Here is a 72,089-nt window from a genome sequence, read left to right as displayed (position 1 = left end):
GCATATCCCGGAAGATGTCGTTGACAAAGTCTTGGAAAACGGCAGGTGCGTTACAGAGCCCGGAGGGCATCACCAGATACTCATAGTGCCCATCTCTGGTGTTAAATGCCGTTTTCCATTCGTCCCCCTCACGGATGCGAATCAGGTTATAAGCACCCCGCAGATCTAGTTTAGTAAACACTCTAGCTCCCCGAAGCCTATCGAAAAGCTCAGATATCAAAGGGAAAGGGTACTTGTTCTTAACTGTGATAGCATTAAGACCCCTGTAGTCTATGCATGGACGTAGTTCTCCATTCTTCTTCTGCACGAAAAAGAACCCTGCCCCAGCAGGTGACACTGACTTCCTGATGAACCCTCTTGCCAGATTCTCTTGAATGTACTGAGACATTGCCTCCGTTTCTGGGAGAGATAATGGATAGACTCGACCCCGGGGAGGCTCAGCACCAGGCAAGAGATCAATAGGACAGTCATAGGGGCGATGGGGCGGAAGGGTCTCCGCTGCCTTTTTGGAGAACACGTCTGCATAAGACCAATATTGCTTGGGGAGAGAGGAAAGATCTGCGGGTACCTCTGTAGTAGCAACCTGAACGCACTCTCGATGACACCTGTTCCCACAAGATTCACTCCATCCCAGAATTCTGCCTGAGGACCACTCAATGTGAGGAGAGTGGTACCGTAACCAAGTTATCCCCAAGAGAACCTCATCAATTCCCTCAGGAATGATGAGTAGAGATATAATCTCCTGTTGAGATGGTGACATGGACAGAGTAAAAGGGATAGTTTGATGTGTAATCTGTGTGGGCAGTGTCGACCCATTCACCACTTGTACCGTTACTGGTTGAGATAGCATGACCAGAGGAATTGCGTGACGTTGGGCGAAGGCTGAAGACATAAAATTGCCCTCCGCCCCAGAATCCACGCAGAGTTTTACCGAGTGAGAGGATGAGCCCAATGTTATTGTCCCCTTAAAGGCCAATTTGGAGGCAAACGTCGCCGTGTCTAGTGCACCTCCACCTACTACCACTAGACGCTGACGTTTCCTCGACCGCTGGTGACATCTGGTGGCTAGATGTCCTGACTGTTGGCAAATATGGCAAACCTGGAGTGCACGAGCGGTCCGGGACTTAGATCCCGCTCGTGACACTACCTTAGGTTCATGAGACTCAGGAGCCTGGGCTGGAGATTCCAAAGGTTTGGCGAAGGTGGGAGCCAGCCGAAACCTCTGCCTACACTGGGCTCGCTCTAAGGGTGGTTATACACTTGCGTTTTTGTCTGCAGCTTTTTTTTCAAAAAAACGCATGCGTTTTTTTTCCTATATTTAACATTGAAAACGCATGCGTTTTTTTGTGTACGCGTTTGGTCGCGTTTTGTGACGCATGCGTTTTTTTACTGCATGCGTTCATTTTCTGAAATGCTAATTGTAGTATTTTTAGAAGCGTTTTTTGGACCAAAAAAAAACGCATGCGTTTTCATGCGGTTTTTTTGGGTCAAAATATACATTGGAGTCAATGGGGACGCATGCGTTTTTTGGTGCATGCGTTTTTGAGGTAAAAAACGCATGCGTTTTTTTATTAAAAAACCAGAAAACACACTGATATGCCACCCCCCAACATAAAGGTGATAAAGGGAACCTAACCCTACCCCTAACCCTACCCCTAACCCTAACCCTACCCCTAACCCTAACCCTAACCCTAAGGGATCCTAACCCTAACCCTACCCCTAACCCTACCCCTAACCCTACCCCTACCTCTAACCCTACCCCTAATCCTAACCCTACCCCTAACCTTAAGGGATCCTAACCCTACCCCTACCCCTAACCCTACCCCTAACCCTACCCCTAACCCTAACCCTACCCCTAACCCTAAGGGATCCTAACCCTAACCCTAACCCCTTTATGGTTAGGGTTAGGGTTAGGGGTAGGGTTAGGGTTAGGATCCCTTAGGGTTAGGGTTAGGGGTAGGGTTAGGGGTAGGGTTAGGGGTAGGGGTAGGGTTAGGGTTAGGGTTAGGATCCCTTAGGGTTAGGGTTAGGGTTAGGGGTAGGGTTAGGGGTAGGATCCCTTTAGGGTTAGGGTTAGGGTTATGATTAGTGTTGAGCGATACCGTCCGATACTTGAAAGTATCGGTATCGGATAGTATCGGCCGATACCCGAAAAATATCGGATATCGCCGATACCGATATCCGATACCAATACAAGTCAATGGGACATCAAGTATCAGAAGGTATTCTCATGGTTCCCAGGGTCTGAAGGAGAGGAAACTCTCCTTCAGGCCCTGGGATCCATAGGGATGTGTAAAATAAAGAATTAAAAAAAATTAATAAAAAATATTGATATATTTACCTCTCCGGCGGCCCCTGAACTCAGCGCGGGTAACCGGCAGGCTTCGTTGTTCAAAATCAGCGCTTTTAGGACCTGAGAATCACGTCCCGGTGACGTCACCGCAAGCTATTAACGCGCTCATTTTTAAAAATGAGCGCGGTAATGACTTTCAAAGACGTAGCGGCTTGTGATTGGTCGCGGCCACGCGACCAATCACAAGCCGCGACGTCACCGCAAGCTATTAACGCGCTCATTTTTAAAAATGAGCGCGTTAATGGCTTTCAAAGACGTAGCGGCTTGTGATTGGTCGCGGCCACGCGACCAATCACAAGCCGCGACGTCACCGCAAGCTATTAACGCGCTCATTTTTAAAAATGAGCGCGTTAATGGCTTTCAAAGACGTAGCGGCTTGTGATTGGTCGCGGCCACGCGACCAATCACAAGCCGCGACGTCACCGCAAGCTATTAACGCGCTCATTTTTAAAAATGAGCGCGGTAATGACTTTCAAAGACGTAGCGGCTTGTGATTGGTCGTGGCCGCGACCAATCACAAGCCGCTACGTCTTTGAAAGTCATTACCGCGCTCATTTTTAAAAATGAGCGCGTTAATAGCTTGAGGTGACGTCGCGGCTTGTGATTGGTCGCGTGGCCGCGACCAATCACAAGCCGCTACGTCTTTGAAAGCCATTAACGCGCTCATTTTTAAAAATGAGCGCGTTAATAGCTTGCGGTGACGTCGCGGCTTGTGATTGGTCGCGTGGCCGCGACCAATCACAAGCCGCTACGTCTTTGAAAGCCATTAACGCGCTCATTTTTAAAAATGAGCGCGTTAATAGCTTGCGGTGACGTCGCGGCTTGTGATTGGTCGCGTGGCGGTCACATGGGCGGCCCGCGACCAATCAGAAGCCGGGACGTGATTCTCAGGTCCTAAAAGCGCTGATTTTGAACAACGAAGCCTGCCGGTTACCCGCGCTGAGTCCAGGGGCCGCCGGAGAGGTAAATATATCAATATTTTTTATTTTAATTCTTTATTTTACACATCTCTATGTATCCGATACCGATACCCGATACCACAAAAGTATCGGATCTCGGTATCGGAATTCCGATACCGCAAGTATCGGCCGATACCCGATACTTGCGGTATCGGAATGCTCAACACTAGTTATGATCCCTACCCCTAACCCTACCCCTACCCCTAACCCTAACTATTTCTGTTTATAGTGGGTTTTTTACTTTATTTTGATGATTGGCAGCTGTCACACATTTCTCAGCATGCGTTTAAAAAACGCAAACGCATGTAAAAACACATGTAAACGCGTCAAAACGCCGCGTTTTTTTCACCACATGCAAAAACGCATGCGTAAAAAAAACGCAGCGTTTACACGCGTTTACATGCGTTTTTTCACCATGCGTTTTTTACCGCAAAAACGCACCCCAAAAAACGCCAATGTGAAACCAGCCTTACCTCCGCTCGTGAAAACGGAGGTCAATACGAGTAGATACTGTTATTAATTCTTCCAGTGTGGCGGGAATCTCCCTAGTGGCCAGGGCGTCCTTAACGTGGTCAGCCAGCCCCTCCAAAATATGGGAATAAGGGCTTTATCCGACCACTCCAGCTCAGATGCTAGAGCGCGGAAGTGGACGGCAAAATGGCTGACCAAGGACGAGCCCTGAGTCAATGCCAACAGTTGGAGCGCCGTATCATGGGTGACACGAGGTCCCAAAAAGACCTGTTTCAGAGTGCTCAGGAATAACAGAGCACTCTGCACCACATGATCGCCACGCTCCCACAGCGGCATAGCCTACTGCAACGCCCTGTCCGACAATAAAGATATGATAAAGCCCACCTTAGCCCGATCTGTAGGGAAACGAGAGGCCAGAAGCTTGAGATGTATTGAGCACTGACTCACGAAACCCCTACAGGACTTACTGTCACCAGAAAATTTCTCTGGTAGCGGGAGGCGAGATAGCGTCGGTACAGGGGCGGCAGTGGACAAGGTAGCTGCAGCCACACTTGCAGCCTGAACAGCGACAGCAGTAACATCCACAGCTGAGGTTGAACGCTCAAGAGCCGCCAACCTTCCCTCCAGCTGCTGGATGTACTGCTGTAAACGCTGATCGTCCGTCATTACTAGCCAGACCTTGGCGCTAGTATTATGTTAAGGACTGGCGGAACGCACCAAGTACAAGATGAAATGGAACTAGGTGCGTTCGCAGTCCGAGGTCCACCGTGCAGGTAAAAACCCTGCTGCTAGTAAGACGGACTATATGGCGGTACTACAAGTATACACGCACGGATAAACTACACCCTGCATGAAGGAAGCGATCCTGTTGCGTCACAGGACCGCGGTACCGCACATAGAGCGCGAGCAAGAAGTCAGCGAATTCAACCCCAACTAGGATTGAAATCCGATTAGACACTTGCTGGCACAACACCGCAACTGGGTGTGTAAGGAAACTAAATAATAATATAAAGGCACAAGAGTGCATGCGGTGCCGCACTGACGGACGCCACTAACCACCCAGGCTTGGGTCAGGAAAGCGCAGAGCAAGCGCACGGCGCCGAACAGGCGGACACAGCAATAGGTAGCTGTAATGTGTGTTACGTGCTGTTGGATAAGTCGGGCGCTAGATAGCAAACATACACCTTCCGCAAACAATCATTCAATAGGGAGGGTTATTTAAAGAGCGACTTTCACTCACAACACACACACATATTTACAAGACAATACTAGCGCATGGCCGTGCGGTCATGCGCAGTTTATATAGCTGCAGCACAGGAAACAGCTACAGAAGTTTTGCCCTTCCAGGACCTGCCAAAAGGACCAATGGGATGTGCTGCAGTACCTGAGCATGTGACCCTCGATCTCCAACGGGAGATCCTGCCCTGGGCATGCTCAGACAGAGAAAAGCAGGACTTAGATCCAGAAACGTCCACTCGCCGCTGCCCAGCACTGGCTTCAATGGCAGAAGCAGGAAAAGCAGCAGTAACTCTTCGCACAGAGTCAGACTGAGCGAGACGCTGGGATCGACGTCCCTGCTGAGCAGACTCCTCTGCGGCTGGAGAAGAATGGGAGACCGCAGCGGAGACGGATCGAGATTCCCCCTGTGCAGCAGAGGAAACTCGACTCCTAACACATACAAACATATTTTGGCCGATTGTTCAGCCAAAAGTTATCTTATTAGTACATACACAGAAGCTCATGAATCAGACATGCTGGATCCTAATTTACTCTAAAATTATCTGTCGGAGAAAGGATGGGAGGCTCCCATACACATTAGACTGTTAACTAAGCCTGCCAGAATTGGCAGGTGTTAGGGCTAGCGGAACGCACCAAATTATAAGAGAGTTGGTATGAGGTGCGTTCACAGCCCGGGTTCCACAGTGCAGAGATGGAACCTGCTGCTGAGTAATGACGGACGATATGGCGGTACAATGTGGATCCACATGGGTTAACTTCACCCTGTGTGAAGGAAGCAAACCCTTTTGCGTCACAGGGCCGTGGTACCGCACCAATTGCGCAAGCAAGGAGTCTCAGGACTCTATCCCAAGACACAGCATTAGAGTACGTTCAGACCACATGCGCTCAACACCGCAACTGGGGTGTCAAAGTAACAGAAAATATAACTTAAAGCACAAGAGTGCGTGCTGTGCCGCTTTGGCAGACGCCACTAACCACCCAGACTTGGGATAGGAAAGCGCTCTACAAGCGCACGATGCTGCACTGGCGGTTACAGCAATAGACGATGTATCGTGTGTCTTTATGTTGACAGCTTAGTTGGGCAATAGACAGCAAGCATCCACCTTTTGTGAACAGTCATACACAAGGGAGGGGATTAAAGAATGACTTGCACTCATCAACACACACACGATTCCAAATGTACACTAGCGCATGGCCGTGCGGCCATGTGAACTTTTTATAGCTGCATCAAGAACAGGACCTTCCCAGAAGGGAAGAATGGGAGTCAGCCACAGAAGAAGAACACCTTCAGGACCTTCATAAAGGACCAATGGGATTTGCTGCAGTATCGAAGCATGTGACGCTTGATCTCCAATGAGAGATCTTGCCCTGGGCATGCTCAGAAAGGGAAGAGCAGGACTTAGTCCCAAACACGGCTTGCCGCTGCCCAGTACTGGCTACAATGGCAGAAGCTGGAAAGGCAGCAGTAACCAGTTGTCCAGTATCAGCCGGAGCCAGACACTGGGACCGACGTCTCTGCTGAGCAGACTCCACTGTTGCTGGAGAAGAATGGGAGACCGCAGCGGAGATGGTTTAAGATTCCCCCTGTGCAGAGGCGGGATCTCGACACCTAACAGCAGGTTTGACAAAATTCCGTCTGCTGTATATGAAGCCTTAATGTTTTTTTCACTTTTTGTACGTCAAAAATACATTACTTATAACCTTGAAGCAAAATTTAGATTCTTATCAGAATATGAAATCCTTTTCATCTTGATTTCCGGTGTTCTATGCTTGTTGGCCAATTGTAAGTGACATATGTAATATTTCATGTGATCACAAATGTGAACAGAACATTGGCCTTGTTTCATGAATTAAATAAAAAGTCTTAAATTTCAAAGTGTTATCTCAAATTTAATCTTCATGAGCACATTGCTCCCCTGCCCTTCAGCTTTCTACTTACTAGGAGGCAATGTACTCTGTCCACCCAGATTGGTGGACAGCTGGCTTTCCATTAGTATGCTAGATTTTTGCTTATGTAGTAAGTTGCGATCTTCGTTATTAATGGAATAATGGTGACCGCAAAAAAAGTCTAATTTCCCATTTAATTTCCCTCTCCTCTGATGTGATCGCACATCAGAGGAGAGAGAAATGTTATCCCCCAATCCTCCGGTACCTCCTGTGTCCCTGAATCCCCCCATGAAGTCCCCCTGCCAGTAGCATCCTCTTCCAGGAAGAAAATGGCTGACGCATGCACAGTGCGCCAGCCGAGATCTGCCGGCTGGCACCCAGTAACAATAGGAAATTTTTCCTATTGGTTCATTTTGATCACTGTCATAGACCCTAAGAAAGTAGTAAATCAAATCCCCTTTATTATCTTGGGTAGCTAAGAATGCTAAAATAAAAAATGTACTTATTTCCATTTTTCCATTAGGGTTAGAATTGGGCTAAAGTTAGGATTAGGGTAAGGGCTAGGGATGGGGCTAGGTATAGAGATGGTGCTAAAGTTAGGGTTTTGCTAAAGTTAGGGTTAGGTGTTGTGGATTCTGTTTTTGGGCTCCCTCTGGTGGTTACAGATGGTACTGGGTGACTTGTGTTCTCTGCGGTCTCTGGTGTCCACCTGTTCTATCAGGATATGGGAGTTTCCTATTTAACCTGGCTTTCTTGTCATTTCCTCGCCGGCTATCAATGTAATCAGTGTGTCTTGTTACCTCTGCTTCCCGCTTCTGTAATCTTCAGGACAAGCTAAGTTTTTGATTTTCCTGTTCCACGTTTTGCTTAATTTTTGTCTTAGTCCAGCTTGCAGATATGTGATTCCTTTTTGCTGGTTGCTCTAGTGGGCTGATATTACTCCTCATGTTCCATGAGTTGGCACATGAGTTCAAGTAATTTCAGGATGGTTTTTTGTAGGGTTTTTCGCTGACCGCGCAGTTCACTTTTGTATCCTCTGCTATCTAGCTTTAGCGGGCCTCATTTTGCTGAATCTGTTTTCATAACTATGTATGTGCTTTCCTCTCATTTCACCGTCATTACATGTGGGGGGCTGCTATTTCTGTGGGGTGTTTCTCTGGAGGCAAGAGAGGTCTGTGTTTCTTCTAATAGGGAAATTTAGTCCTTCAGCTGGCGCGAGACGTCTAGGAATCATCGTAGGCACGTTCCCCGGCTACAGCTAGTTGTGTGTTTAGGTTCAGGATCGCGGTCAGCTCAGTTTCCATCACCCTAGAGCTTGTTTTGTTTTTTGTGCTTGTCCTTTTGTGATCCCCTGCCATTGGGATCATGACAGTTAGGCTAGGGTTCAGGTTGGGCTAAAGTTAGGGTTTGGCTAGGGTTAGGGTTGTGGTTATGGTTGGGATTACTGTTAAGGTTGGGATTAGGATTAGGGGTGTATTAGGGTTAGGTTTGTGGTTAGGATTATGGCTAGGGTTGGGATTACAGATAGGGATGCACCCAAACAGTGGCTTTCCCTTACATTCAGGCTACTGGTGTACTCAGGAGAAATTGCACAACAAATTTTTTGGTCTATTTTCTCCTGATACCCTTGTGAAAATAAAAAAAATTGGTTCCAAAGTAATTTTTTTGTGAAAAAAGAAAAATGTTCATTTTTTCCTTTCACATTGCTTTAGTACTCATGAAACATCTGAAGCGTTAATAAACTTCTTTAATGTGGTTTTTTGCACCTTGATGGGTGCAGTTTTAAGGTATTTTGGGGTATGTTCTGTTATATTCACCCCCCAAACTCATTTCAAATGTGAGGTGGTCCCTAAAACAAATAGTTTTGTAAATTTTGTTGTAAAAATGAGAGATTGCTGGTCAACTTTTAACCCTTATAATGTCCTAACAAAAAAAATTGTTTCCAAAATTGTGCTGATGTAAAGTTGACATGCGGTAAATGTTATTTATTAACTATTTTTTGCGAGACCACTCCCCATCAGGGGCTTATCTACAGCATTCTATAATGTTGAGGGCAGAGCAAAGAACTGCAGTGCGCAGGTTTTGTCCTCTCTGACTATTCCCTGCGCCTGTGGACTGCAGTACTTTGCTCTGCCCTCAACAGGGCAGACAAAGTATACCTGCGCAGGAGCCATAATTGGAAGCAAAGAAGAGGATATCATCATATGAAGATGGCATTCACCGGACCGCGACGTCCACAGGAGTGAACCGCAGCGGGACCGCTCCTGGGTATAATCTATCTTGCTTTTCTTCTCTTTCAGGTTACATCGGGGGCTTATCTACAGCATTATTGAATGCTGTAGATAAGCCCCTGATGGCAGTGGCCTTAAGGTACCTTCACACATAACGATATTGTTAACGATATCGTTGCTATTTGTGACGTAGCAACGATATCGTTAATGAAATCGTTCTGTGTGACAGCGACCAACGATCAGGCCCCTGCTGGGAGATCGTTGGTCGCTGAATAAAGTCCAGAACTTTATTTCGTCGCTGGACTCCCAGGAGACATCGCTGGAGCGGCGTGTGTGACACCGATCCAGCGATGTCTTCACTGGTAACCAGGGTAAACATCGGGTAACTAAGCGCAGGGCCGCGCTTAGTAACCCGATGTTTACCCTGGTTACCATGCTAAAAGTAAAAAAAAACAAACACTACATACTTACCTACAGCTGTCTGTCCTCCAGCGCTGCGCTCTGCACTCCTCCTGTACTGGCTGTGAGCCGGAAAGCAGAGCGGTGACGTCACCGCTCTGCTTTCCGGCTCCCAGACAGTACAGGAGGAGAGCAGAGAAGCAGAGCGCAGCGCTGGAGGACAGACAGCGGTAGGTAAGTATGTACTGTTTGTTTTTTTTTACTTTTAGCATGGTAACCAGGGTAAACATCGGGTTACTAAGCGCGGCCCTGCGCTTAGTTACCCGATGTTTACCCTGGTTACCGGCATCGTTGGTCGCTGGAGAGCGGTCTATGTGACAGCTCTCCAGCGACCAAACAGCGACGCTGCAGCGATCCGGATCGTTGTCGGTATCGCTGCAGCGTCGCTAAATGTGAAGGGGCCTTTAGCTTATAGGCCTAAAATGGGGTGACAGATTCCCTTTAAGGATACAAAAATTAAAAGTTTTTTTCATAAATAAATGCAAGTTATATTGAAGAAATTTTACCACTAACATGAAGATCATGAAAAAAGAATCTCAGAGTCTGTGGAATACGTTGAAGCGTTATAGAGATATAACTTCATAAAGTGACAGTGGTCAGAATTACAAAAATTGGCTTGTCATTAAGGACCAAATTGGCTCTGTCACTAAGAGGTTTAGAGGATGAGACAATCACTTTAAATAAACAGAACAATTTGAAGACAGTGCTTGTTAAGAAGTTTCATATATAAGTGTCCCGATGCCACCACTCACAGTGTCCTGGATGCAGTGAGTGACAGCTCAGCTTTAATTTAAAATCAGGGTCATGCTGAGCTGTCAGTATTTTGAGTGATAGCTCAGCCATCCAATCTGGGGCAGGGGTGTGCTAAGCTGTCAGTAATGTGAGTGACAGTCCAGCTGCCAATCAATGCTTCCAGATGTCTCCCATTCTGGATGATCACCTGGCTATTTAGCTGGCTTTCGGTGTCTGATTATTGCCAGTCATAGCTTTAGCTCAGGGGTGTGTATGTGCATTGTTTGCAAGTGCTCTGTTTCAGATCTTTTGCTACCTGACCTTGAACTTTGCCTTTGACCATCCTTTTGCCTTGCTCCTTTGTCTTTATCCGTTACCTTCCTGGAATTCTAACCTCAGACTGTAACCTGACTATGCCTTTGTCTTATCCTTCTGTTTATGACTAGCTCTCTTGGTATCTGACTTGGTATGGACCTTTTGACTACCACATCTCATGGCTTTGCAGTGAGTAGTGACTCAGTGTCACATTTGTGACTTAGGGTCACAATAAGTTCTTTATTCCTACATATGGTATAATAACAGCAGATTCTTTTGCAAAGACCATACAGGTTTAAACTTTATTGCTGTTAATATAGTATATGTAAATTCACAGTTTAATTTTCTTTTGTAGTGCTGAGGTTCCGACCTCAATCTTTTCACAAGGACAGTCTATCGGTCTTTCTCCTTTTAATTTGTAATGCCGACATGCTTATTTTGTACTGCTAAATTATTTAAATAATTTAGTAAGCCTTAATATTAAAAGCCAAATTAAGGACATTACTCGAATTAAAAGAAGTTTAGGAATAACATTATGTAAGCACCTTCCCACTTTTTTCAACATTCCTGTTCCTTCCCAGAACTAGTTTAGCAAATTTCCACATGGTAAAGACTGTTTCACGTCAATTGTGCTCATAATATGTCCTTTTACAGGATATCCGGATTTAAAAACCACCAAAATAAGCTAATTTCTAACCCAATATAAACTTTCATGTACCTCAATCTTTGATGACATACTATGTTGTGAAAACTGTACAAACATTACATGTTATATATAAGGATATACAGAATACTGTATATCTGAAAGTGTTTTTCATGTTTACTATCATTGTTTTTAAGGAAAAATACACCTCTCTTCTAAATAACTCAAGTAGATTCATCCCGCTCAAACACTACCTAACCTGGATTTGCAGAGAGGCATTCTGCCCCTAGCTCTGCATGCTGGATGCTGGTTCACATAGGCTGCATATTATTGCTCATAAGTAAGGATTAGCGAATTTGCCAATATTTGAATTGAGCGGATTTGATGAAATTATGTTATTTAAAGATTTTTTCAATGCAACTCATGCATTTTTATGCTTACAGGTTTCTCCTGTCTCCAAAGCATGATAAAGATAGGTAAAAAAAAGAAACATTTTTCTCATCACTCCTCCTCCTGTCCCTCCGTGCAGCCATTCTCCGATGCAGTAGTCTTCTTTTGTTCAGTTGCAGGTGCATTTCCTGTGGTCTAGACCCTGCAGCTAAACTGAGTTTTCTATGTTGCACTACAAATCTCATGACATCACAAGCCTATTTCACACCAGAGGCTCCAAAGATGCCTTTAAAGAGATCACAACAATGGCGAATAAGCCTCCTTACCTTGACAAGCCAGAGCTTGTATGTCACTCTCCATAAGGAGAAACGTTACCCCTTAGACCCCAGTCCAGAGCCTCTCACCTAGCCAAATTAGTTCTCATGCTTCGCACTGACGAGGGCCAACAGCCCGAAACACCGTGTCTGCGAATTGAGATACTGATTTGGCTTTTATCCTAGGTCATATTGCACGACTCGTTTAAAGGGTGGATTGTGACTTGTAGGATCGCTACTTCCAACAGGTGGCGCTATAGAGTTTAAGTCCTCTTTTTCTCATAAGAGGCAATTTGCATATTAGACAGAAAATGAAGACCAAACGGGAACGGGACTATTCAGCAAGATAGATATGGTCCTTGTGGATACAAATGTTTTTACTACTTTTGAGTCCTCTATAATAACATCGCAAACATACATAGCCAAATAAAGGCACACAGTTAAAAGCATTTAAATAGCAGAAAAGTTACACTTGTTGCAAACAAAAATTATATGTTTTTTATTGGTAATTATATAATTTTTGTTGGGTTTATGTTTTATTATGGAGTCATGTATCTCATTTACTTTTCTATCAGGTATTCACTACAATTTAGTGTGTACACTGCCCTTATTGCAGTATATTTCTTATTTGGGATATTTAATTTTGGTGTTATCCTCTGCTAACAGTACCCCTTACTTTGGCATATATTTCTTAAGTCTGTATGTATACCCCTCCTTACATGTAAAGCGCCATGGAATAAATGGCGCTATAACAATAAATAATAATAATAATAAGTGTTTTTTTCTGTTTTTGGACATCGGAGGAGAGGTGTGAGTCCTAACATGGATACACTTAGTGGATTTTTATATAGCTTTTCTGCTTTTTAAATATTTTTAATTGTATGCCATTATTTGTCACATATGGAATTTATAATTGCAAATTGCTTTGGAATAGGTTACCACAATATGAGCAAGAATAAGTATGAAGAAAATATGTACGAACTTCTTAACACAAAAATTAACCTATATGATAACTGAAAAGCACTGTACACAGTATTTTATGTGTTGAAATCCTCAGTGCGTTAATAATAAAAGAGATTTTGTGATCTTCAATTTAAGATTATTGTGTGGGTACATGCTCTACACATCCGATTTTCCTGCAATTTATTACAAAAAGTGTTTACCTAACGTCTAGAGACAGAGAGTGGGGGGAGGGGAGCCAAGGGATTATAGATAGTCCCAGCCAGCTTTGTAGAGTCAGGCTGAGCAAATCACTGCATAAGCAGACAGTTAATTGCAGAACTTGATTACGATTGCTAATCACAAGCACTGAGAAGCAAAGTGCTAAGAATTAATTAGGCAAGGACCTTCAGAACAGCAGCAGGAAGCAGCACAGTGACCTTTATTTATAGTCACTTAAACAGAAGTGTGACTAAAAATGGCACAGAGAAAATCTGATTATTAATATTGATTGCTAAAGGAAAATGAATAATTTAGCAGTTTTGGAGCAAATATCATTTGGCTAAATACAAAGAATAGCATTCTCACCGTTCATAGAGCAGTTACCTTCAGTCAAACAGATCAGGTTCAGCTATTAGAGTTATCCATTGTTAGGTGCATTGCGTGTTCCATATAGATAAAAAAATGTACCGTATATATTTATATATATCTATCTATTTATATAGATAGACAGATCTATATATATATATATATATATATATATATATATATATACATATATATTTATCTATATATATAGTCAATATATATGTATAGCTATATACATTTATGTATAAGAGTATGAAGATACAAATTCAGTTACTTAAACTAAGCAAATTAAAACAAAATAAACATTAACTTGCGGAAGTATTGTATCTATGCAATTACTAGATCTATAAATATATTTTCTGTATTATAGAATACTAGATGGTGGCCCGATTCTAACGCATCGGGTATTCTAGAATATGCATGTCCACGTAGTATATTTCACAGCCCACGTAGTATATTGCCCAGCCACATAGTATATTGCCCAACCACGTAGTATATTGCCAGCCACGTAGTATATTGCCCAGCCACGTAGTATATTGCCCTGCCACGAAGTATATTGCCCAGCTACGTAGTAAATTGCACAGCGATGTAGCATACAGCACAGAGCCACGTAGTATACAGCACAGACACGTAGTATATTGCCCAGCCACGTAGTATATTGCCCAGCCACATATTATATTGCCCAGCTACGTAGTATATTGCCCAGTCACGTAGTATATAGGCCAGTCACGTAGTATATTGCCCAGCCATGTAGTATATTGCCCAGACACATATGTAAAAAAGAGTTAAAATAAACATATACTCACCTTCTGAGGGAGCCCTTGTAGTCCTGTCGCCTGTGTGCGGTGCAGGCGGCAGTTTCCGGTCCCAGGGTTGGTATGAGCGCAGGACCTGTGATGATGTTGCGGTCACATGATCATGACATCATGGAAGGTCCTTCTAGCATACCATCCTTGGCCCCGGAACCTGCAACTTGCACTGCTGAGGAAAGGACGCAACGATGGAGGGTGAGAATAGCAGATTTTTTGTTTTTTATTATTTTTAACATTACATTTTTTTACTATTGATGCCGCATACGCAGCATCAATAGTAAAAAGTTGGGGACACACAGGGTTAATAGCAGCAGTTACGGAGTGCGTTACCCGTGGCATAACATGGTCTGTTACCACCGGCATTAACCCTGTGTGAGCGGTGACCGGAGGGGAGTGTGCGGGCGCCGGGCACTGACTGCGGGGAGTAAGGAGCTGCCATTTTCTTCTGGACTGTGCCCGTCGCTGATTGGTCATGGCTGTTTTGCCGCGACCAATCAGCGACTTGGATTTCCATGACAGATAGAGGCCGTGACCAATGAATATCCATGACAGACAGACATAAAGACAGACAGACAGAAGTGACCCTTAGACAATTATATAGTAGATATTGCTTACATTCACAAATCTCCCATAAGTGCATTGGTTTAGAACAAAAGAAATACCAAGAAAGGGTTTGATACTGTGGAGAAATGATTGCTTGGGAGATTATGCTTCCTGTTAGGAAGCCTGCTAAGCCAGGGAGCTTTTTAGAGCCTAGGGTGATTGATAGAAGACAGCTACAACTGTTAGTGTGAAATAGAATTAGCTGAAGTTAATATTTGTATTAAAAAGTAATTTAGTAAACAAGTACATAAGTCAGTAGCTACAAGAAAAATATAGTAATGAACAATTGTATTGCATCCCAAATCACATTTAATGTACAAGTTCTAGCGTGTAAAGAAAAACAATTGTGGATTAAGCATTAGTTTGTCTTATGATCAAGAAAAGGCAGGTTTTGAACAGGTCAATTTTGCTTTTGACATCCAGCACAAGCAAGATACAGAAATTCACTCAGCAGTTTATTGCTTTTATGCTCTAACTGTATAATATCAGTTTTCAAATGTTCTCATTCCTTAAAACAACTGAGGTCAGCATAGTTTGGTCACAAAGCCTTCTTTTTAATCCCAAGATATTTGGTAAACCAAGTGCAGAAGAAGATTTTCCAATTAATTCTTCAATCTATTTATGTAATTGACTTGTAATGTTTTAATTTCCTGTTCTGTCCAGACTATTATTATTATTATACATTTGTATAGTGCCATTTATTCCATGGCGCTTTACATGTGAATACGGGGAAAATATAGACAAATACATTAAACATGAGCAAATAACAAGGCACATGGATACATAAGAAGGGAGGACCCTGCCCGCAAGGGCTCACAGTCTGCAGGGGATGGGTGATGAAACACTAGGAAAGGGTTGGGCAGGTTGTGCGGTGGTTCAGATGTCACCATATCCCAGAATTCCAAGTAGAGGAAGTTCACCGACCAATATATTGGGACACCCAAGTGATGGGTGTCTCAATATGGAAACTGCTGCTGGTACCAACATATAGCACGGTACCACCAGCGGAACACCATCGCACCACACACACACACACACGCTCACACTCACACAGAAACTCACACTCACACACATTCACATACTCACACACTTACACTCACACATTCACACTCTCACATTCACACACACTCACAATCACACACTCTCACAATCACACTCACACACTCACACAGCCTCTTGCACGGTACCACCAGCGGAACACCGTCGCGAACACAACGCCGCTGAAATCAGCCGAATGACTCACTGACTGCCATCATCTTTGTTTAGGAGGAGTGCTTGCGCAGTTTTAATGTGACCACCACTATCTGTCTGCACAAAGATGGTGGCAGTCTGATTTACTGCACCTGCACGAATTACAGGCAGGTGCAGTGAATCATTCGGTTGATCCCGGCGGCAGATGCGCGATGTGTCTTCAGGGAGAGGAAGCCGGTCACATTTAAGGTATTTTCCCACGAACAAAAGTTCCTTTTGAAAATTGACTGTGTCTGACCGTATGCGGAGCATACCACATCTCCTTGGCAGGGGAGGAAGCAAAAGATAATACTGATATTACAGCAAGGGATCACAGTGGATTCATTTTGAAAGGTAAAATATTTCACTGACTGTTTTTAAAAAATATTTTACCTCAGAAAATGTATCCTCTGCGATCTCCTGCTGTAATGTCAGTATTGTCTTTTGCTTCCTCCCCTGCCCAGGAGCTGTGGTATGTTCTGCATATGGTCAGACATAGGGGTGAGTGTGTCTGACCGTGTACGGAGCATACCACATCTCCTGGGCAGGGGAGAAAGCAAAAGACAAAACTGAAATTACAGCAGGGGATCACAGTGGATTTATTTTGTGAGGTGAAATATTTCAATGACTGTTTTAAAAAAATGTTTTACTTCACAAAATGTATCCTCTGAGATCTCCTGCTATAATGTCAGTATTGTCTTTTGCTTCCTACCCTGCCCAGGAGCTGTGGTACGTTCAAAACACGGTCAGACAAAGACAATTTTTAAAATGAACTTTTGTTCATGGAAAAACCCCTTTAAAGAGCAAATATCAATGCCCACATGGCTCCTCATAAAAAGTGCACCAATGACAATGAAAGGAAAGTAGCAAAGGCACAACGTCAAAGACAACAAAGGGCAAACAAGAAAAGCAACAGCATCGCTGGGACAAAAACAATGCATATAAGCGTAGGCGTCAAGCACATGAGTCCCCTGATGCAAAAGTAATTAGATTATCACAGGATGCCATTAGACAACAACAGCGCCGTATGCCTGCCCCCATCATGAAATTACCGCCCTCTCAATGCGATAGCATCGGACCTCCACCTAGTAATAATAATAATTTTATTTCTATAGCGCCAACATATTCTGCAGCACTTTACATTTTAGAGGGGACTTGTACAGACAATAAAAGACATTACAGCATAACAATAATCACATAAACAACAGATACCAAGAGGAATGAGGGCCCTGCTCGCAAGCTTACAATCTATGAGGAAATAGGGGAGACACAAAAGGTGAATTGTAACCAGTAGCATAGCTACTGAGGGGGTAGAGGGGGCCATCACCCTGGGTCCGATGCTCTGAGGGGGCCCACCCAGAGCTACGCTACTGTAACTGCATCGGCATGCACAGTGCGCCGATGCGGTTACATTCTTCGTCAGAGCAGGCGGGGGGCTCGTGCCAGCAGTGGGCCCCCACACATCATTGCAGGTTCAACTGTATCAGCTGGATGCCAATACAGCTGACCATATTGATGAGAGAAGGAGCGTTACGCTCCCTCTCCCATCAACCCCCCAGTCAGCATCTGATGTTACCGACGGGGGAACAGTGTTTATTGTAGCTTGACTTCCAGTCTCTGACAGACAGGAAAACTCTAGACAGATTGTGATCAGCTCTACCAGAATCAGGAGAGAGCTGGTTACATCCCCAATAGTGCTGAATGCTGACAGGTATTATATTACAAACTGTCACCATTCTGTAGCCTAGATTGTTGTGAATTCTGCTCTTGAGTTCCCTCCAGTGGTTGTAGCTGGAAATGCAGTTGTCTCCGAGTCACAGTCCTGGCCAGGTGTATCTGCTAATTGCTGTTCTGACTGGGAAATTAAAGTGTGCAGGATTCATTAGCCCTGGTCAGTTGTCAATGTTTCTTTGGAAGTATTGGATCTCTGCCTGGCCTCCCCTGCTTAGCTGTCAGTTCAGCAAAGATAAGTGTCTCTTTCTTTTTCTGAAGCACACTTGCTGTGTGCTTATTTTCAGTGCTGATCTTTTGTTTCTATTTGCTCCAGCTTTGACTGTGTCAGTTGCTTTTCTCAGTCTGGTTGGATTCTCTGGAGTTGCAGTTATACTCTCCACATCTTTAGTTAGGTGGTGGAGTTTTCTATTTTCTGCTGTTGATATTTTTGTAGTATTTTTATGCTGACCGCTTAGTATCCTGTCCTGTCCTTTTCTATTTAGCTAGAAGTGGCCTCCTTTGCTAAGCCTGTTTTCTGCCTGCGTGTGTCTTTTCCTCTCCAACTCACAGTCATTATTTGTGGGGGGCTGCCTATCCTTTGGGGGTCTACTCTGAGGCAAGATAGTTTTCCTATTTCCATCTTTAGGGGTATTTAGTTCTCCGGCTGTGTCGAGGTGTTTAGGTTTTGTTAGGCACACCCCACGGCTACTTCTAGTTGCGGTGTTAAGATCAGGGTTTGCGGTCCGTATAGTTACCACCTACTCCAGAGAAAGTTTTCATGCTGCTCCAAGGCCACCTGATCATAACACTAGATACACACACACAATAAGAAATAAGCCTACACAACCCCTTTAATATACACTGTTCAAAAAATAAAGGGAACACTAAAATACCGCATCCTAGATATCACTGAATTAAATATTTCAGTTGCAAATCTTTATTCATTACATAGTGGAATGTGTTGAGAACAATAAAGCATAAAAATGATCAATGTAAATCAAAATGAATATCACATGGAGGTCTTGATTTGGAATGATACTCAAAATCAAAGTTGAAAATCAAATTACAGGCTGATTCAACTTCAGTGGAAATGCCTGTTAGGGCTAGGGGAACGCACCAAATAATAAAGAGGTAGATATGAGGTGCGTTCGCAGCCCGTGGTCGACCGTGCAGAGATGGTACCTGCTGCTGAGTAAAGGCGGATGGACACTTGTTCACACGTGGGTTAGACTTCACCCCATGTGAATAGTGGTGAACTCTATTGCTTCACAGAGCCGCCAAGATTCGCTGCACCCTGTTAATAGACACAGGGTGCAGCTGCAAGACAGTAGTGGGATCCCTATGAATCACCCCCACTAATCTGGTGATTGGACTTGCTCTGACACTCGGTGGCTTTTGAGCCCGCGCCTGAGGACGCCCCGAGTCAGATGCAGAGTCCAAGTGGGAATTTCCACCCTACACTGACAGCCTGACAGGAAAGCGCACTGATTGCCCACGGTGCTGTATAAGCGGGCACTGCAAAAGGCACTGTAACGTGTGCTAGGGGTGCAGGTAGCACTGTCGGGCGCTAGATAGCTTCCACTATTTGCAAGCAGTCAACAACACTAGGAATGGGAATGATTAAGGAGCTTTCATCCATCGATATTCATTCATCTACACACACACATTATCAAGTTTATACTAGCGCATAGCCGTGCGGTCATGCAAACCTTTTATAGAGGAAGGTCTCCGGGACCTTCCTAGTGGTTCAATAGAAGCTGCTACAGGACCTGAGCATGTGACCCCTGACCTCCAATGAGAGGTCTTCCCTTGGGCATGCTTAGTTGAGGAAAAGAAGGACTTAGTCCAAGGAGCGTCTACTTGCCGCTGAACAGTGCTGTTTACAATGGCTGAGCCTGGAAGGGCAGCAGTAACCAAGCGCACAGTGTCATGATCCCAATGGCAGGGGATCACTAAAGGACAAGCACAGATACAAACAAGCTCTAGGGCGATGGAACCTGAGCTGACCGCGACCCTGAACCTAACACACAAATAAAAGTAGCCGGGGAACGTGCCTACGATGATCCTAGACGTCTCGCTCCAGCCGAAGATCTAACTTCCCCTATTAGAAGAAACACAGACCTCTCTTGCCTCCAGAGAAATACCCCACAGAAATAGCAGCCCCTCACATATAATGACGGTGAAATGAGAGGAAAGCACATACGCAGTATGAAAACAGTTTCAGCAAAATGAGGCCCGCTAAAGCTAGATAGCAGAGGATACAAAAGTGAACTGCGCGGTCAGCGAAAAACCCTTCAAAAAACCATCCTGAAATTACTTGAACTCATGTGCCAACTCATGGTACATGAGGAGCAATTTCAGCCCACTAGAGCAACCAGCAGCAAAGAATCACATAACTGCAGGCTGGACTAAAAAAACAAATAAAGCAAAACACCAAAACAGGAAAATCCAAACTTAGCTTGACCAGAAGGTTCTAGGAGCAGGGAGCAGAGGTAACAAGACACACTGGATACATTGATAACCGGCGAGGAAATGCCAGCAAAGCCAGGTTAAATAGGAAACTCCCATATCCTGATGGAACAGGTGGAACCCAGAGACCCAGGAAAGACAAGTCACCCAGTACCATCAGTAACCACCAGAGGGAGCCCAAAAACAGAACTCACAACAGTACCCCCCCCCTTGAGGAGGGGTCACCGAACCCTCACGAGAACCACCAGGGCGACCAGGATGAGCCCTATGAAAAGCGCGAACCAAATCATCAGCATGAACATCCGAGGCAACCACCCAAGAATTATCCTCCTGACCATAACCCTTCCACTTGACCAAATACTGGAGTTTCCGTCTGGAAACACGAGAATCCAAGATCTTCTCCACAACATACTCCAATTCTCCCTCCACCAGCACTGGAGCAGGAGGCTCAAGCGAAGGAACAACAGGTACCTCATACTTCCGCAACAACGACCGATGGAACACATTATGAATAGCAAACGATGCCGGGAGATCCAAACGAAACGACACAGGGTTAAAAATTTCCAAGATCCTATAGGGACCGATGAACCGAGGCTTGAACTTAGGAGAAGAGACCTTCATAGGAACAAAACGAGAAGACAACCACACCAAGTCCCCAACAAGAAGTCGAGGACCCACGCGGCGACGGCGATTAGCAAACTGCTGAGCCTTCTCCTGGGACAACTTCAAATTGTCCACCACATGACTCCAAATCCGATGCAACCTATCCACCACCATGTCCACTCCAGGACAATCAGAAGGTTCCACCTGACCAGAGGAAAAACGAGGATGAAACCCCGAATTACAAAAGAAAGGAGAAACCAAGGTAGCAGAACTAGCCCGATTATTAAGGGCAAACTCGGCCAGCGGCAAAAAGGTAACCCAGTCATCCTGATCAGCAGAAACAAAACACCTTAAATAAGTTTCCAAGGTCTGATTAGTTCGTTCAGTCTGGCCATTCGTCTGAGGATGGAATGCAGACGAAAAGGACAAATCAATGCCCATCTTAGCACAGAACGTCCGCCAAAATCTAGACACAAACTGGGATCCCCTGTCAGAAACGATGTTCTCAGGAATCCCATGCAAACGAACCACATTCTGAAAAAACAGAGGGACCAACTCAGAGGAGGAAGGTAACTTAGGCAAGGGTACCAGATGAACCATTTTAGAAAAGCGATCACACACAACCCAGATGACGGACATTTTTTGAGAGACAGGGAGATCCGAAATAAAGTCCATGGAAATGTGCGTCCAAGGCCTCTTCGGGATAGGCAAAGGTGACAACAATCCACTGGCCCGAGAACAGCAAGGCTTAGCCCGAGCACAAACCTCACAAGACTGCACAAAAGAACGCACATCCCTTGACAAGGAAGGCCACCAAAAAGACCTGGCCACCAAGTCTCTAGTACCAAATATTCCAGGATGACCTGCCAACGCAGAAGAATGGACCTCGGAGATGACTCTACTGGTCCAATTATCCGGAACAAACAGTCTCTCAGGCGGACAACGATCAGGTTTACCCGCCTGAAACTCCTGCAAAGCACGTCGCAAGTCTGGGGAGACAGCAGACAAAATCACCTCATCCCTAAGGATACCTGAGGGCTCAGAATTTCCAAGGGAGTCAGGCACAAAACTCCTAGAAAGAGCATCCGCCTTCACATTCTTTGAACCTGGCAGGTATGAAACCACAAAATTGAAACGAGAGAAAAACAGTGACCAACGAGCCTGTCTAGGATTCAGACGCCTGGCAGACTCAAGGTAAATCAAATTTTTGTGATCAGTCAAGACCACCACACGATGTCTAGCACCCTCTAGCCAATGACGCCACTCCTCAAATGCCCACTTCATGGCCAAAAGTTCCCGATTACCAACATCATAATTCCGCTCAGCCGGCGAAAACTTTCTAGAAAAAAACGCGCATGGCTTCATCACTGAGCCATCGGAGCTTCTCTGTGACAAAACCGCCCCCGCTCCAATCTCGGAAGCATCAACCTCAACCTGAAAAGGGAGCGAAACATCTGGCTGACGCAACACAGGAGCAGAAGAAAACCGGCGTTTAAGTTCCTGAAAGGCCTCCACAGCCGCAGGAGACCAATTAGCAACATCAGCACCCTTCTTAGTCAAATCCGTCAAAGGCTTAACAACACTAGAAAAATTAGTTATAAAACGACGATAGAAATTAGCAAAGCCCAAGAACTTCTGTAGACTCTTAAGAGATGTAGGCTGCGTCCAGTCACAAATAGCCTGAACCTTGACGGGATCCATCTCAATAGTAGAAGGGGAAAAAATATACCCCAAGAAAGAAATCTTCTGGACTCCAAAGAGACACTTTGAGCCTTTTACAAACAAGGAATTGGCCCGCAGGACCTGAAACACCTTCCTGACCTGCTGAACATGAGACTCCCAGTCATCAGAAAAAAACAAAATATCATCCAAATACACAATCATAAATTTATCCAGATATTCACGGAAAATATCGTGCATAAAGGACTGGAAGACTGAAGGAGCATTAGAAAGTCCGAAAGGCATTACCAAATACTCAAAATGGCCCTCAGGCGTATTAAATGCGGTTTTCCACTCATCACCTTGCTTTATTCGTATAAGATTATACGCACCCCGAAGATCAATCTTAGTGAACCATTTAGCCCCCTTAATGCGAGCAAACAAATCAGTCAACAATGGCAAAGGATACTGATATTTTACGGTAATCTTATTCAAAAGACGATAATCTATACAAGGCCTCAAGGAACCATCTTTTTTGGCCACGAAAAAAAAACCTGCTCCCAAAGGGGACAAAGATGGACGGATATGTCCCTTTTCCAAGGACTCCTTAACATAATCCCGCATAGCAGTATGCTCTGGCACTGACAGATTGAACAAACGACCTTTAGGAAATTTACTGCCTGGAATTAAATTTATAGCACAATCGCAATCCCTGTGAGGAGGAAGCGAACTGAGCTTAGGCTCCTCAAAAACATCCCGATAGTCAGACAAAAACACAGGAATCTCAGAAGGAGTAGATGAAGCGATAGAAATCGGAGGTGCATCATCATGAACCCCCTGACAACCCCAGCTTAACACAGACATCGATTTCCAGTCAAGGACTGGATTATGAGTTTGTAACCATGGCAGACCAAGCACTAGGACATCATGCAAATTATACAGTACCAGGAAGCGAATCACCTCCTGATGAACAGGAGTCATACGCATGGTCACTTGTGTCCAGTACTGAGGTTTATTCATAGCCAAAGGTGTAGAGTCAATTCCCTTCAAAGGAATAGGGACTTCCAGAGGCTCCAGACTAAACCCACAGCGATTGGCAAATGACCAATCCATAAGACTCAGGGCAGCGCCTGAATCCACATAGGCATCGATGGAAATGGATGATAATGAACAAATCAGAGTCACAGACAGAATGAACTTAGACTGTAAAGTACTAATGGCAACAGACTTATCAACCTTTTTTGTGCGTTTAGAGCATGCTGATATAACATGAGCTGAATCACCACAATAAAAGCACAACCTTTTTTTCCGCCTATAATTTTGCCGTTCACTTCTGGACTGAATTCTATCACATTGCATTATCTCAGGTGACGGTTCAGACGACACCGCCAAATGATGCACAGGTTTGCGCTCCCGTAAACGCCGATCAATCTGAATAGCCATAGTCATAGACTCATTCAGACTAGTAGGCGCAGGGAACCCCACCATAACATCTTTAATGGCCTCAGAAAGGCCATCTCTGAATCTTGCAGCCAGGGCGCACTCATTCCACTGAGTAAGCACCGACCACTTCCGAAATTTTTGACAATAAATTTCTGCTTCATCTTGCCCCTGAGAGAGGGCCAACAAAGCTTTTTCAGCCTGAATCTCTTGGTTAGGTTCCTCATAGAGCAAACCCAATGCCAGAAAAAACGCATCCGCATTAAGCAACGCAGGGTCCCCTGGTGCCAATGCAAATGCCCAATCCTGAGGGTCACCCCGCAGGAAAGATATAATAATCTTGACTTGCTGAGCAGGGTCTCCAGAGGAGCGAGATTTCAAAGAAAGAAACAACTTGCAATTGTTCCTAAAATTCAGAAAACGAGATCTATCTCCAGACAAAAACTCTGGGACAGGAATTCTAGGTTCAGACATAGGAGCATGTACAACAAAATCCTGTATATTTTGAACCTTAGCGGCAAGATTATTCAGGCTGGAAGCCAAACTCTGGACGTCCATGATAAACAGCTGGGATCAGAGCCATTCAAAGATTAAGAGGAGGAGGGAGTAGCCAGGCTGCAATAAGGCTAGGCAGCAAACTCTGAGGGAAAGAGAAAAAAAAAAAAAAAAAACTTCCTCAGACTACTTATCCTCCTACTTCAGCCAATACAATTAACACTTTGTGGGCCGGTTATACTGTCATGATCCCAATGGCAGGGGATCACTAAAGGACAAGCACAGATACAAACAAGCTCTAGGGCGATGGAACCTGAGCTGACCGTGACCCTGAACCTAACACACACAGTCACTAGACGTCTCACTCCAGCCGAAGATCTAACTTCCCCTATTAGAAGAAACACAGACCTCTCTTGCCTCCAGAGAAATACCCCACAGAAATAGCAGCCCCCCACATATAGTGACGGTGAAATGAGAGGAAAGCACATACGCAGTATGAAAACAGTTTCAGCAAAATGAGGCCCGCTAAAGCTAGATAGCAGAGGATACAAAAGTGAACTGCGCGGTCAGCGAAAAACCCTTCAAAAAACCATCCTGAAATTACTTGAACTCATGTGCCAACTCATGGTACATGAGGAGCAATTTCAGCCCACTAGAGCAACCAGCAGCAAAGAATCACATAACTGCAGGCTGGACTAAAAAAACAAATAAAGCAAAACACCAAAACAGGAAAATCCAAACTTAGCTTGACCAGAAGGTTCTAGGAGCAGGGAGCAGAGGTAACAAGACACACTGGATACATTGATAACCGGCGAGGAAATGCCAGCAAAGCCAGGTTAAATAGGAAACTCCCATATCCTGATGGAACAGGTGGAACCCAGAGACCCAGGAAAGACAAGTCACCCAGTACCATCAGTAACCACCAGAGGGAGCCCAAAAACAGAACTCACAACAGCACAGTATCTGCCAGAGCCAGACGCTGTAACCGACGTCTCTGCAGAGCAGACTCCACTGTGGCTGGAGAAGAATGGGGGACCGCAGCGGAGGTGGTTCAAGATTCCCCCTGTGCAGTGGCAGAAACTCGACACCTAACAATGGCTCAAGACAAGGAAATGATGTTCAGTTGTGTGTGTTGCCTTCATGTGCCTGTATGACCTCCCTACAATGCATGGGCATGCTCCTGATGTTGTGGCAGATGGTTTCCTGAGGGATCACCTCCCAGACCTGGACTAAAGCACTCGCTTACTCCTGGATAGTCTGTGGTGCAACGTGACATTGGTGGATGGTGCGAGACATGATGTCCCAGATGTGTTCAATCAGATTCAGGTCTGTGGAACGGGCGGGCCAGTCCATAGCTTCAATACCTTCATCTTGCAGGAACTGCTGACACACTCCAACCACATGAGGTCTGGCATTTTCCAGCATTAAGAGGAACCCAGGGCCAACCACACCAGCATATGGTCTCACAAGGGGTCTGAGGATCTCTTCTTGGTACCTAATGGCAGTCAGGCTACCTCTGGTTAGCACATGGAGGGCTGTGCGGCCCTCCAAAGAAATGCTACCCCACACCATTACTGACCCACTGCCAAACAGATCATGCTGAAGGATGTTGCAGGCAGCAGATCGCTCTCCACGGCAGCTCCAGACTCTGTCCTGTCTGTCACATGTGCTTACTGTGAACCTGCTTTGATCTGTGAAGAGCACAGGGTGCCAGTGGCGAATTTACCAATCCTGGGGTTATGTGGCAAATGCCAATAATCCTGCATAGTGTTTGGCTGTGAGCACAGAACCCCCCATCTGTGGACATCGGGCACTCACACCATCCTCATGGAGTAGGTTTCTACCCGTTTGTGCAGACACATGCCCTTTTGTGGATTGCTGAAGGTCATTTTGCAGCGCTGTGGCAGTGCTCCTCCAGTTTCTCCTTGCCTACGGCCCCTCCCCACATTTCCTGGTGTACTGGCCTGTCTCCTGGTAGCGACTCCAGCCACTGGACACTACGCTGACAGACACAGCAAACCTTCTTGCCACTGCTCGCATTGACGTGCGATCCTGGATGAGCTGCACTACCTGAGCCACTTGTGTGGGTTGTATAGTCCATCTCATGCTACCACGAGTCTGAAAGCCCAAACAAGATTCAAAAGTGACAAAAACATCAGCCAGAAAGCATTGGTACTGAGATGTGGTCTGTGGTCCCCACCTGCAGAACCACTCCTTTATTGAGTGTGTCTTGATGACTGCCAATAATTTCCATCTGTTATTCGTTCCATTTGCACAGCAGCATGTGAAATTGATTGTCAAACAGTGTTGCTTCCTAAGTGGACAGTTTGATTTCACAGAAGATTGATTTACTTGGAGTTATATTCTGTTGTTTAAGTGTTCCCTTGATTTTTTTGAACAGTGTACATATTGATTTTCCAGTATTTTTTCTTGAAAGATACAGAACATATAAATCATATTTATTTTGGTTGTAAAAAATGCACATTTAAGTTGTTTAGTCCACAATTCCAATTATTTATTTTATTTTCTTATAGAGTGACATTAACCCCTTTCTGCCATGAGATGTACTATTCCGTCCATGTGGGGTGGGCCCTACTTCCCATTGATGGAATAATACGTCATAGGTGATCGGCCGCGCTCACGGGACATCCGGCACTATGTGCCAGGAGTGGTCACGGACCGTTCCCGGCACATTAACCCCTGTCACACTGTGATCAAATATGATCGCAGCGTTCTGGCGGCATAGGGAAGCATCGCGCAGGGAGGGGGCTCCCTGTGTGCTTCCCTGAGACCCTCGGAGCAACGCGATGTGATCACGCTGCTCCGAGGGTCTCCTACCTCCTCCTTTGGCCCGGATACAAAATGGCCGTGGGGGGCTTCCCGGGTCCTGCAGGGAGGTGGCTTTCAAGCGCCTGCTCAGAGCAGGCGCGTGGAAGCCTCCCTGCAGTGCCTGTGTGATCGCTGATCTGACAGTGCACTGCAAAATGTCAGATCAGCAATCTGTCACTATAATGTGATGTCCCCCCTAGGGCAATGTAAAAAGGTTGAAAAAAATTATATTTACATGTGTAAAAAAAAAATCCTAAATAAAGAAAAAAAAATATTGTTCCAATAAATACATTTCTTTATCTAAATAATAAAAAAATAAAAGTACACATATTTAGTATCACCGCGTCTGTAACAACCCGACTTATAAAGCTGTCCCACTAGTTAACCCCTTCAGTGAACACCGTAAAAAAAAAAAACGAGGTAAAAAACAACGCTTTATTATCATACCGCCAAACAAAAAGTGGGATAACACGCGATCAAAAAGACAGATATAAATAACCATGGCAGCGCTGAAAACGTCATCTTGTCCCGCAAAAAACGAGCCACCATACAGTATCATCAACAAAAAACTAAAAAAGTTATAGTCCTCAGAATAAAGTGATGCAAAAATAATTATTTTTTATATAAAATTGTTTTTATCGCATAAAAGCGTCAAAACATAAAAAAAGATATAAATGAGGTATTGCTGTAATCGTACTAACCCAAAGAATAAAACTGCTTTATCAATTTTACCAAACGCAGAATAGTATAAATGCCCCCCCAAAAGAAATTCATGAATAGCTGCTTTTTGTCCATTCTACCTCTCAAGAGTCGGAATAAAAAGTGATCAAAAAATGTTACGTTCCCGAAAATGGTACCAATAAAAATATCAACTCGTCCCGCAATAAACACGACCTCACATGACTCTGTGGACCAAAATATGGAAAAATTATAGCTATCAAAATGTGGAGATGCAAAAACTATTTTTTGCAATAAAAAGTGTCTTTTAGTGTATGTCGGCTGCCAATCATAATAACTGCTAAAAAAACAGGTATAAAAGTAAATCAAAACCCCCTTCATCATACCCTTAGTTAGGGAAAAATAATAAAATAAAAAAAATGTATTTATTTCCATTTTCCCATTAGGGTTAGGGTTGGGGCTAAAGTTAGGGTTAGGGTTGGGGCTAAAGTTAGGGTTACGGTTGGTGCTAAAGTTAGCTTTAGGGTTGGAGCTAAAGTTAGGTCTACACTTAGGGTTGGGGTTAGGGTTGGGTTAGAATTGGGGCTAAAGTTAGGGTTAGGGTTGGGGCTAAAGTTAGGGTTAGGGTGGGGGCTAATGTTAGGGTTAAGGTTGGGGCTAAAGTTAGGGTTGGTGCTAAAGTTAGGGTTAGAGTTATGGCTAAAGTTAGGGTTGGAGCTAAAGTTAGGGTTAGGGTTGGGGCTAAAGTTAGGGTTTGGATTACATTTACGGTTGGGATTAGGGTTGAGATTAAGGTTGAGATTAGGGGTGTGGTTAGGGTTATGGTTGGGATTACGGTTAGGGGTGTGTTTGGGTTAGGGTTTCAGTTAGAATTGGGGGGTTTCCACTGTTTAGGCACATTAAGGGCTCTCCAAACGCGACATAGCATTCAATCTCATTTCCAGCCAATTCTGTGCTGAAAAAGTAAAACAGTGCTCCTTCCCTTCTGAGCTCTCCCGTGCGCCCAAACAGGGGTTTACCCCAAAATATGGGTTATCAGCATACTCAGGACAAATTGGACAACAACTTTTTGGGGTCCAATTTCTCCTGTTACCCTTGGGAAAATATAAAACCAGGGGCTAAAAAAATAATTTTTGTGGAAAAAAGATTTTTTATTTTCACGGCTCTGTGTTATAAACTGTAGTGAAACACTTGAGGGTTCAAAGTTTTCACAACACATCTAGTTAAGTTCCTTGGGGATCTAGTTTCCAATATGGGGTCACTTGTGGGGGGTTTCTACTATTTAGGTATATCAGCGGCTCTGCAAATGCAAAGTGACACCTGCAGACCAATCCATCTAAGTCTGCATTCCAAACAGCGCTCCTTCCCTTCCGAGCTCTGCCATGCGCCCAAACGGTAGTTCCCCCCCACATATGGGGTATCAGCATTTTCGGGACAAATTGGACAACAAGGTTTGTGGTCCAATTTTTCCTGTTACCCTTGGGAAAATACAAAACTGGGGGCTAAAAAATAATTTTTGTGGAAAAAAATGATTTTTTATTTTCATGGCTCTGCGTTATAAACTGTAGTGAAACACTTGGGGGTTCAAAGTTCTCACAACACATCTAGATAAGTTCCTTGGGGGGTCTAGTTTCCAATATGGCATCACTTGTGGGGGGTTTCTACGTTTAGGTACATCAGGGGATCTGCAACTACAACGTGATGCCTGCAGACCACTCCATCTAAGTCTGCATTCCAAACGGCGCTCCTTTCCTTCCGAGCTCTGCCATGCGCCACAACAGTAGTGTACCCTCACTTATGGGGTATCAGCATACTCAGGACAAATTGTACAACTTGTGGGGTCCAATTTCTCTTGTTACCCTTGGGAAAATACAAAACTGGGGGCTAAAAAATAATTTTTGTGGAAGAAAAAGAGACTTTTTATTTTCACTGCTCTGCATTATAAACTGCAGTGAAACACTTGCGGGTGCAAAGTTCTCCCACCACATCTAGATAATTTCCTTGGGGAGTCTATTTTCCAATGTGGTGTCACTTGTGGGGGGTTTCTACTTTTTAGGTACATCAGGGGCTCTGCAAATGCAACGTGACACCTGCAGACCAATCCATCTAAGTCTGCATTCCAAACGGCGATCCTTCCCTTCCAGGCTCTGCCATGCGCACCAACAGTGGTTTATCCCCACATATGGGGTATCAGCATACCCAGAACAAATTGTAGAACAACTTTTGTGGTCCAATTTCTCGTTTTACACTTGGGAAAAACAAAACTAGGGGCTAAAATATAATTTTCGTGGAAAAAAAAGAATTTTTATTTTCATAGCTCTGCGTTATAAACTGTAGTGAAACACTTTGGGGTTCAAAGTTTTCACAACACATCTAGATAACTTCCTTAGGGGGTCTATGTTTCGGCACATCAGGGGCTTTCGAAACGTGACATAGTGTTCTCAATTACAGTCAATTTTGTATTGAAAAGTCAATGGCGCTCCTTCCCTTCTGTGCTCTGACATGCGCGCAAACAGTGGTTTTTCCCCACATACGGGGTATCAGAGTACTCAGAACAAATTGCACAACAACTTTTGGGGTCCAGTTTCTTCTGTTAGCCTTGGAAAAATAAAAAATTGGTTGCGAAAAAATCATTTTTGTGAAAAAATATGATTTTTTATTTTTACGGCTCTACATTATAAACTTCTGTGAAGCACTTGGTGGGTCAAAGTGCTCACCACACATCTAGATAAGTTCCTTAGGGGGTCTACTTTCCAAAATGGTATCACCTGTGGGGGTTTTCAATGTTTAGGCACATCAGGGGCTCTCCAAACCCGACATGGCGTCCCATCTTAATTCCAGTCAATTTTGCATTGAGTCAAATGGCGCTCCTTCCCTTCTGAGCTCTGCCATGCGCCCAAACAGTGGTTTATCCCCACATGTGGGGTATCAGCATACTCTGGAAAAATATTACAATAACTTTTGGGGTTCAATTTCTCCTGTTACAATTGGTAAAATAAAACAAATTTGAGCAGAATTAAATTTTGTGTGCAAAAAAGTTAAATGTTCATTTTTTTTTTAAACATTCCAAAAATTCCTGTGAAATACCTGAAGGGTTAATAAACTTCTTGAATGTGGTTTTGAGCACCTTGAGGGGTGCAGTGATTAGAATGGCATCACACTTGTGTATTTTCTATCAAATAGACCCTTCAAAGTGACTTCAAATGCGATGTGGTCCCTAAAAAAAATGGTGTTGTAAAAATGAGAAATTGCTGGTCAATTTTAACCCTTATAACTCCCTAACAAAAAAAATGTTGGTTCCAAAATTGTGCTGATGTAAAGTAGACAAGTGGGAAATGTTACTTATTAAGTATTTTGTGTGACATACAGTACAGACCAAAAGTTTGGACACACCTTCTCATTTAAAGATTTTTCTGTATTTCTGTATTTTTCTGTATTTTCATGACTATGAAAATTGTACATTCACATTGAAGGCATCAAAACTATGAATTAACACATGTGGAATTATATGCTTAACAAAAAAGTGTGAAAAAACTGAAAAATGTTTTATATTCTAGGTTTTTCAAAGTAGCCACCTTTTGCTTTGATGACTTCTTTGCACACTCTTGGCATTCTCTTGATGAGCTTCAAGAGGTAGTCACCGGGAATGGTTTTCACTTCACAGGTGTGCCCTGTCAGGTTTAATAAGTGGGATTTCTTGCCTTGCCTTGGGACCATCAGTTTGTTGCAGCAGAAGTCTGGTGGATACACAGCTATTAGACCTACTGAATAGACTGTTAAAATTTGTATTATGGCAAGAAAAAAGCAGCTAAGTAAAGAAAAACGAGTGGCCATCATTACTTTAACAAATGATGATCAGTCAGTCTGAAAAATTGGGAAAACTTTGAAAGTGTCCCCAAGTGCAGTGGCAAAAACCATCAAGCTCTACAAAGAAACTGGCTCACATGAGGACCGCCCCAGGAAAGGAAGACCAAGAGTCACCTCTGCTTCTGAGGATAAGTTTATCTGAGTCACCAGCCTCAGAAATCGCAGGTTAACAGCAGCTCAGATTATAGACCACGTCAATGCCACACAGAGTTCTAGCAGCAGACACATCTCTACAACAACTGTTAAGAGGAGACTTTATGCAGCAGACCTTCATGGTAAAATAGCTGCTAGGAAACCACTGCTAAGGACAAGCAACAAGCAGAAGAGACTTGTTTGGGCTAAAGAACACAATGAATGAACATTAGACCAGTGGAAATCTGTGCTTCGGTCTGATGAGTCCAAATTTGAGATCTTTGGTTCCAACCACCGTGTCTTTGTGCGACGCAGAAAAGGTGAATGTATGGACTCTACATGCCTGGTTCCGACCGTGAAGCATGCAGGAGGAGGTGTGATGGTGTGGGGGTGCTTTGCTGGTGACACTGTTGAGGATTTATTAAAAAATGAAGGCATACTGAACCAGCATGGCTACCACAGCATCTTGCGGCGGCATGCTATTCCATCCGGTTTGCGTTTAGTTGGACCATCATTTATTTTTCAACAGGACAATGACCCCAAACACACCTCCAGGCTGTGTAAGGGCTATTTGACCAAGAAGGAGAGTCACCTGACGCGAACCCAATCGACATGGTTTGGGGAGAGCTGGACCGCAGAGCGAAGGCAAAAGGGCCAACAAGTGCTAAGCAACTCCTTCAAGATTGTTGGATGACCATTCCCGGTGACTACCTCTTGAAGCTCATCAAGAGAATGCCAAGAGTGTGCAAAGCAGTCATCAAAGCAAAATGTGGCTACTTTGAAGAACCTAGAATATAAGACATAATTTCAGTTGTTTCACACTTTTTTGTTAAGTATATAATTCCACATGTGTTAATTCATAGTTTTGATACCTTCAATGTGAATGTACAATTTTCATAGTTTAATGAAAATACAGAAACATTTTTAAATGATGTGTGTCCAAACTTTTGGTCTGTACTGTACATCTGTGATTCAAGGGCATAGAAATTCAAAGTTGGAAAATTGCGAAATTTTCGCCATATTTCTGCTTTTTTTCACAAATAAACGCAGTAAATATCAAAGAAATTTTACTACTATCATGAAGCACAGTATGTCACGAGAAAACAGAGTCAGAATCATCAAGATCCGTTGAAGCGTTCCAGAGTTATAACCTCATAAAGGGACAGTGGTCAGAAATGTAAAAATTGGCCCGGTCATTAACGTGCAAACCACCCTTGGGGGTAAAGGGGTTAATGATGCTGTCTAAAGCGCTGTTGAAATTAATGGCGCTTATGCAAGTAAAATAAACATTTTCCACATCGATTTATAGACTTTAATTCTGCCCCCACTGGGGCTCATAATCTCATTGCCTTATCAGTACATGTCTTTGAAATGTAGGATGAAACTCATGCTAACGCAGGGAGAACATACAAACTCCTTGAAAATGTTGTCCTTAGTGTATTTGAGCCCAGGACTCTGTAATGCAACAGTGCTAACCACTCAGCTACATCCTGTCCTAAGTGTATAGCTTTTTAAAGCATAGTAACATGATCACTGATCTCATTCCAACAATGTACTATTATAATAATAATGCAGAGATCTAATATTTGTCTATACTGCACTCTGTGTGACCAGCTTTAGACAGATTCTGGTGGGAAAATCTCTTTGCTAGACTGGGATCTAATAATATAAAATTATAAACTCCTTTCCTGTATATAATATTCTGCAATAGATGACAAACTGTCATGATATTAATACTATGTTCATGAAATAATGTGCTTAAAAAACTAAAATTTTCTTTTACAATTTTTTTCCTGACTTTAATATATAAGTAGCGAAATGCTAAATAGTAATCAGCGCAAATAGATCAGTCCTGTCAAGTGAACACATGCATATGAGAGCAAAATATCTGATATCTAAGAAGAGAATAAAACCATTACTTTCCAAAACATGTTGTATGTATTCAACAGTAGAGATTACTGAGCTGCGTAGTACACATGGACTGCACAAGGGTAAGACTACTTTCACACTGGCGTTTTTTTGCCAGACGTCGCAATGCGTCGTTTATGGCAAAAAACGCATCCTGCAAAGTTGTTTGCAGGATGCGTTTTTGCCCCATAGATTAACATTAGCGATGCATTGCGATGCTTTGCCACACGTCGCAACCGGTTGCGCCGTGTTGTGGCGGACCGCCGGGAGCAAAAAACGTTGCATGTAACGTTTTTTGCTCCTGATGGACCGCTTTTTTCCGACCGCGCATGCGCGGCCGGAACTCCGCCCCCACCTCCCCGCACCTTACAATGGGGCAGCGGATGCGCCGGAGAAATGCATCCGCTGCACCCGTTGTGCAGTGCGTCAAACGCTAGCGTGAAACGCTAGTGTGAAAGTAGCCTTAGTCATCTAGGTTAGTCTTGTTCTTTTTCATTTCCCTCTGGCAAGTTGCAGTGTTAAGAGGTATGTGATTCTTTAAACAGGCAGACAGTGATTGATAGTCTTGGAAAATGGTCTGCTGTAATTCTTGTCCTGGACTGGTGGATTCATATAAAAAAAGCAACCATGCTTCAGTTTTAGCGATTCCAGTGTCACATTCTATAACCTGCAACAAATTACATCTAGCAAAGGTCCTAAAGATTTGTAAAAGATATGGCAGCATGTATTGCACTGCATAAATATATTGTACTCTGTAACATGTAACAGATATATAGATAAATAATACACACTATATACCGTATATTTTTTATAAATCCAAAAGCATATGTTTGTTTTTTCATACATCTTGTATGTTTTAGCCAGTCATTATTGTCCCACATCCCTAAGGTTTTTATATGAAAAAAAAACATGATTTAACCCCTTAGCGACCGCCGATACGCCTTTTAACGGCGGCCGCTAAGGGTACTTAAACCACAGCGCCGTTAATTAACGGCGCTGTGGAAAAAGTCCATAGCGCCCCCCAGAGGCCGATTTTCTCCGGGGTCTCGGCTGCCGAGGGTAGCCGAGACCCCAGAGAACATGATTCGGGGGGTTTTTAACCCACCCCGCATTTGCGATCGCCGGTAATTAACCGTTTACCGGCGATCGCAAAAAAAAAAAAAAAAAAAAAAAAAAAGCGATCTCTTTTTAATTTCTCTGTCCTCCGATGTGATCGCACATCGGAGGACAGAGAAAAGGGGTCCCAGGTGGCCCCCCAATACTCACCTAGCTCCCCCGATGCTCCTCGTGTCTCCCGGTGGGCGCCGCCATCTTCAAAATGGCGGGCGCATGCGCAGTGCGCCCGCCGGCCGGCACCGGGAGAATCTTTGGGGTCTCGGCTGCCGGGGGTAGCCGAGACCCCAAAGAGCACGATCGGGGTCGGTATTACCGACCCCTGTTTTGCGATCGCCGGTAATTAACTGTTTACCGGCGACCGCAAAAAAAAAAAAAAGTAAAGTGTAATTCTCTGTCCTCTGATGTGATCGCACATCAGAGGACAGAGAAATAGGGGGATTCGGGGACCCTAGCATACTCACCTAGGTCCCTGGATCCTCTTGCTGCTCCTCCTGGCCGCCGGCAGCAGAACATGGCGGACGCATGCCCAGTGCGCCCGCCATCTGTCTCCATCTGCCGGCCGGCAGGAGAACAGCAGTTGGGGCTAAAATTAGGGGTAGGGTTAGGGGTAGGGTTAGGGTTAGGGGTAGGGGTAGGGTTAGGGGTAGGGTTAGGGGTAGGGTTAGGGGTAGGGTTAGGGTAGGGTTAGGGGTAGGGTTAGGGGTAGGGTTAGGGGTAGGGTTAGGTTAGGGGTAGGGTTAGGGGTAGGGTTAGGGGTAGGGTTAGGGGTAGGGTTAGGTTAGGGGTAGGGTTAGGGGTAGGGTTAGGTTAGGGGTAGGGTTAGGGTAGGGCTAGGGTTGGGGCTAAATTTAGGGTTAGGGTTGGGGCTAAATTTAGGGTTAGGGTTGGGGCTAAACTTAGGGTTAGGCTTCTTTCACACTTACGTCGGTACGGGGCCGTCGCAGTGCGTCGGCCCGACATACCGACGCACGTTGTGAAAATTGTGCACAACGTGGGCAGCAGCTGTAGTTTTTCAACACATCTGCTGCCCAATCTATGTCCTGGGGAGGAGGGGGCGGAGTTACGGCCACGCATGCGCTGTCAGAAATGGCGGATGCGACGTACAAAAAACGTTTCATTGAACGTTTTTTGTGCCGACGCTCCGCCAAAACACAACTGATCCAGTGCACGACGGACGCGACGTGTGGCCATCCGTCACGATCCGTCGGCAATACAAGTCTATGGGCAAAAAACGCATCCTGCGGGCACATTTGCAGGATCCGTTTCTTGTCCAAAACGACGGATTGCGACGGAATGCCAAACGACGCAAGTGTGAAAGTAGCCCTAGGGCTAGGGTTAGGGTTGGGGCTAAAGTTAGGGCTAGGGTTGGGGCTAAAGTTAGGGTTAGAGCTGGGATTAGGGTTAGGGTTTGGATTAGGGTTCGTATTAGGGTTAGGGTTGGCATTAGGGTTACGCTTGGGATGAGGGTTAGGTTTGGGATTAGGGTTAAGGTTAGGGTTGTGATTAGGGGTGTATTGGGATTAGGGTTAGGTTTGAGGTTAGGGTTGAGATTAGGATTAGGGGTGTGTTGGATTTAGGGTTTTGATTAGGGTTATGGTTAGGGTTGACTTGGGGTAAGGGTTGTGATTATGGTTAGGGTTAGTGATTAGGATTATGGATGAGGTTGGGATTAGGGTTAGGGGTGTGTTGGGGTTAGGGTTGGAGCTAGAATTGGGGGGTTTCCACTGTTTAGGTACATCAGGGGGTCTCCAAACACGACAGCCAATTTTGCGCTCAAAAAGTCAAATGGTGCTCCCTCCCTTCTGAGCTCTGCCGTGCGCCCAAACAGTGGGTTACCCCCACATATGGGGCATCAGAGTACTCGGGATAAATTGGACAACAACTTCTGGGGTCCAATTTCTCTTGTTACCCTTGTGAAAATAAAAACTTGGGGGCTACAAAATCTTTTTTGTGAAAAAAAAATATTTTTTATTTTCACGACTCTGCATTCTAAACTTCTGTGAAGCACTTGGGCATTCAAAGTTCTCACCACACATCTAGATAAGTTCCTTGGGGGGTCTAGTTTCCAAAATGGGGTCACTTGTGGGGGGTTACTACAGTTTAGGTACATCAGGGGCTCTGCAATCGCAACATAATGCCCACAGACCATTCTATCAAAGTCTGCATTCCAAAAAGGCGCTCCTTCCCTTCCGAGCTCTGCCGTGCGCCCAAACAGTGGTTTACCGCCACATATGGTGCATCAGCGTACTCGGGATAAATTGGACAACAACTATTGCAGTCCAATTTCTCCTGTTACCCTTGTGAAAATAAAAACTTGGGGGCTACAATATCTTTTTTGTGGAAAAAAAAATATTTTTTATTTTCACGACTCTGCATTCTAAACTTCTGTGAAGCACTTGGGCATTCAAAGTTCTCACCACACATCTAGATAAGTTCCTTGGGGGGTCTAGTTTCCAAAATGGGGTCACTTGTGGAGGGTTTCTACTGGTTAGGTACATCAGGGGCTCTGCAAATGCAACATAATACCCGCAGACCATTCTATCAAAGTCTGCATTCCAAAACGGCGCTCCTTCCTTCCGAGCTCTGCTGTGCGCCCAAACAGTGGTTTACCCCCACATATGGGGTACCAGCATACTCAGGACAAATTGGACAACAACTTTTGGGGTCCAGTTTCTCTTGTTACCCTTGTGAAAATAAAAATTTGGTGGCTAAAAAATCTTTTTTGTGGAAAAAAAAAATATTTTTTATTTTCACGGCTCTGCATTATAAACTTCTGTGAAGCACTTGGGCATTCAAGGTTCTCACCACACATCTAGATAAGTTCCATGGGGGGTCTAGTTTCCAAAATGGGGTCACTTGTGGGGGATTTCTACTGTTTAGGCACATCAGGGGCTCTCCAAACGCGACATGGCGTCCGATCTCAATTCCAGCCAATTCTACATTGAAAAAGTAAAACGGCACTCTTTCTCTTCCAAGCTCTGCGGTGCGCCCAAACAGTGGTTTACCCCCACATATTGGGTATCGACGTACTCAGGAGAAATTGCACAACAACTTTTGTGGTCTAATTTCTCCTCTTACCCTTGTGAAAATAAAAATTTGTGGGCAAAAAGATCATTTTTGTAGAAAAAATGCAATTTTTTTTTTTCACGGCTCTACGTTATAAACTTCTGTGAAGCACATGGGGGTTCAAAGTGCTCGCCACACATCTAGATAAGTTCCTTAAGGGGTCTAGTTTCCAAAATGGTGTCACTTGTGGGGGGTTTCCACTGTTTAGGCACATCAGGGGCTCTCCAAACGCGACATGGCGTCCAATCTCAATTCCAGCCAATTCTACATTGAAAAAGTAAAACGGCACTCCTTCTCTTCCAAGCTCTGCAGTGCGCCCTAACAGTTGTTTACCCCCACATATTGGGTATCAGCGTACTCAGGAGAAATTGCACAACAACTTTTGTGGTCTAATTTCTCCTGTTACCCTTGTGAAAATAAGAATTTGTGGGCAAAAAGATCATTTTTGTGTAAACAAAAGCGATTTTTTATTTTCACGGCTCTACGTTATAAACTTCTGTGAAGCACTTGGGGGTTCAAAGTGCTCACCACACATCTAGATAAGTTCCTTAAGGGGTCTAGTTTCCAAAATGGTGTCACTTGTGGGGAGTTTCCACTGTTTAGGCACATCAGGGGCTCTCTAAACGTGACATGGCGTCCGATCTCAATTCCAGCCAATTCTGCATTGAAAAAGTCAAACGGCGCTCCTTCACTTCTAAGTTCTGCGGTGCGCCCTAACAGTGGTTTACCCCCACATATGGGGTATTGGCGTATTCAGGAGAAATTGCATAACAAAATTTATGGTTACATTTCTGTTTTTACACTTGTGAAAATAAAAAAAATGGTTCTGAATTAAGATGTTTGCAAAAAAAAGTTAAATGTTCATTTTTTCCTTCCACATTGTTTCAGTTCCTGTGAAGCACGTAAAGGGTTAATAAACTTCTTGAATGTGGTTTTGAGAACCTTGATGGGTGTAGTTTTTAGAATGGTGTCACACTTCATTATTTTCTATCATATAGATCCCTCAAAATAACTTCAAATGAAATGTGGTCCCTAAAAAAAAATGGTGTTGTAAAAATGAGAAATTGCTGGTCAACTTTTAACCCTTATAACTCCCTAACAAAAAAAATTTTGTTTCCAAAATTGTGCTGATGTAAAGTAGACATGTGGGAAATGTTATTTATTAACTATTTTTATGACATATCTCTCTGATTTAAGGGCATAAAAATACAAAGTTTGAAAACTGCAAAATTTTAAAAATTTTCGCCATATTTCCGTTTTTTTCATAAATAATCGCAAGTAATATCGAAGAAATGTTACCACTATCATGAAGTACAATATGTCACGAAAAAACAATCTCAGAATCAGCGGGATCCGTTGAAGCGTTCCAGAGTTATAACCTCATAAAGTGACAGTGGTCAGAATTGCAAAAATTGGCCTGGTCATTAAGTACCAAATTGGCTCTGTCACTAAGGGGTTAATCCAACAAAATTCCCTTTTGTACAAAGCAGGCAGGAAAATAGATACTTTCTTCCTATTAGGCTTGTTAAAAAGAATGAATTCGGTAGAAAACAGCATCTAGAAGAAAATTCCCGTTTCCCAGGCTACAATAAAATATTATGCTATCTGCTGTCATAATGTAATCATTGCCTAGAGTGCAATAACTAAAATTTTCTCTGCCTGGATAGACACACAAATTGACTGTGGATTTATGGTCCTTACTAACAAAAGATCCTATTTCATAAGTAGAATAAAAATAATAAACTCGGTGCCTCCACTGTTACATGTAACTATTCTCTGTTATATATTATAGCTCTTAAATGTATTATATTTTCTGTATGTTTCTTTGGGAAGTGCAGGGACTGCTCATGCTGTTCAGAAAAGATACTCTCACAAGAGAGACGTATTTTCAGCAGCAGTAAATGTGGATATTGTGTCATTTAATGTTTTTTTTTTCTGTAATCCACAAGCAAAATGTCAGTGTTTCCAGATTATGGCTGTTCTATCTGTGTGCATTATAAGTACAATTGTTTTGAGAAATTTTATTTATTTCTTTGTTTCTTCCTATTTGTTCTCATTTAGAGATGTTACAGGACTTGGCAAAAAAAAAGTGTTCACACTGCACCTTTTAACCGCTTAGTGACAGAGCCAATTTGCTACTTAATGACCAAGCCAATTTTTTGCAATTATGACCACTGTCACTTTATGTGGTTATAACTCTGAAACGCTTTAACGGATCCCGCTGATTCTGAGATTTTTTTCGTGACATATTAACCCTTCAGGTGATTTACGAGAATTAAAGCAATGTGGAAGGAAAAAAATGAACATTTTACTTTTTCACAAAAATTTTTTCATTAGAAGCAATTTTTTTTTATTTTGACAAGGGTATCAGGAGAAAATGGACCACAAAATTTGTTGTGCAATTGATCCTGGGTACGCCGATACCCCATATTTTGGGAAAAGCCACTGTTTGGGCACATGGCAGGGCTCAGAAGGGAGGGAGCACCGTTTGACATATTGAACACAAAATTGGCTGGAATCAATGGTGGCGCCATTTCGCTTTTGGAGACCCCTGATGTACCTAAACAGTGGAAACCCCCCAATTCTAACTCTAGCCCTAACCTCAACACACCCCTAACCCTAATCCCAACCCTAACCATAACCCTAACCACGAGCCTAACCCTAACACACCCCTAACCCTAATCCGAACCCTGATCCTAATCCCAACCCTAACCCTAGCAATAGCCCTAACCCTACCTTTAGCCCAACTCTAACCTTAGTGGAAAAATGGAAATAAGTATATTTTTTATTTCATTATTTTTCCCTCCCTAACTAAGTGGGTGATAAAGGTTGTTTTTTTTTAACTATTTTTCTTATTTGATCATTGTGATAGAGTCTATCACAATGATCAAAATGAACCAATAGGAGAAATCTTCTACTGTTGCCGGGTGCTAAACGGCATATCTCGGCGGGCGCACTGTGCATGCGCCTGCCATTTTCTTCCCGGAAGAAGAAGCCAGCGGCTGTGGGGGAATGCAGGAGGGTTCACAGACACCAGGGAGGTACTGAGGGCTTCAGGGGACCCTATTTCTCTCTCCACTGATGTGAGATCACATCAGAGGAGAGAGAAATTAAATGGCAAATCAGACTTTTTTTGCGGTCGCCATTACATGGTGATTAACGGTGATCGCAACACCAGGGTCGGTAAAAAACAACCCGAATCAAATTCTCTGGGATCTTGGCTACCCCTGGTAGCTGAGACTCTGGAGAAAATTCAACTCTGGGGGAGCTATACACTCCACAGTGCCGTAACAGCGCTGTGGTTTAAGTACCCTTAACTACCGCTGTTAAAAGGCGTATCGGCAGTTGATAATGGGTTAATTTTTAAGACTAATTTGAGCATTCAATCAGTGTATGACTTTACCAACTCCTCTCTTCCACTCACAATCTTCTTTCATTCTCGGTCAATAACTATCACTTCACTCAGAACACCCACACTTTCCACACATATATAAATATATGTGACATTAGCACCCAGAAACATATGAGAAAATTGCAGTCATCATTGGCCCTAAATTTAATTGCTGTCATGTCCTGAAACATTATAATGAAACACTTCAAGCTGCTCTGGATGAAGCTGCATCGCCTATATATAGAACATCTCAATAGACACAACGACAACCCTGGCACACACTGAAAACACGTTTTCCCCAGTGGGGCTGCAGGAGCACTTACAGTCTGTGGAGAAAATTCAATGTGGTCAAAGATTTCATTCATTATAAGTTTATACTTAAAACATACAGCTTTGCCCTTCACCTCTCCAAACAAACCTACTTCAACATCCTCATCACAGCACTATCATATAATCCTAAACTAGTCTTTGACACTTTTCACTCTCGCCTCAATCCAAGAGTGCAGGCACCCACCACTGACCTCAGAACTGATGATCTGGCCAATTATTTAAAAGAAAAAAATGAACATATTCGAAGGGAAATTTTCTCCCAATCCCATAACGTTATGCATTCTTCTCCCTCCTGCACTGCATTTAGAGAACTATCTGTCTTGTAACAAGTCATGTAAAAAGTGACCAGGCTCCTTGCGTCTCTTCTACCTACTGCCTTTACCAGTGACCATATTCCCTCACATCTCCAGTCTATTTCCCAGACTGTCACCTCTCACCTTACTAAAATATTTAATCTCTCCCTCTCACCTGGTATTTCTCCCTCCTCATTTAAACACACTAGCATACATCCATTACTTATAAAACCATCACTCAACCAAAACTGCACTGCTATCTACCGACTGGTCTTTAATCTCCCCTTCATCTCTTAACTCCTGGAAGTCTTGGTCTGCTCCAGTCTAATCCACTATCTCTCAGATAACTATAGGTGCCGTCACACTAGACGATATCGCTAGTGATCCGTGACGTTGCAGCGTCCTGGCTAGCGATATCGTCCAGTGTGACAGGCAGCAGCGATCAGGCCCCTGCTGTGCTGTCGCTGGTCGGGGAAGAAAGTCCAGAACTTTCTTTCGTCGCTGGACTCCCCGCAGACATCGCTGAATCGGTGTGTGTGACACCGATTCAGCGATGTCTTCGCTGGTAACCAGGGTAAACATCTGATTCAGCGATGTCTGCAGGAAGTCCAGCGACGAAATAAAGTTCTGGACTTTCTGCAGTGACCAACAACATCACAGCAGGATCCTGATCGCTGCTGCGTGTCAAACTGAACGATATCGCTAGCCAGGACGCTGCAACGTCACGGATCGCTAGCGATATCGTTCAGTGTGAAGGTACCTTTACTGTTGGGGTTCCTCAAGGTTCCGTTCTAGGCCCCCTCCTTTTCTCTTAATACACTGCCTCTATTGGACAAGCAATCAGTAGATTTGATTCTCAGTACCATCTCTATGCTGATGATGCACAATTATACACATTGTCTCCTGATATCAGCCCTGCATTACCACAAAATACCAGTGATTGTTTATTTATGCTGTCTAACATTATGTATTCCTCTATGTAAATCTGAATCTGTCAAAAACTGAACTCCTTGTGTTTCCTCCCTCCACTAACCTATCTATGCAAGATATTGACATTTCCATGGGTGGTTTCACCATTACTCCCAAGCAACATGTCCACTGTCTTGGGGTCATATTTGATTCAGAACTTTCGTTCACTCCCCACATTTGATCATTCCCCGTTCATGTCACCTTCATCTCAAAAAAATCTCTAGAATTTGACCTTTTCTTACCTTTGACGTGGCAAAAACTTTCACTGTAGCTCTTATTCATTCTTGTCTGGATTATTTCAACTCTCTGCTAATCTGTCTGCCTCTTACCATCTCTCCCTCTCCAATCTGTTAAGTGGGGCTTAAAAACGCATTTATTTAGACTGGCCTATAACTCCACCTCACTTATCTAACTATCCCTGCTTTGCCCACACAAAACTTTCTTCAAAATCATAAGCACGGCAGCACGGTGGCTCAGTACTGTACACATACTGGTTGGTGATAAGTTCATGCAGCGTTATATGCATACCTTATTTAGTATATTATTAGTGTATTATGCAATATTAGCGCAATTTATATTTTACCTTTTGTGTCTCCACTATTTCCTTGGAATGTAAGCTTGTGAGCAGGGTCCTCAAAGACATTACAGGAAAAACATAACTCAGATACCAAAAGGAGTGACTTTTGGTATCTGAGTTATGTTTTTCCTGTCATGTTTTTATTGTCTATACAAGTCCCCTCTAAAATGTAAAGTGCTGCAGAATATGTTTGCGCTATAAAATAAAAATTGTTATTATTATTATTATATAGGGTGATGCCCTTTTTTATTTTTCTACAATAATATTGAATATGCATGTGTTGCTCATATAATGCCAACATTTTATTTATCACTATTAGAGATAAGCAAATATATATGAGAAGAATTTAATTTTACTTGAGTGATGCTAAAATTGCAAAAATGAAAATTTTTTGTAATTCGCTTCAGCGCAGATTCGGTAAAATAGCTGTAAAAACAATTAAACTGCAAAGGGCTATCAAGAGGTTAAAAATAAAAAATGTATACTCATCTCTACCACCCCTTGGTTCTTCATTGTCCCTCTTCCGGTCATTGGTGCATCTTCTCATCACACATTGTGACATCATAACATCTTGACATTTGCTTTTTATTTTCTACATCTTACATTTATTATTACCCTAGAGCATAAAAAGGGACATTGAACTCCGTGGGAAAATCCACGGTCTGGTGAATTAAAATTTTGCAAGATCTGCTCATCTCTAATCACCATACATAGGTTTTTACATTAGTTCCTCTCTCTAATAGGGGCTGTAATTTCCCAATATCAAACATTCACAATATTAATACCATATAATTGTATCATTATTTTTGATAAGAATACCCAAAGAAAGAACTCAGCCTTCCCATGTGCAAATAAAAAGATGCACTTTGCTGAAACATTGCACGTGTTGTTATAATTTATATTAAATGGGAGTCCTTGACCCTAAGGGTATGTTTCCACGTTCAGGAAACGCTGCGTTTTTGAAGCTGCGTTGAGCCGCAGCGTCAAAAACGCAGCGTCCAGATGTTACAGCATAGTGGAGGGGATTTCATGAAATCCCGTCTCCACTATGCATTAAATGACGCATGCGGCATACCCACGAAAATGCACATGCACATGTCTTTTAAGAATGCAGCATGTACTTACATTGCAGAAAAATGCAAGGACAACGCAGGTGACCTGCCAGTGACCTCAGGTGCAGATTTGGTAAGGATTTCACCTGCATAAAATCCTGACCAAATCCTGATGCAATCCTGAACGTGGACACATACCCTTAGGGTGTATCCAGCCAGTGTGTTTTTGGTACATGTGCAGTTCATATAGTAGACCTTACTCAGGCAGCTCATGGACCAATTGTAGCCAACATGCTAGTACAGAACAAATGGGTGGTTTTTCACATGGACCGATAGTCTGCATAGAAAAAGATGACAGCACTCCATATTCTGGCCTGGCCTTTAATTTGGATACATATACATATATATATATATATATATATATATATATATATATATATATATATATATATCTACACTGCTCAAAAAAATAAAGGGAACGCTAATATCCTACATCCTAGATATCACTGAATGAAATATTCCAGTTGTAAATCTTTATTCATTACATAGTTGAATGTGTTGAGAACAATAAAACCTAAAAATGATCAACGTAAATCACAACTAATATCCCACGCAGGTCTGGAGTTGGAATGATGCTCAAAATCAAAGTGTAAAATGAAGTTACAGGCTGATCCAACTTTAGTGGAAATGCTTCAAGAAAAGGAAATGATGTTCACTAGTGTGAGTGGCCTCCACGTGCCAGTATGACCTCTCTACAATGCCTGAGCATGCTCCTGAAGAGGCGGCGGATGGTCTCATGAGGGATCTCCTCTCAGACTTGGACTAAAGCATCCGCCAACTCCAGGACAGTCTGTGGTGTAATGTGACATTCGTGGATGGTGTGCGACATGATGTCCCAGATGTGTTCAATCGGATTCAGGTTTGTGGAACGGGTGGGCCAGTCCATAGCTTCAATGCCTTCATCTTGCAGGAACTGCTGACACACTCCAGCCACATGAGGTCTAGCATTGTCTTGCATTACGAGGAACCCAGGGTCAACCGCACCAGCATATGGTCTCACAAGGGGTCTGAGGATATCATCTCAGTACCTAATAGCAGTCAAGCTACCTCTGGCGAGCACATGGAGGACTGTGCGGCCCTCCAAAGAAATGCCACCCCACACCATTACTGACCCACTGCCAAACCGGTCATACTGAAGGATGTTGCAGGCAGCAGATCACTCTATACAGTGTCTTCAGACTCTGTCACGTATGTCACATGTGCTCAGTTGCAAAAGAATGGGGAGACAAAGAGCGCAATAGGGTCTTATCCACGTTACACAGAGGAGAATATACACCAAATTTGCTCACCTGGTTAGGATGAGATAAGAGCATATAGATAGCGGCTGCTGCAGATCCACAGGTCTTCACTGACCAGAGAAAATAATGTCTTCAAAGGGAGATTTGTAGTTAAAGTTCGGTGCTGCCGCTAAGATTAATTTCAGGAGAGTATAGTTGATTCACAGTGGTTTTATTCTACGCGTTTCAGGGGTCTCATGCCCCCTTCATCAGGAAATACCACACATGTGCTCAGTGTGAGCCTGCTTTCATCTCTGAAGAGCACAGGGCATCAGTGGCGAATTTGCCAATTCTGGTGTTCTGTGGCAAATGCAAAGCGTCCTGCACGGTGTATGGCTGTGAGCACAACCCCCATCTATGGACATCGGGAACTCAGACTATCCTCATGGAGTCAGTTTCTAACCGTTTGTGCAGACACATGCACATTTGTGGCCTGCTGGAGGTCATTTTGCATGCATCTGACAGTGCTCCCCCTGTTCCTCCTTGCACAAAGGCTGAGGTAACGGTCCTGCTGCTGGGTTGTGGCCCTCCTATGGCCCCCTCCACGTCTCCTGGTGTACTGGCCTGTCTCCTGGTAGTGCCTCCATCCTCTGGACACTATGCTGACAGAAACAGCAAACCTTCTTGCTACAGCTCACATTGATGTGCCATCCTGGATGAACTGCACTACCTGAGCCAAATGTGTGGGTTGTAGAGTCTGTCTCATGCTACCATGAGTGTAAAATCACAACCAACATTCAAAAGTGACCAAAACATCAGCCAGAAAACATTTTTACCGAGATGTGGTCTGTGGTCCCCACCGGCAGAACCAATCGTTTACTGAGTGTGTCTTGATAATTGCCAATAAATTCCAACTGTTGTCTATTCCATTTGCACAACAGCATGTGAAATTGATCATCAAACAGTGTTGCTTCCTAAGTTGACAATTTGATTTCACATACGTTTGATTCACATGGAGTTAAATTCTGTTGTTTAAGTGTTCCCTTTATTTTTTTGAGCAGTGTATATATATATATATATATACACACATTCTCTCTCTCTCTATATATATATATATACGTACTAGATTGTGGCCCGATTCAAACGCATCGGGTATTCTAGAATATGCATGTCCCCGTAGTATATGGACAATGATGATTCCAGAATTCGCGGCAGTACTGTGCCCGTCGCTGATTGGTCGAGGCAACCTTTATGACATCATCGTCGCCATGGCAACCATTCTGACATCTACGTCGATACTGTGCCCATCGCTGAATCAGAAACGTGGAATTTCTACGTCCTTTATGACATCATTGTCGCTGTGCCCGTTGCTGATTGGTCGAGGCCTGGCAGCCTCGACCAATCAGAGACGCGGGATTTCCAGGACAGACAGACAGACAGAAAGGCAGGCAGACAGACAGACAGACAGACGGAAAAACCCTTAGACAATTATATATATGGAAGATATATATATACATAATTTGTAAAGCGCTGCGGAATATGTTGGCGCTATATAAATAAAAATTATTATTGTTATTATTACATATACATATATATATATATATATATATATATGTATATATATATATATATATATATATATATGTATATATATATATATATATATTAGAGATGATGTAAATTGAATTTGTGTTGAGTTTTTAGGAATTTGCTGAAAACAGTGCATTGTTTACCACAAATTGCCTAAGATTGTAGAAAGTTACATCAGCCATAGAAGGATCACATGATTTTAAGCTGTATTTCCCATATTACCTTGCAGCTTTACCATCACATGGTATAGCACAGCCAATCAGGAGGGACTATCCTAGGCCATGTAAAAAAGCAGGAAATGCAACAGCCATTTTATGGTGAATCTGGATAGTGAGACAATATCACAGCTTACAAATTAGCCATAAAAGAGAGAGCCATAAAATACTGAAGAAGCTGTCAGGTTGCAGTCACGTGTTGTAACCAAGTTTCATGATCTTGCAGCAATTATGGCAAAAAGGCATCATTGTGTTGTGATTTCAGAAAATTTTTACAAAAATGTTACTGTTCTACTGTGAGTAGGGTTGATCGAACAGCTTTGGATAAGCAGCTGCATTTGTCGCGGCTGTTTCACAGTCGCAACACATGCATGGAGAGCCCAACAAGCATGCTCTCCATGCACACGTTGTGACTGTCACACAACCGCGACACATGCAGCTGCGGCGCTAAACAGCTGATTATCGGGAGCGCTCCAGGTATCCAGGTTCCGAGGCAGCTATTCGGTAAGCGTTATAGATATTTGGATAAGTGCTGATCCGAGGCTATTTGATCAACACTAACAGTGAGGTAAAAAAATGAAAAACGACTGCAACGCGTGAATGCAGCATTCAGAAAATGTGTATGTCAGCCTAGCTGTGAAGGAGATTAATGTTGGAGAAACCGAGAACAGTGTCATACATGTTTTTTGAGGCAATCATAGGCTTTGGAGTCCTTTTGACATGGCACAATTCATTTAATTATTAATCAAATTTTTCTGGAGAATAACGCGAATCTGTTGAATTCCAATCTTAAAAGGTTAATTCAGCTCTAATGAATATACATGCATATTTCTTAATTAATACACTATACTGAGGATGTTATTGTTATGTGGTAAACTAAAATTATGTGTAGCTGATACCTTTACTATAACTAACTACCCACAAGAAAATAAAACGAAAAGAACAAAAAGAGAAAATGTGATGAGAACTAAAACATACATATCACATCCATTAATTATAATGTTTATTTGCTGTTGTGGCCATGATAGACATGACCTGTGTGTAGCTTGCGAATTTCTTTTAAAAAGTGACTATTCATATGCTTAGAGGCTCAGTGAACAGGAAAATGTGGCTGCTTTTAATGCCAGTGTGACAGGTTACTTTATTACTATGCCTCGCACAGCAATTTAACAGTTACCTTGGTAACGGATTGAGTGAGGTAATGGGATCATAGGAAAGGAAAGGCTAGCTCTGAGAGGAGACCATATGCTGGCTTATGTTCACAGGGTTGTTTGCTCACTAAAAGCTCTTGACAATCATTGTACTTCTTATGTAAATGAGCCGGGTTAAACAAAAGTCCTGCCTTATTTAGTTGTACTCTAGTGATTTGTCTTTTTTAATTCTATTGAAAAAATAAAAAAATAATCAGGAAATGTTTCTGATTAATTAACTAGACTTTTGATTAAAAAAAAAATAAATAAAAGGAATAAATAGATCAGCTTTCTAAATTAAAGTGTGCATGCCTGTTTTTACTACAGATTAGAATAAACAAAAAGATTTTTAGAATTAATTACTGTGCATGAAAGGTTTACTTTTTTAGGTTTTGTTTCAGCATAGGAAGAAAAGATAATCTATTATTGGGATTCATAAACCATCGGTATCTATTAGAGATGGGAGAATTGATTCAAATTTTTGAACACAGAACATTCATACAACTTACAATTTGCTTTGCATTTTGCCGGCTGCATAGGAGCATGTGAGAAATTTTATCCACAAAACTCACATGATTATTTTCTATTTTACATCTGATTTGTATCCTTGTGTCAGTTTTTTACATCTGTGTGACATCCGTGTGATGTCCAGGTGCGTCCATGTGATATCTGTTTTCATAAATCTTTCATAAATCCGACAAGCCTACAACCTGCAGTAACCACCGATAGACAAAACCGCTGCACGACCAGTTCTATCCTCGCCTACTGTATTCTCACCCATCCCTTGTAGATTGTGAGCCCTCGCGGGCAGGGTCCTCACTCCTCCTGTACCAGTTGTGACTTGTATTGTTTAAGATTATTGTACTTGTTTTTTATTATGTATACCCCTTCTTACATGTAAAGCGCTGTAGAATAAATCGCGGTATAATAATAAATAATAATACTAACAATAATAATTTAAAAATATGCATGGTCAATTGATGTCAGGCCCCTACTGATCAACGATAAAGTAGTGGACAACCTCTTTAATTTCAATAGTATCTTCTTGAGATGCAAGTACCATTAACAATAATGATGGGTCAGTAGCTCCCTCCTCCACCATTAAGCATGTGAGTTTAAAGGGACTCTGTCACCTGAATTTGGAGGGAATAATTTTCACAGACAGAGAATGAACTTCAATCCAATATTGCAGCCAGCGGGTAAGGAAAGGGTGAATCAAACACCCAAAAACCCCGCCCCTAGCCCTATGGCTGAAAATTGTTCCCTCCAAATTCAGGTGACAGAGTCCCTTTAAGTTTCAGTGCTGTCACTAGTTCACGGCTGCTGTGTGGAACCTCAGTCAACACTCTGCACAGAGGGAAGCAGGAATGAGGCAAGATGAGTAGTTTTATTTTTGTTTATTTTTTTATTGTCAATCAGTACTTGGGAAAATGATAGTTACAGTACAAAATACTGTGTAGTGGGCTGTAGAGAATAAAGAATATGCAGTGCTAGTGTAGTGTTGTTCATAGGCTATTCCCTGAACAATGGCATAGATGACCAGCTGGCTATACAGGGAACAGCAGCCAGCTGTATTCGACTGAATAGGGCCATACCAGTCCTGTTGGTGATTGCTGCTCTGCTGTTGCAGGAAAAACAGTGAAGGGGAAGTAGTGCTACAGTAGCACTGTCCTTCATACCTCCAACAATCAGGGCTGCCATCAGGGCATTACTGCCCTGACTGCAGTATGGGGCCCGGTGGGCAGAGGGGGCCCGCATCGGGCCCCATCTCATCTGCTCACCGGGCTCCTACCGGCAAGCTAGACCAGGCCCTTAGCGGCACTGCGGCAGCAAAGCTATTGATGTGCGGGCCCGTGCCTGCGCGTCAATAGTTAACAGCTACCAGCCAATTGGAGGTTGGCAGCTGTCAGCCACAGCGCACATGTTGCCGGCGTCTGACGTCATTGTCAGTCATTGGCAAGTGCGCGCTTCAGCTGAGTGGAGGGAGCTTCGCCTTCGCCACAGGAACGCTGCCAGGTAAGAAGTTTTTTTAAAATTATTTTTGAGAGCGGCGATCCGGGAGGCCCCGGGGCAGAATACTGGAGACACTGGGGCACAATGCTGGAGACACTGGGGCAGACTGCTGGACACACTGGGGGAAGAATGCTAGAGACACTGGGGGCAGAATGCTGGAGACACTGGGGGCAGAATGCTGGACACACTGGGGCAGAATGCAGGACACACTGGGGGCAGAATGCTGGACACACTGTGGGCAGAATGCTGGACACACTGGGCCAGAATGCTGGACACACTGGGGCAGAATGTTGGACACACTGGGGGCTGAATGCTGGACACACTGAGGGCTGAATGCTGGACACACTTTGGGCTGAATGCTGGGCAAACTGGGGCACAATGCTGGAGACCCTGGGGGCACAATGCTGGAGACACTGGGGGCACAATGCTGGACACACTGGGGGCACAATGCTGGACACACTGTGTGCAGAATGCTGGACACACTGTGGGTAGAATGCTGGACACACTAGGGCAGAATGCTGGACAAACTGAGTGCAGAGTGCTGGACACACTGAGGGCAGAATGCTGGAGACACCGGGGCAGATTGCTGGACACACTCAGGCAGAATGCTGGAGACATTGGGGGCAGAATGCTGGAGACACTGGGGGCAGAATGCTGGAGACACTGGGGGCACAATGCTGGACACACTTGGGGCACAATGCTGGAGACACTGGGGGCTCAATGCTGGAGACACTGGGGGCAGAATGCTGGACACACTGGGGGCACAATGCTGTAGAAACTGAGGGAAGAATGCTGGAGCAGCTGGGGCAGAATGCTGGAGACACTGGGGGCAGAATGCAGGAGACACTGGGGGAAGAATGCTGGAGACACTGGGGCAGAATGCTGGCGACACTGGGGCAGAATGCTGGAGACACTGAGGCAGAATGCTGGAGACACATTGGGGGCAGAATGCTGGGCACACTGGGGGCAGAATGCAGGAGACAAAGGGGGCATAATGGAGATATGGGGCATGATTGGATTATGGGGCAGGACGTATATGATGGAGACTGTTATGACCTGGTGGTTAGGAGCACTCGGAACGACCTGATGGTTAAACTCACACAGGACAAGCTCTGGGAAGTGGGAGCTCTGCCGACCGCAACCCCTAATCCTAATACACAACTAGAAATAGCCGTGGAGCGTACCTAACACGACCTAGACGCCTCTTCACAGCCTAAGAGCTAACTAGCCCTAAAGATAGAAAATAAAGCCTACCTTGCCTCAGAGAAATTCCCCAAAGGAAAAGGCAGCCCCCCACATATATTGACTGTGAGATAAGATGAAAGTCACAAACACAGAAATGAAAAAGGTTTTAGCAAAGGGAGGCCAGACTTACTAAACAGACTGAGGATAGGAAAGGTAACTTTGCGGTCAGCACAAAACCCTACAAAAAGACCACGCAGAGTGTGCAAAAAGGCCTCCGCACCGACTCACGGTGCGGAGGTGCCACTCTGCATCCCAGAGCTTCCAACTAGCAGGGCAAGATCATGATAGCCAGCTGGACAAGGAAACAATGAACAAATAAATAACTAGCAGGAACTTAGCTTCTGCTGGAGTAGACAGGTCACCAGAAAGATCCAAGATCGAACTGAACCAGTACAAGAACATTGACAGCTGGCATGGAGTAACGATCTGAGTGGAGTTAAATAGAACAGCCAGCCAAAGAATAAACTACGTCACCTGTGGAAGGAACCTCAGAAGCAGCAGCTCCACTCACAGCCACCAGAGGGAGTCCATGGACAGAACTCGCCGAAGTACCATTCATGACCACAGGAGGGAGTTCGATAACAGAATTCACAACAGGAGACAGATGGGGCAGGATGGGGAGATCATATGGGGCAGAATGGATACTCATGATGCAGGATGGGAGAACATATGGCTGATGCCAGGAATGAGACACACGGAGGCCAGGATGGCAAATATTATCATAGGGGCTAATTAAGGGATATTGTTACTGCAGTGAGGTATTTATTTTATTTTTTGGGTATACTGTTTTAAATGGGGGGGGCGGTCCTGTTACTGTGTAGAGTGATACTATGTCGCATTTTTTTCTTCATGTGGTGTAGTGTAGAAGTTGGAAAAAATTAATGTATTCTACAAGCAGAGCTTGTGATAACTGTGTTATTTCCTGCAGAGATGATCACTGGCTTGAAGAAGTGATGGCGGTCTGTGCTGGGTGAAAAACAAAGATGAAGGACTTCACCTAGAGATGTCACTGGTGAGTCAGTGTGTTACCTATACACTGACACTATACACTGTATACTACATACAGAGGTCCTCTGTATAATGTCACCAGTGATCACTATTACCTATACATAGACACTGCATACTAAGTACAGATCTTCTGTGTATAATGGCACTGATGGTGATAGTATTGTGTTTTTTTATTACTGATCAGTATTGTAGTATCCAGTAACTATGTAGTGGTAATATGTGGTCTGGACATGGTATTGCGGTATTTGTCCCTTGTATGTGCTATTTGGTCACTACGTGGTGGTAATATGGTGTCTGGTCATGGTGCGCTTGTATTTGTTCCTTGTATGTGAAATTATTCAGTCTCTGGTGGTAATATGTGGTCTTGTCATGGTGTTGTCGAATTTGTTACCTGTATTTGATATTATTCGATCACTGTGGTGGTAATATGTGGTCTGGACATGGTGTAGTGGTATTTGTTCTTTGAATGTTATATTATTGGTCATTTTAAAAATTGAAAAATAAATAAAAATATAACTAAATTGTATTGCATATTTTAACAAATATTTAATAGCTTACAGTAGAGTAGGGCCCGGCCAAAAGTGTCTACCGTGTTATGGGTGCGGCTTAAAAAATATTTTGGCCAAAACAAAAGCTGCCGGCTATATGTGTGATCTGGTGATGGGAACTGTTAATGTGTGAGTGGTGAGAAGTGGAGTTTTTCCAAGAGAGAACAGTGGGACTGTGGACAGTTCAGGGGTGTAGCGTGGAGGCGGGGCTGGGGTGGAGCCTGGGCAGAGTCACAAGGGGGCCCTGAAAATTTTGCCAGCATGGGGCCCCGAAATTTCTAGTGGCAGCCCTGCCAACAATAATATTGTTATTTTCTTTCCCTTTTATTTCCCTTTTACAATCTGAACAATTTTAGTGTCCAATTTTTAACTACAACCTATAAGATATGTTAACACTAATATTTACATTTTTAGTGTAACTTGTTTGGAAAGCTATTTAAAATTGATTTGTTTTCTTTAACCCCTTCCCGACTTGTGACACAGCGTATGCGTCATGAAAGTCGGCGCCTGTGACGCATATGCTGTGTCACAGAATTATCGCGTCCCTGCAGATCGGGTGAAAGGGTTAACTCCAATTTCACCCGATCTGCAGGGACAGGGGGAGTGGTATTTTAGCCCGGGGGGGTGGCTTTGCCCCCACGTAGCTACTGTCGCTCTGATTAACTGTTGAAAGTGCAACAGCCAATCAGAGCAATTTGTAATATTTCACCTATGAAAAGTGGTGAAATATTACAATCCAGCCATGGCCGATGCTGCAATATCATCGGCTATGGCTGGAAACACTGATCTGCCCCCCCCCCACCGCCACCGATCTCCTCCCCAGTTTTCAGTTCTGTGGTCAACTCCCCTCCATCCTCCTGTCCGCTCCCCCATCCTCCTGTCCGCTCCCCCTGTGCTCCGATCCACCCCCCCTGTGCTCCGATCCATCCCCGTGCTCCGATCCAACCCCCCTGTGTTCCGATCCACCCCCCATGCTCCGATCCACCCCCCCCTCATACTTACCGGGCCTTCCGGTGTCCGTCCGTCTTCTCCATGGGCGCCGCCATCTTCCAAAATGGCGGGCGCATGCGCAGTGCGCCCGCCGAATCTGCCAGCTGGCAGATTCGTTCCAGGTACATTTTGATCACTGTGATAAAACCTATCACAGTGATCAAAATAAAAAAAATAGTAAATCCCCCCTTAATCACCCCCATAGGTAGGGACAATAATAAAAATAAAGAAAATATATATTTTTTTCCCACTAGGGTTAGGGTTAGAACTAGGGTTAGGGTTAGGGCTAGGGTTAGGGCTAAGGTAAGGCTATGTGCACACCTATTCTGGTCCTCTGCGTTTTTTTCCACAGCGGATTTGATAAATTCGCAGTGCAAAACTGCTGCGGATTTATGACGGATTTACCGCGGTTCTTCTGCGGATTTCACTGCGGTTTTACAACTGCAGTTTTCTATTGGAGCAGTTGTAAAACCACTGCGGAATCCACAGAAAGAAGAGACATGCTGTGGAATGTAAACTGCTGTGTTTCCGCGCAGTTTCTTCCACAGCATGTGCACAGCGTTTTTTGTTTCCCATAGGTTTACATTGATCTGCAGCATTTTCCACAGCATGTGCACATACCCTTAGGATTAGGCTATGTGCACACGGTGTGGATTTGGCTGCGGATCCGCAGCGGATTCGTAGCAGTTTTCCATCAGGTTTACAGTTCCATGTAAACCTATGAAAAACCAAATCTGCTGTGCCCATGGTGTGGAAAATACCACGTGGAAACACAGCATTGTATTTTCCGGAGCATGTCAATTCTTTGTGCGGATTCCGCAGCGTTTTATAACTGCTCCAATAGAAAACTGCAGTTGTAAAACCGGAATGCTCAGGTGAAATATGCACAAAAAACACTGGAAATCCGCGGTAAATCTGCAGGTAAAACGCAGTGCTTTTTACCTGCTTTTTTTTCAGAAATGGTGCAGAAAAATCTCACACGAATCTGCAACGTGGGCACATAGCCTTAGGGTTAGGGTTGGAATTAGAGTTAGGGTTGGAATTAGAGCAAGGGTTGGAAATAGGGTTAAGATTAGGCTGGTGGTTAGGGTTATGGTTAGGGGTGTGTTGGGGTTAGGGTTGAGGTTAGGGTTGGGATAAGGGTTAGGATTAGGGTTAGGGTTGGGATTAGGGTTGGGGAATTTTGGGGTTAGGGTTGCCCCCACATACGCTTGGTAAAACAGGAAAGAAAAATGATTTTTTATTTTCACGGCTCTGCATTGTAAACTTCTGTAAAGCACTTGGGGGTTCAAAGTGCTCACCACATATCTATATAAGTTCCTTTGGGGGTCTAGTTTCCATAATAGGGTCACTTGTGGGGGTTTTCTATTGTTTAGGCACATCAGGGGCTCTGCAAATGCAACGTGACGCCCGCAGACCATTCCATCAAAGTCTGCATTTCAAAATGTCACTACTTCCCTTCCAAGCCCCGACGTGTGCCCAAACAGTGGTTTACCCCCACATATGGGGTACCAGCATACTCAGGACAAACTAGGCAACAACTCATGCAGTCCAATTTCTCCTGTTACCCTTGTGAAACTAAAAAATTGCTTGCTAAAACATCATTTTTGAGGAAAGAAAAATGATTTTTTTTATTTTCACGGCTCTGCGTTGTAAACTTCTGTGAAGCACTTGGGGGTTCAAAGTGCTCACCACATATCTAGAAAAGTTCCTTGGGGGTCGAGTTTCCAAAATGGGGTCACTTGTTGGGGGTTTCTACTGTTTAGGCACATCAGGAGCTCTGCAAATGCAACGTGACGCCCGCAGACCATTCCATCAAAGTCTGCATTTCAAAACGTCACTACTTCCCTTCCGAGCCCAGACGTGTGCCCAAACAGTGGTTTACCCCCACATATAGGGTACCAGCATACTCGGGACAAACTGGGCAACAACTATTGCGGTCCAATTTCTCCTGTTACCCTTGTGAAAATAAAAAATTGCTTGCTAAAAATAATTTTTAAGGAAAGAAAAATGATTTTTTATTTTCACGGCTCTACGTTATAAACTTCTGTGACGCACTTGGGGGTTTAAAGTGGTCACCGCACATCTAGATTAGTTCCATGGTAGGTCTAGTTTACAAAATGGGGTCACATGTGGGGGAGCTCAAATGTTTAGGCACACAGGGGCTCTCCAAACGCTACATGGTGTCCGCTAAAGATTGGACCTAATTTTTCATTCAAAACAGTGTGCCCAAACAGTGGTTTACCACCACATGTGAGGTATCACTGTACTCAGGAGAAATTGCCCAATAAATTTTAGGATCCATTTTATCCTGTTGCCCATGTGGAAATGAACAACTTGAAGCTAAATGTAATTTTTGAGAAAAAAAGTACTTTTTCATTTCTACGGATCAATTTGTGAAGCACCTGGGGGTTCAAAGTGCTCACTATGCATCTAGATAAGTTCCTTGGGGGGTTTAGTTTCCAAAATGCGTTCACATGTGGGGGAGCTCCAATGTTTAGGCACACAGGGGCTCTCCAAACGCGACATGGTGACCGCTAACTATTGGAGCTAATTTTTCATTCAAAAAGTCAAATGGCGCTCCTTCCCTTCCAAGCCCTGCCGTGTGCCCAAACAGTGGTTAACACCCACCTGTGAGGTATCAGTGTACTCAGGAGAAATTGCCCAATACATTTCATGATCCATGTTATCCTGTTGCTTATGTGGAAATGAACAAATTAAAGCTAAAAAAAATTTTTGTGAAAAAAAAGTACTTTTTCATTTTTACGGATCAATTTGTGAAGCACCTGAGGGTTCAAAGTAATCACTATGCATCTAGATAAGTTCCTTGGGGGTCTAGTTTCCAAAATGGGGTCACATGTGGGGGAGCTCAAATGTTTAGGCACACAGGGGCTCTCCAAACACAACATGGTGTCTACTAACGATTGGGGCTAATTTTTCATTGAAAAGTCAAATGGCGCTCCTTCCCTTCCGAGCCTTGCCGTGTGCACAAACAGTGATTTGTGACCACATATGAGGTGTTGGTGTACTCAGGACACATTGCCCAATACATTTTAGGATCCATTTTATCCTGTTGCCCATGTGCAAATGAACAAATTGAGGCTAAAAGAATTTTTTTGTGAAAAAAAGTACTTTTTCATAATTAAGGATCAATTTGTGAAGCACCTGGGGGTTCAAAGTGTTCACTATGCATATAGATAAGTTCCTTGGGTGGTCTAGTTTCCAAAATGGGGTCACTTGTGGGGGAGCTCAAATGTTTAGGCACACAAGGGCTCTCGAAACGCGACATGGTGTCCGCTAAAGATTGGAGCCAATTTTTCATTGAAAAAGTCAAATGGCGCTCCTTCCCTTCCGAGCCCTGTCGTGCACCCAAACAGTAGTTCCCCCCACATATGGGGTATCCGTGTACTCAGGACAAATTGTACAATAACTTTTGGGGTCCAGTTTCTCTTTTTACACTTGGAAAAATAAAAAAATTGTTCCTGAAAGATCTTTTTTGTGACGAAAAAGTTAAATGTTAATATTTTCCTTCCATGTTGCTTCTGCTGCTGTGAAGCACCTGAAGGGTTAATAAACTTCTTGAATGTGGTTTTGAGTACTTTGAGGCATGAAGTTTTTAGAATAGTGTCACTTTTGGGTATTTTCAGCCATATAGACCCCTCAAACTGACTTCAAATGTGAGGTGGTCCCTAAAAAAATGGTTTTGTAAATTCTGCTGTAAAAATGAGAAATCGCTGGTCAAATTTTAACCCTTATAACTTCCTAGCAAAAAAAAATGTTGTTTCCAAAATTGTGCTGATTTAAAGTAGATATGCATGAAATGTTATTTATTAACTATTTTGCATCACATAACTCTCTCGTTTAACAGAATAAAAATTCAAAATTTGAAAATTGCGAAATTTTCAAAATTTTAGCCAAATTTCCATTTTTTTCCACAAATAAATGCAAAAATTATCGACCTAAATTTACCACGATCATGAAGCCCAATATGTCACGAAAAAATATTCTCAGAACCACTAGGATTCGTTGAAGCGTTCCTGAGTTATTACCTCATAAAGGGACACTGGTCAGAATTGCAAAAAACGGGCAGGTCATTAAGGTCAAAATAGGCTGGGTCATGAAGGGGTTAATACGTATTTGCCACAACCAGAAAATCTATATAATGATTAGTGATGAGCGAATAGCGAAATATTTGGATTCGGGAAAATCTGCACAAGCACTTTCACGAATAACGGATTCAATGCAAGTTAATGGGAAAGCTGAATATTTTTCTGCTGGACCCAAAAAACAGGTCTGGGGGCATGAGGAAAAAGCTGAAATGGATGGGATAGATAGATAGATAGATAGATAGATATGAAAAGTCGGCAATTCATCAGCCGCATACAGTAAAATCACAGCGTGACAGGTTAGAATAGAATATATAGAATAGATATATACACATAGAATAGATAGATATATAGATGTCAGTGACACACACATATATATGTACTAGATGGTGTCCCGATTCTAGCGCATCGGGTATTCTAGAATATCTTTGTATATAGCAGCCACATAGTATATAGCACAGGCCACAACATATTCTTGAATACCCGATGCGTTAATACAGGCCACATAGTATATAACAGTGGCCACGCAGTATATAACACAGCCCAAACAGAATATAACACAGCCCACGCAGTATATAACATTGCCCACATAGTATATAACACTGGCCACGTAGTATATAGCAGCCATGCAGCATATAACTCAGCCCACACAGTATATAACACTGCCCACATAGTATATAACACTGCCCACGTAGTATATAGCAGCCATGTAGTACATAACGCAGCCCACACAGTATATAACACTGCCCACGTAGTATATAGCAGCCATGTAGCATATAACGCAGCCCACGCAGTATATAACATTGCCTACATAGTGTATAACACTGCCCACGTAGTACATAGCAGCCATGTAGTATATAACGCAGCCCACGCAGTATGTAACACAGCCCACGTAGTATATAGCAATGTGGGCACTATATGCATGGTTAAAAAAGACTTAAAATAAAAAAATAAACATATACTCACCTTCTGAAAGCCCCTTGTAGCCCTGGCACCTGTGTGCGGTGCACGCGGCAACTTCCGGTCCCAGGGTTGGTATGAGCGCAGGACCTGTGATGAATAGTAAAAAGTTGTTCACATAGGGTTAATAGCTGTGTTAATGGAGTGCGTTACACCGCGGTCCATTAATGCTGCCATTAACCCTGTGTGAGGGCTGACTGGAGGGGAGTATGGAGCGGGCACTGACTGCGGGGAGGAAGGAGCAGCCATTTTACCGGCGGACTGTGCCTGTCGCTGATTGGTCGTGGCAATGGTCGTGGGCGTTTTGCCACGACCAATCAGCGACTTGGATTTCCATGACAGACAGAGGCCGCGACCAATGAATATCCGTGACAGACAGAAGGACAGACAGAAAGACAGAAGTGACCCTTAGACAATTATATAGTAGATATATATTACATCTATCTAATAAAAGCTGGCAATTCAGTAGCCACATACTGTAAAATCACAGCAGAAGCCAACAGCATGGAATAGATGGATTACACACAGTATATACACATAAAATAAATAGATAAAAAGATGTCAGTGACAAATACAATTAGTATAATGTGTGTGGTGGCTATTTCTGGGACTATTTTGGGAGGCTGCAGGCTATTATTTTTAGGCTGGGGGGCCAATCTCCATTACTCCTTACCAGCCTGAGAATACCAGACCCCAGCTGTCTGCTTTAGCGAGGCTCATTGTCAAAAATGAGGAGACCCCACACCATTTTTTTATTATTATTATTTATTTACTGTAAATGATTTAAAAACACAGCAAGTCTGTAAAAAGATAAGTTTTGTAAATTTCCTTGAAAAAATGAAAAATTACTGCTACATTTTTAAACCTTCTAAAATGCGAACATGGGGTAATGTTGTTTATTAATGTTTTTGTATGGCATCTGTAAGAAAGGGGTAATCATTCCAGGTTTGAAAATTGCATTTTTTTTTGTAATTTTAGCAAAATATATGATCATTTTATAAGTATATGCAGAAAATATTGAGCTAAATTTACCATTGTCATAAAGTACAATGTGTCACGAAAAAAACTTTCTCAAAATCAATGGGATATGTTGAAGCATTCGAGAGTTATTTCCATAAAAAAGTGACAATAGTCAGTCATTTTTTGCCCGGTCACTAAGGGGTTAAAACACAAAGAGTTTTGGCTATGAACAGTCTCATATATCAGGGCGGAAATCTCAGTTTATTATGATCCAAAGCTTCTTAAATCATATGGTATTCATCTTTCTCAACTTCCTGCTGTTTTTAATTCAACTCAGTCTTGTTTTAAATTATTTTACTGAAAACACATCTAACAATTCATCGAGCCATGGAGCCGCACTGCTGAATTGTTTTTTGTAAGCTATTATGCCCAGAAACAATGTTTACGTGTAAACTGTTGCATAAAGTACACATCTCTCCCTATACATACAATATTTTCTCTATATTTTCCTATATACAAAAAGAAATTCATCTCCTGACAGATGTGCATGTCATAATGCCTTACTCAGGGCAACACGGTGTCTCAGTGGTTAGCACGGTTGCTTTGCAGGATGGGTTCAAATCACACAAAGAACAACATCTGCAAGGAGTTTGCATGTTCTCACCATGTTTGCATGGCTTTCCTCCCTCACTCCCAAGGCATACTGATTTAGATTGTGAGCCCTAATGGGGACAGTGATGATAAAGTGTGTAAAGTGCTGCGGAATATGGTGGCATGATATAAGCAAAGCATAATAAATAGCTTAAAAGATAACATTTTTAAATTATTCATGGAATCAAAACAACATCAACCCCCAGACCTACACCTACAGTCAGTGCTAGTTATTCAAGCAACTACTATAAAATATTCCTTTTTGATCGTATCTGTTCTTATGCCTAATCTGAATTATTGAATTAGCTTTCATTTCTTTTACAAATATAACCCATACTGCTAAGGGTTGGGATATACATGAAGACTAAAACTGCAAATCTTGTCTTTGACCTTTATGACTACATTAAACTTAGTATTAATACAATATTTCATAATGTTTTTGGACTGCTAATAGAAGTTAATTTTATTAACAGTGAAAAAAAATTATATTTATTTTTGCCTGTCTTTGGCACCAATTTGATCCAAATGGAAATGTATGAGAACATTAAACATTTGTGTAGGAGGGAAACATTTGGAAATAAAAGATATAGTAAAATGGGTCACAAGTGTGTATCTGCAAAATTTTGGAAACATAAGTCTTTGAATACAGTGATGTGATGTCTATATACTGGTTACTGAAGGATGTATTTTAAATGGTTGAACCAAATTATGTGCATAGACATGAATTGAAATATATCTGTAAAAGAGACATTGTAGCCTAGAAATAAGAGTTTCTTAAAACTATTAACATTAAACATTGATGGCAATGGGAAAATGCTATTTCCACAAAATAAGAACTTATGAGATTTCCTCCATGTTTTATTTATAACTGAGCACTTAGGTACTTTGCTTTGAAAAAAGAGAATCGGTAACAGTCGTGATGTGACGACAGTTTTGGTTGACACATGTAAACCTACCTTGAGGACAGGATTTCAGAACTATCATTGAGGCATATCAACAAACTTGATTTTCTATCAAATTCTAAAAAAAGATACCTGAAAAATATATGAAAATAGAATAACTTTTGAAATGACTTATTCATATGTGCAAAAGCTAAGCTCGATACAAAATAGTACATGGTAACATTGTTTACTCGGCTTTTTCTATTTTTGCCTCACAGCAATATTTTAATCCTTAGTGTCTCAATAGGTTTAGTGAAGGCTAACTGTATTCTAGAGACCAAGAAAACTTTCTTAAATTGCAGTCTCAGATTTTATAACACTTTAGATATATATTTTGTATGCAAAGCTTGTAAAATAAATTTAGGGTAATTATTATTCACAGAACTTTATTGTTTACCTTAAATGACTTTTACTTTCTGTAGTCAAACCCCTCACATTTCCCAATTATCTGTGCAAAGTGGGCCATACCAGAGCACACTTCTTAAATGATTGTCTAATGTGGAACAGACAACTGACAACAGATAATTTGGTTTCCAACTGATAAACATCTATTAAAGACAGTTCAATGATTTTTTCTTTCTGCTTCAAATACAACACAAATCAAATCAATACTAAAAATTTTTTTTCTAGTACCTTTTGTGCTTAACAACTGTTGATTTTCCAAGTCTGAAGCAAGGTCATAAATGATTAAACAAGCTTATTCTAGCTCGTATTGTACTCTTTTATAATGTATTGTAAAGGAGGACCATTTATTCAGGTGAAAAGTTGGAATCAGACATCAAACACGTATAGATTTTGTACTTTAAAAGATGCAATTGACTGTATGCAATCCACAGTTGTGACTAGTGATGAGCAAACGTGCTCCCTACTACTCGGTACTCACTCGAGTATCACTATGCTCGGTGTACTCGGCGAGCACAGAGCATTTCCGGTATTATTTGGTGGGAGCTCGGGTCTCCTACTTTTAATTTTGGCACTTTTTAGAGCACCAATAACCAAGCAGGGATTGTCTGCCACGCACTGTAATACCGCAGCCATCTTTTTTGTGGTATTACAGTGATTGGCTGGCCACACAGCATCATCAGGTCTAAAAGAGACCTGGCGCCGCCCTGCTCGCCGCATTCTGCTCCAGACTCAGCTAGTGTAGGGAGAGCTGCTGCTGAAATAGGGTCAGATTTATTCTTTGATTAGTTAGTGTGGGTCTACTAGTGTTCAATCCACAAATCCTGATAAACCAACAGTCCATTTTATGGCTAATTCGAGGGTACGTAGATTGTAGGTAGGCAGGGGAGTCTATGTGCGCATATCCACATCAGTGCAAGCCATGCAGGCACTGTATGTGAGTATATAGATCTCACTGCATACATCAAAATGCTCTATTACTGTCTGCTGCTGCATATCTACTATATAATTGTCTAAAGGTCACTTCCGTCTGTCCTCCTGTCTGTATGTCTGTCACGGTTATTCATTCACTGATTGGTCTCACCAGCTGCCTGTCATGGCTGCCACGACCAATCAGCGATGGGCACAGTCCAGAAGAAAATGGCCGCTCCTTACTCCCCGCAGTCAGTGCCTGTCGCCCGCATACTCCCCTCCAGTCACTGCTAACACCGGGTTAATGCCGGCGGTAATGGACCGCATTATGCCGCGGATAACACACTCCGTTACCGCCGCTATTAACCCTCTGTGTCCCCAGCTTTTTACTATTGACGCTGCCTATGCGGCATCAATAGTAAAAAATGTAATGTTAAAAATAATTAAAAAAAACAAAAACCTGCTATACTCACCCTCCGTAGTCGCTCGCGCCGGCCGCCATCTTCCGTTGCAGGTTCCGGTGGCAAAGATGGTATGGGAGAAGGACCTGCCATGACGTCACAGTCATGTGACTGTGACGTCATCACAGGTCCTGCGCTCATACCAACCCTGGGACTGGAAGCTGCCGTGGACTACAAGGGACCCTCGGAAAGGTGAGTATATGTTTATTTTTTATTTTTTAAACTGTGACAAACCTGGCTGGGCAATATACTATGTAGCTGGGCAATTAACTACGTGACTGGTCAATATACTACGTGGCTCTGTGCTGTATAGTACTTCACTGTGCAACATACTATGTGGCTCTGTGCTGTATACTACGTCACTGGGCAATATACTACGTAACTGGGCAATATACTACGTGACTGGACAATATACTACGTGGCTCTGTGCTGTATACTATGTCGCTGTGCAATATACTACGTAGCTCTGTGCTGTATACTTTGTGACTGGGCAATATACTACGTGGCTCTGTGCTGTATACTACGTTACTGGGCAATATACTACGTCACTGGGCAATATACTACGTAACTTTGTGATATACTACGTCACTAGGCAATATACTACGTAACTGGGCAATATACTACATCACTGGGCAATATACTACGTGGCTGTGCAATATACTACGTCACTAGGCAATATACTACGTAACTGGGCAATATACTACGTGGCTGCGCAATATACTACGTCACTAGGCAATGTACTACGTAACTGGGCAATAAACTACGTGGCTGGGCAATATACTACATCACTGGGCAATATACTATGTGGTTGGGCAATATACTACGTGACTGTGCAATATACTACTTGGCTGGGCAATATACTACGTGGTTGGGCAATATACTACGTTGCTGGGCAATACACTACATCACTGGGCAATATACTACATGGCTGGGCAATATACTACGTGGTTGGGCAATATACTACGTGACTGTGCAATATACTATGTGGCTGGGCAACATACTACGTGACTGTGCAATATACTACATGACTGGGCAATATGCTACGTGACTGTGCAATATACTACGTGGCTGGGCAATATACTACGTGGCTGGGCAATATACTACGTGGCTGGGCAATATACTACGTGGTTGGGCAATATACTACGTGGGCTGTGCAATATATTACGTGGCTGGGCAATATACTGCGTGGTTGGGCAATATACTACGTGGACATGCATATTCTAGAATACCCGATGCGTTAGAGTTAATGCCGGCGGTAATGGACCGCATTATGCCGCGGATAACACACTCCGTTACCGCCGCTATTAACCCTCTGTGTCCCCAGCTTTTTACTATTGACGCTGCCTATGCGGCATCAATAGTAAAAAATGTAATGTTAAAAATAATTAAAAAAAACAAAAACCTGCTATACTCACCCTCCGTAGTCGCTCGCGCCGGCCGCCATCTTCCGTTGCAGGTTCCGGTGGCAAAGATGGTATGGGAGAAGGACCTGCCATGACGTCACAGTCATGTGACTGTGACGTCATCACAGGTCCTGCGCTCATACCAACCCTGGGACTGGAAGCTGCCGTGGACTACAAGGGACCCTCGGAAAGGTGAGTATATGTTTATTTTTTATTTTTTAAACTGTGACAAACCTGGCTGGGCAATATACTATGTAGCTGGGCAATTAACTACGTGACTGGTCAATATACTACGTGGCTCTGTGCTGTATAGTACTTCACTGTGCAACATACTATGTGGCTCTGTGCTGTATACTACGTCACTGGGCAATATACTACGTAACTGGGCAATATACTACGTGACTGGACAATATACTACGTGGCTCTGTGCTGTATACTATGTCGCTGTGCAATATACTACGTAGCTCTGTGCTGTATACTTTGTGACTGGGCAATATACTACGTGGCTCTGTGCTGTATACTACGTTACTGGGCAATATACTACGTCACTGGGCAATATACTACGTAACTTTGTGATATACTACGTCACTAGGCAATATACTACGTAACTGGGCAATATACTACATCACTGGGCAATATACTACGTGGCTGTGCAATATACTACGTCACTAGGCAATATACTACGTAACTGGGCAATATACTACGTGGCTGCGCAATATACTACGTCACTAGGCAATGTACTACGTAACTGGGCAATAAACTACGTGGCTGGGCAATATACTACATCACTGGGCAATATACTATGTGGTTGGGCAATATACTACGTGACTGTGCAATATACTACTTGGCTGGGCAATATACTACGTGGTTGGGCAATATACTACGTTGCTGGGCAATACACTACATCACTGGGCAATATACTACATGGCTGGGCAATATACTACGTGGTTGGGCAATATACTACGTGACTGTGCAATATACTATGTGGCTGGGCAACATACTACGTGACTGTGCAATATACTACATGACTGGGCAATATGCTACGTGACTGTGCAATATACTACGTGGCTGGGCAATATACTACGTGGCTGGGCAATATACTACGTGGCTGGGCAATATACTACGTGGTTGGGCAATATACTACGTGGGCTGTGCAATATATTACGTGGCTGGGCAATATACTGCGTGGTTGGGCAATATACTACGTGGACATGCATATTCTAGAATACCCGATGCGTTAGAATCGGGCCACCATCTAGTCTATATATATAATTGTCTAAGGGTCTGTTTGTCTGTAACCGAAATCTGCTATTCTTTTGTTTTCTCTTGTCCAGCTTAGACTGTGTCAGTGTTTTCTCAGTCTTGTTGGATTCTCTGGAGTTGCAGGTATACGCTCCACATCTTTAGTTAGATGGTGGAGTTTTTGTATTTTCTGCTGTGGATATTTTTGGAAGGATTTTAATACTGACCGCTTAGTATCCTGTCCTATCCTTTCTATTTTAGCTAGTGTGGCCTCTTTTTGCTAAATCTTGTTTCCTGCCTGCGTGTGTCTTTTCCTCTACTACTCACAGTCATTATTTGTGGGGGGCTGCCTATTCTTTGGGGTTCTGCTCTGAGGCAAGGTAGTATTCCTATTTCCATCTATAGGGGTATTTAGTCCTCTGGCTGTGTCGAGGTGTCTAGGTTTTGTTAGGCACACCCCACGGCTACTTCTAGTTGCGGTGTTAAGATCAGGGATTGCGGTCAGTATAGTTACCACCTACTCCAGGGAAAGTTTTCATGCTGCTCCAAGGTCATCTGATCATAACAGTATGCAGGAAGGGGAACCTGACTTTCAGCAGGGTCAGATTCTGCCTTTGTAGAGTGCAAGGGGAATGTAGTGGTCTGGGTCAATGTATCAGCAGACTCATCTAGCAGTGGCTGGGCAATGGGCAGAATGAGGAGGAAGCACAGATATAGGCCCAAATAATAAAGTAGGCTAGATGCAGTTCAAAATTGGTAACAGGACTAAACAGGCGGCATTGCTTTGTTCAGTGGAGGACAACTGTAATGAGTGGCGCAGACACAGTTTGTAGGCTCACAATAAAAAAGTAGGCTACATGCAGTTCAAAACTGGTAACAGGACTAAACAGGCGGTATAGCTTTGTTCAGTGGAGGACAACTGTAATGAGTGGCACAGACACAGTTAGTAGGCCCAAAATAAAATGTTGGCTATATGCAGTTCAAAGTTGGTAACAGACTAAACAGGCGGCATAGCTTTGTTTAGTGGTGGACAACTGTAATGATTGGCACAGACACAGTTAGTAGGCTCACAATAAAAAAGTAGGCTAAATGCAGTTCAAAATTGGTAACAGGACTAAACAGGCGGCATAGCTTTGTTCACTGGAGGACAACTATAATGAGTGGCGCAGACACAATTATTAGGTCCAAAATAAAAAAGTTGGCTAAATGCAGTTCTAAATTGGTAACAGGACTAAACAGGCGGCCTAGCTTTGTTCAGTGGAGGACAACTGTAATCAGTGGCGCAGACACGGTTAGTAGGCCCAAATACAAAAGTAGGCTGAAAGCAGTTCAAAATTGGTAACAGGACTAAACAGGCGGCATAGCTAGGTACTGGGGTGGGCTCCTCTGCTGAGTAGCAGACAGTGGTAGTAGGCGCACAGTATTAAATGGTCTAAATGGAGGCCAGGGCCCCTGTATATTTTAACTATCATTTCAACAAATTTGTATTGGCAGTGCCATTGAAGGATTTAACAGCACAGACTACACAGTGGTGGAGGAAGGAGAGGTAAGTATTGCAAGTGGTAAAGCACTGTTCGTGCTGGGGGGAACACTCTCGTGGGCGGCCGTACTGGCACAGGGCCCTTCATATTATGATGGTGTGTCTGACATTGGTTGTGCACCACCACCATCAGAGACACTTCATTGTACTATGAGGGACCCTGTGCCAGTGCCATCGCCCAAGAGTGGGTGCACCCACCTGTCCAGGCAAACGGCACTCGCACGGGTGCTTGCGCCAGGTGGTGACCACGGCCCTGTGGGGGGAGTCAGCCCATTTAGGGAGGTATAAAAATGGCCTATGGTGGACATTCAGCAGCTGCAAATGGCGGAATTGTAGAAGTCAGTAAGAGGAGGCCAAAAGCAAGACATTTTTAAGGCAAGCTACGTGTCAGAAGGAGATGGTGGGGCAAAATAATTTGAAATCCATGATTGGTTCATTTTAATGAAGGTTAGATCATCAATATTTCGGGTAGGCAGACGCGTCCTTTTTTCAGTCAGTATTGAACCAGCAGCACTGAAGACTCTTTCTGATAGCACACTAGAAGCAGGGCAAGCGAGCTCCTGTAATGCATATTCTGCCAATTCAGGCCAGGTGTTTATTTTAGATGCCCAGTAATCAAAGGGGAATGACCTGTGAGGGAGAACATCGATAAGGGAGGAAAAGTAGTTTGTAACCATACTGGACAAATGCTGCCTCCTGTCAATTTGAATCGATGCAGCACTACCTGTCGTGTCAGCGGTCATTGCGAAATCACTCCACAACCTGATCATAAAATCCCTCTGTCCAACGCCACTTCGGATTTGTGCACCTCTAACACCTCTGCCATGTTGCCCCCTACGGCTTGTGTGAGAACCATCACCGCCGCTGTGTGCTGGAAATGCCTGAACCAAACGGTCTACAAGAGTTGCTTGTTTGGTAGCCAATATTTGCTCAAGGTTCTCATTTGGCATGATATTTTGTAATTTTCCTTTATATTGTGGATCCAGGAAGCAAGCCAACGAGTAATCGTCATCGGCCATCATTTTGACAATGCAAGGATCCTTTTTTAGGATACGCAAGGCATACTCGGCCATGTGGGCCAATGTTCCAGGTGTCAATTCACTGCTTGTGCTGGGTTGAGGAGCACTTTCTTGCAAATCAACATCACTTGTGTCCCGCAAAAACCCTGTACCTGATGCCACCAGTTTCTATTGCCCCCTGTGAAGCATCCTCCCCCCATAAATATTCATCCCCATCATCCTCCTCCTCTTTGTCCGCCACCTCATCCAGGAGAGTTCCCTGAGCAGACAATGGCTGACTGTCATCAAGGCTTCCCTCCTCCTCGGCTGCAGATGCCAGCTCCTTAATGTGCATCAAACTTTGCATCAGCAGACGCATTAGTGGGATGCTCATGCTTATGATGGCGTCGTCTGCACTTACCAGCCGTGTGCATTCCTCAAAACACTGAAGGACTTGACAGAGGTCTTGAAGCTTCGACCACTGCACACCAGACAACTCCATGTCTGCCATCCAACTGCCTGCCCGTGTATGTGTATCCTCCCACAAATTAATTACAGCACGCCTCTGTTCGCACAGCCTCTGAACCATGTGCAGTGTGGAGTTCCACCTTGTTGCAATGTCGATTATTAGGCGGTGCTGGAGAAGATTCAGCGATCGCTAATGGTTCCCCATACGGCTGGAGTGTACAGGCGACTGGCGGATGTGCGAGCAAACTCTTCGCAACTTCAGGAGCTGGGCTGGTAACTCAGTATAATTTTTGAGGAAGCACTGCACCACCAGGTTCAAGGTGTGAGCCAGGCAAGGTATGTGTTTAAGTTCTGAAAGGGCTATGTCAGCCATAAAATTCCTTCTGTTATCATTGACTACCTTGCCTGCCTCAAGATGTACACTGCCCCGCCATGACTGAGTTTGTTGCTGCAAGTACTTGGCCAGTACTTTCACGGTGTGTCTGTTGTCGCCCAAACACTTCATTTCTATCACAGCCTGCTGACGCTTACCACTAGCTGTTCGATAATGGGACACCTCATGTGCAACACAGGCAGCTGCAGATGGAGTGGTCGTGCGACTGTGCTCTGTGGACAAGCTTTCGCTTCTGGAGGAGGAGGAGGGGTGGCGAATGCCTACAGCCAACTGTTTCCTAGACCAGGGGCAAGGCAGAACTGTCCCACAATGGCTGTCCCCTGTGGACCCTGCATCCTCCACATTAACCCAGTGTGCCATGATGGACACGTAATGTCCCTGGCCATGCCTACTGGTCCATGCATCTGTTGTGAGGTGCACCTTTCTACTGACTGATTGCCTCAGTGCATGGACAATGCGGTCTTTGATATGCTGATGGAGGGCTGGGATGGCTTTGCTCGCAAAGAAGTGTCGACTGGGTAGGTCATAGCGTGGTACTGCGTAGGCCATCAGGGCTTTGAAAGCTTAGCTTTCAATCAAACGGTAGGGCATCATCTCTAACGAGATTAGTCTAGCAATGTGGGGGGAGACTAAACCAAACTTCAGGACCTGTGCATAAAACAACACAATGTAAGTGGCAGAAAGTGGCTGGCTTATATACCACAAACTAACAAGACTGAAATATATCCATTTTGTGATAATTTGAATCTCACTTTTTTGGGGGAGACTAAACCAAACTTCAGGCCCTGTGCATAAAACAACACAATGTAAGTGGCAGAAAGTGGCTGGCTGATATACCACAAACTAACAGGACTGAAATATATCCACTTTGTGATAATTTGAATCTCACTTTTTTTTTGGGGGGGGACTAAATCAAACCTCAGGCTCTGTGCATAAAACTACACAATGTAAAGTGGCAGAAAGTGGCTGGAAGATATATGAAAAAATACAAGGACTGTAGTACAATTTCAATCTCCCTACAATGATCTCAGGACAAGTATGGCAGCAATAAAAAGGACTGCTGCACACAAAAGTGTGGACAAATAAACAAGATAACTGTGCAGAAAGGAGCAACAGGATTTTTGCTTTTAAAAAAGCAGTTGGTTTGCACAGCGGCCTGCAAACAGCAATGCAGCTATCAGGGAGCCTTATAAGGCAGCCTAATAACCTACAGAGCTGATGCACAAAAATATAGCCTCCACTGTCCCTGCAAGCAAATGGTGGTATTGAACAGTGGAAATCACTACAGCACAAGCAGTTTCGGGGCTTAATGTTCCCTCCCTAACTTAATCCTTAATGCTACGATCGGCAGAAGTAAGATGGCGGTCGTCTTGCACGCCCCTTTATAGCCCCTGAGACGCCGCAGAAAGCAAGCCAATCACTGTCATGCCCTTCTCTAAGATGGTGGAGACTGAGACCTATGTCATCACGCTGCCCATACTTTGCGTCCACCTTCATTGGCTGAAAAATGGCGCTGAACGCGTCATACGATACGCAACTTTGGCGTGAAGATCGCCGACCTCATGGCCAATCCCACACTAGGATCAGGTCGGGTTTCATGAAACCCGACTTTGCCGAAAGTCGGCGATTTTTTAATTTGTCCGATCCATTTCGCTCAACCCTAGTACTGAACAGTCTGGTATCGCTGTCAGACGCCTGATCTATTTGTGGCCTAAAAATTGTGGCACTTCAGGTCTACATTCCACTGTCTTTGTTGTTTGCTACCCTAGTTCTGTACACTATTTTGGGGTGTAAAATAAAAAATATACTCCACATATTGAAGA

This window comes from Ranitomeya imitator, chromosome 1, assembly GCF_032444005.1.
Source record: "Ranitomeya imitator isolate aRanImi1 chromosome 1, aRanImi1.pri, whole genome shotgun sequence".
Classification (NCBI taxonomy): domain Eukaryota; kingdom Metazoa; phylum Chordata; class Amphibia; order Anura; family Dendrobatidae; genus Ranitomeya; species Ranitomeya imitator.
Note: the sequence above shows the minus strand (reverse complement) of the source record.